At 34.0% G+C, this 67862-nt stretch overlaps 3 protein-coding genes across 4 annotated transcripts; all 3 read right to left on the bottom strand.

Annotated features, from left to right (window-relative positions):
- Window positions 1-12985: 12985 nt before the first annotated feature.
- Window positions 12986-33888, bottom strand: LOC124359324. Its single transcript, XM_046811980.1, has 3 exons — window positions 33499-33888; window positions 16924-17154; window positions 12986-13865 (listed from the first exon to the last, which is right to left on the bottom strand). The coding sequence occupies exons 1-3, from the start codon at window positions 33821-33823 to the stop codon at window positions 13417-13419; spliced, it is 1005 nt and encodes a 334-aa protein (XP_046667936.1). The 5' UTR covers window positions 33824-33888; the 3' UTR covers window positions 12986-13416.
- Window positions 33889-46416: 12528 nt separating this feature from the next.
- LOC124361022 lies at window positions 46417-47349 on the bottom strand. Its single transcript, XM_046815058.1, has one exon. It carries the CDS (start codon window positions 47347-47349, stop codon window positions 46417-46419), a length of 933 nt encoding a protein of 310 aa, XP_046671014.1.
- Window positions 47350-51857: 4508 nt separating this feature from the next.
- Window positions 51858-62647, bottom strand: LOC124359323. 2 transcript variants are annotated; one of them, XM_046811978.1, is made up of 4 exons: window positions 62329-62647; window positions 58504-58782; window positions 56735-57115; window positions 51858-52304 (listed from the first exon to the last, which is right to left on the bottom strand). In XM_046811978.1, the coding sequence occupies exons 1-3, from the start codon at window positions 62636-62638 to the stop codon at window positions 56757-56759; spliced, it is 948 nt and encodes a 315-aa protein (XP_046667934.1). In that variant the 5' UTR covers window positions 62639-62647; the 3' UTR covers window positions 51858-52304; window positions 56735-56756. The 2 variants fall into 2 exon arrangements, with proteins under 2 accessions (XP_046667934.1, XP_046667933.1); XM_046811977.1 differs by lacking the exon at window positions 51858-52304 and having other exon boundaries at window positions 55957-57115.
- Between the last annotated feature and the right edge of the window lie 5215 nt (window positions 62648-67862).

Genomic DNA, 67862 nt, shown 5'->3' with positions numbered 1-67862 from the left:
GGAATATTTACAATAGTAGAGAAATATTCATGTCATTATGTGATATATTTATTCCTAGATATTGCAAACAAGCCAATACATGTTTTGTTATTATCTGGCAAGTACTCTCTTACATAATGCAAATTTAACTATAATTATAGTCTTCCATTAGGGTGACTTTTTATAACACTGTTTTATTTATTTATATATGACTTAAATATCTTATCGTCGCTACTTTGTATTTAAATGGTTGCTGAAGTACGAATTAGTCCATTCCGTCGTTCATCTAACCTTTTTTGTATTATACTAAACCATTCTCATACATATGTATGATGTGTTATCTGAGGTTCCTTAATTCAGTAATCCAGGTTATAAGTTTCCAAAAGGGCAGGTAAAAATCAGTTTTTATTATTTACGTTTATTAATTCGGAGACATTTAGTGAACTTTAACGAATTTCCGGCAGTTATTTGTAGCTTGTGATGTAGCAGGCATTGGTTTTTCTGACGATCGTGTACAATTCTCATCTAACTTATTATTTAATGTTTATAAATACATTAAATCCAAATATAGCATATACCAATAGACGAGGTTCTGAACTTATAAAAACATATTTTGAATATATAAAACATAACTTTTCGTTATTTATTTGTCTATTAATGATAAAACAGAGTATAATAATTTGGAAAACTCACGATTCGTGGCAGTTGAACAGATGCATCAACACAATTCAGTAACTTTGAAAATTCTGTATGCGCTATTATTTTGTTAAATTCAAATTTGCATCAAAAAAAAATTAAATTTTAAGAAGAACTATGGTCAATCATGTGTTTATATGTAGGAATTACAACTTCCATGCATCAGATTTTAAAAATTTTATGTTTATTTGAGAAAGCTGACATTTATTTTGACATTATTGTATTTACACAATAAGCTATAAAACAGTTTTCAGTAATGACATTTGTACAAAACTAAAGATTACCATCTGTAGTCTCGCTTGTCTATCTCTGTAATAATTGTCAGTCAGTAGTGATTTCACACAGCTATTTCAAAAGCAACCATTTTTTGTTGGTTGCTGCAATACCAGACAGGAGAACTCCCGAGTCAGTCAGATTTGTAGATTTTTTAGTGCGTTTGTTGACGTTGTAAAAGAACAATAGTACATGACTTTCTTTTATTATAACGAGTAATTTGAATGTAAAATCACGTTATTTAATATATATTTCCATTATACGCAAATATAATTACGATTATTGTTATGCCCTGGCCTTTGTTCCTTGTATTTGATTTGTTTATTATATATATTAATAATAATAATATTATTATTACTATTATTGAAATTATATATATATATATATATATATTAATGTTGCAGATAACATCTTTTAATTACCAAATTATCTATTATTATCTAGCTTAGTTACCATATTAAGCTCTAACACATGGCCAGGATAACCAGTAAACTACTAATCTACAGATGAAACATATTTTAGAATTATGACTGTCTTCATACTTGTGAGCTGTAGATAAAATCAGTTTTTACAGATTTTATTTTTTAACACATTTTTAGCATGAATAAATATTCATATCTGGTGTTTTAATAACAAACTTTTATATAAAGTTTATACAATGTTTTGGTTTGGAGTTGCTGGTCAAGCCTCCAAGGAGTATGACGCCAACAGCACAATATGCTATTGACAACGTTATTTCAAATCTCTTACATGTCGCAGTGTCCATGATCAACCCAGCAATCGCGTATCGTTATTGCTAAGAGGCTATCATAGGACAACAAATTGAGAGGGAGCCAAAAATTTTTAAAACAATAAGAGACATAAGGCCTAGAAACATTGATCTCGTAAATGCCTCTCTTTTTAAAGATCAATGGCATTTTCAAAATTGAAGTAAAACAGTACAAAAGTTGTTCCAGGTATTTAATAATTGCATATATTTTCATCTAAATTTATGCGGTTTTACAAAACAAAATAAAATATTCCGAAAGGGCAAGAAATACTTGGATAACTAAAGGAGTATTGGTTTCAAAAGATAAACTAAAATTACTTTCTGAATTAAGAAAGTTAAATTCAACTGCACATTGTTAAATTAATTTCCGAAATTACAAAAAAAATTACCAAAAATTGATTCAAGTTGCGAAAATAAATAATGTTTCAAATAATTATTTCTTCTAAAACTGTTTCCAAAACTATTGGGTACATTATTATAAATATTAAAATCTCAAAGTCTGACCAAAGCCGAAATTGGAGGTAACTTGGTGCAGGATGAAGCAGGAATCTCTCTTGATTTTACTATATTTTTCGTATCTATTGATTTTAGGCAAGGTTCTCGGCCGAGTACTCATAAGGCCCAGAGTACTCTTACGCGAAGACAGAGTCCAGTAGAATCAATGGTACTGGCACTTCTACTTGGGGAAGTATTGGGAAAAACTATTCAGCTCCCGGCAAAAAAATCGAGCGATGTAAATTCATTGTTTATGTGTTTTTTATGTGTCAACATGCTGTGATCTCTCTGACTTAATTAGTAAGCTTATATTTCCAATCAGGAGTTTTCTCCTACCTCCTGAAAACAGCATAAGTACATCACATTTTCAAAAAAATATGAGAGCCATGCTCTCCTAACAAGTATCGGCTTGTCTTTATTTGCCAACTTCGATAAGAAAATTCGAAAACCTGTATGGACAAGAACATTTCTTCTTAGCAAACGAAACCAGCTCTCTGAAGATCAGTTTAGATTCAGAACGGGAAAATCGACGTTAAGCGCAGTGGTGAGTCTAGTCGAAATGGTTTTGAAGGGGTTAGAGTGTCGGAATCCCATCATAAGGTATTTCTTGGCTTATCCAAAGCATTCGACTGTATTGACCATAATACAATTCATTACAAACTGGAATCCTACGCCATTCGAGTTGTGCCCCTGTTGTGGATGAAATCAATTCTAAGCCACAGAACATAAATTATCCAAATTGAAAATTACCTTTCAATTCCAACTTGGACTTAGCTATGGCGTTCCCCATGGCTCATCCTCAGTCCAATCCTTTTTGTGGTCTATGCCAATAAAATTGAGTCATCACTTTTGTACGTGAATTTCGTACAGTATGCTGGTGACACGTTTCTCTGTTCCAGCATAAAATTTAAAAAATTTTTGGAACAACAAACTTGAGTTGAACTCAACAACTAAGTACAACACCTCTACAGCCTCAACCTCACAAAACATTCTGCAAAATCTAATTTTCTGACTTTCGTCTTGTGACCAATGGACTTTGAATTTTGGCTTGTTATTATGCTGAGAGACTCCACAAAAAAAGAAGTTCACTCTTCGAAATTCTTTAGAATATACCTTGATGGACGTTTGACATGGAATATTCACATTGATTCAGTTTGTACAGAAATAGCGTCTGGTGTTTGTTTTAAGGTCCTTAGCCAAACACTGCCCGAGTCAGGTACTGATGGCGGCGTATTACGGCCTGAGCCACCCAAACCTTTCCTTAAACAATCACATTTTGAGAGTTTTTAAGCTTCAAAAGAAAGCGACCAGATCAGTCGCAAACGTAAACTACAGAGAGTCGTACTGAACAGCTTTCACACAATTGCAGGAGTTGATTTTGTACTGTCTCGACATCTTGGAAGTGATTTCATTCTATCTAAACTCAAAATGTGCCCTGTCTAAGGTCCGGGACGAACATGGATATGAAACGAACTAGGCGACACAGAACGGTAGTTTATGAACACCTGCTCACGCAGGCAGTTTTCAGTTAAATCAACAGATTGCCCGATTCCATGAAAAATTAACACATGCCCAAGGCATTAAAAACTCATTTGAATTTTTTTGGGGGTTTAAGGCATTCTTCAGTGTCGAAGAGTTATTTATTATATATAGTTGGGAGACATCCATTCTAGAAGACTGACTCTGGCTTTGGCGCTGGAGAGAATTGGGGAATGAGTGGTACACTTGAATGGAAAGATTGTATGTTTGAACGTAATATTGTGAACGAATGTTTAAATTATAAATTTATGCGGCAAGGCTTTTGCCATATAACTGTCCACGGCAATAAAAGGTGTGACTTTGATATTTATATTGAAGTTCAAATCACAACGTAAAGCTGACAGAACGGTACTAACTGGAAATGCATTGGCAGTAACTTTTAATTCTTTGAAAAATTAATTTTGTTATATCTCGTGACCCTATTGCAATATATGTAGAGATACTGCAGTCATCTTTCCCTTAGTTTGGTTATTTATAAAAGCGTACTATCGATATTTTGTTTCTTTTGATTATCATTTTCTCGTGAGAACTGCTTATGATTTAAATGTTGATAAGTAATGGTTATTAACTCCTTTGTTTAAAATTTATAGTGTTTTTGTAATATTCTGCATAGACTCAACATGTTACTTATATCCTGCGAACATAATCTACACCTATTGTACCTCTGAATTCGCTTTTCATCCATTTTTCACGAGATAAATGTAGGCTATTTATTGATTACACTTTTGATGTTGTTGATTGTCATATATAATATGTTCGGCTAATTTTTAAGAAAGGTCTCAAAAATGGCATTTTTATCTTTGTTAGCACGATATCTTGAGAAGGAACTGATCCATGGACTTTGGAATCTACATGAGTGTATAAACCTCAAATGCCACTGACTGCATCATTACAAAAATCTCAGAATCTACGTAGGGGACTTTTAATTGTACACGATTAATTTTTTAGAAAGCAATGCTTATATAGAGGAATTGTTAGGAATATTTGGAATGGGTTGTAAATGAGCATAAATAACTTTTTCAAGTTTTATACTCATTTTCTTCTACAAATTAGGAATTTTAGATGTCAATTTTGCATTAAAACTCGCAAAACAATAACACATTGAGGTGATTATAAGAAAAAGCTAATTGCAATAAAGAATAGCTTTTCAATTAAATCTAGCTAAATAACGCAAATAAAAAAATATGTTAATTTTTGTCAAACATTTCATGTTATTTAACAATTATGCTTAATTTATAATGTATGTATTAAGTAGAAAATCCAACTACATGAAAGCTTATTCAGGCCAGTTACAATATTTGACGTTTTTTCTATTAACAAACTCAGTTAAATAATATAAAGTACTTAGAGCATAGTAAAATAAATTTTTTCTTGAATAAATTTAATCTATTCCCTTTATTTTATCAGAAACGCTTTAAAAATAAATTAATACACTTTCTACTTGCTCATTTTATACTGAACTGCTGCATTTCAAATGTGAGCTCAGTTTTATTTCCTTAGATTGGCCAGAAAACTTTCATTTACTATGTAGGTCACATTAAACATATTTTTAAGCTAATTGTAGTATTACTGTTAATAGACCAACATAAAATAAACAGAATAGCAGAAATCATGACTCACAATCAACCAATCTTAACTATGTTTTTCTATAACGATGTAATAGATAATATAGAGTTTCATACTAAAGTTCAGCCTTCTACGTGACTTCTTTCGAGGGTTATCATTGTACCTATCAGTAACTGGACAGATAGGCTTGGCTAAAAGTTAAGCTGATCAACTATTGAAGTGATCAGATAAACATTGTGGCAGATATGGGGCCATTGCACATTATTTGAGAAAGGTTGCGATTTATCACATAGTAATAATTCTTTTACAACAAATTACAAAACTCATGATTTAGAATTTGTCAGAGTTAAATTGAAGTCAAAATAGAAAATGTCTTCATGTGACATATGATCTTTACATACCAGGAACGATGAATAAAAAAGAGGATATTTAGGAGGATAAAATATTAAAAATTCTCTTCTATTTTATGATCAACGTAACTTTGTTAGTATCAATAATTTTAAACTCTTGTTATTTATTTCAAAACTTAACGTTTTTTTAGTTTTTTTTTTAATTTTTTAGCATTTTAAATATCAAATTATTTTACTTATTCTATTTACACACACACACACACACACACACACACACATATATATATATATATATATATATATATATATATATAATTATATGTATTATGGCCTTCACTGTTGAAAATCAAAGGCTGGATTCTTTTTAATAATGTTCAATATAGGCAGCAGCGAATTATAAAAAAATAGGGAGCTGTCTTGTCGCTGTCTAGGGAAAAGCTATGGCTATTAAAACTGACGTGGTTACTACTATAAAAACTATTGCCTATAATCAAGTCTCAGTCTGCGACCACCGAGTGGTGCCTACTACGTCTGTTACTTTTTCGTATAATTAGGTTGAAAACCTTATGCCTGTAGGGTTAACTCTAAAAACTCCTTTCATAGTAGGAGAGCCAGTAAAATTGTGTCTTCTGCTTCTAAATCTTTACTTAGAGAAATAATTGCATATTATCATGGTGAATGATGCCTCCTCCAAAATAGTATTGAATGTAAAAAACTGAATTAAAAATCCTGATCGGTACAGAATTCAACACCATTCTCGAAAGTATCCAAAATAGATATAAAAAAGTTTCTGAAATAAACAAGAAAAAGAAAATCTCCAAAAAATCAGGCCCAAGCAATGTGATTTGTCTAAATATCGGAAGGCGAATACGGATGGAAATAATAAAAATGTAACCAAACTCTCTTCAAAAATCCTTAATAAAACAGAAATATCAGTTTTATCTAAAGGTTTAAACTTTTCTGTGGCACAAAAATCGGTAAAGGCACTGGATTTCGTAACTGGAATCGAGTCGGCTGTTTTACAGATATCTGAGGAACAGGGTGACCGGTTTCGTTGTGAGGCAAGACTTGCTCAGGAAAATTCCTCCCACAAAACCCAATTTGACAGTAGAGAAGAAAGAAGGCAACGCAACTGTTGTACTTGACTTAGTAGCATATAAAGAAAAGATTGCGGAAAATTTAAATACTGGCAAATATACAGTTTTAAATAAAGACCCGACTGATTCATTTGAACACAAAGTAGTAAACACTTTAGGAAAACACAAAGTATTTTTTTCATATAAATTTAGATATAAACTAATTCCTCACCATACCAAAATCCCCCATATGTATAACCTTCCCAAAATCCACAAACCTACCATTCCTCTCCGGCCCATCATTAGTTCTCGTGATTCACCTTGCAGGGAAATGTCTAAAGTCTTCTTGGACATCTTAACGCAAGTAATAGGAAAAACTGGCTCTTTTATCAGAATTTCCAGGGATTTTTTAGAGAAGTAAAAATTCCTGAAGCTGACAGAAACTGCCAAACTAGGAAGTTTTTACGTTGAAAGTCTATTTACAAATTAAACAGTTCCAAAAACTCTCGGAATTATTGAATCACATCTCAAAGAAGACCAAACAATAAATGAAAGGACCAAACTTCCCGTGGCAGTAATTATGGAACTGTTAGTACTATGCAAGTAATGCAATTATTTTGAGTTATAGGGTACAATTTACCGTCAAGATGAGGGCATTGCAATAGTTTCTCCACTGTCTCCTATTTTCGCTAATATCTTAATGGAGGAATTTGAGCGAAGAGCTTTGGCTTCATCTCAGTTAAAACCGAAGATTTGGTGGAGGTATGTGGATGAATTAAATAAGTTTTTGAATCACATTAATAGTATTACTCCTTCCATCCGGCTCACAATGGAAGTAAAAGACCAAAACAAGCTTCCCTTTTTGGATGTGTGTGTATTAAGAGATAGGAATGTCCTGTCGAAAGAAAACACACAGTAAAATATTTAAATTATCAGTTCAACCATAAAAAATCTGTCAAAGAAGGAGTAGCCAACTCGTTATTAGATAGAGCAAAGAGCTTATGCTCGGATAAAAATGGATTAAAAGAGGAACTTAAGAAAGTTGAATCGGATCTTAGAAGCAAGGGATACCATCAATTAGTAATCAATAAGTGCAAACGAACCAGAAGAATAATTCCTGAGTCAGAAAAACAGAATAGTGATACATTTGCGTTTATGTCAATCCCTTATGTGCTGGGATTATCGGACAAAATTAGAAGAGTAGGTAGAAAGTACAACATTCGAACAGCGTTTAAAAACCCACCATACTCTTAGACAAAGTCTCATAAAAACTAAATCAAAACATTGCACACAGGATTCCAAAAACTGTGTGTACAGTATAAAATGTAGTTGCAATAGGGAATACAAAGGCGAGACAAAAATACCATTAAACGTAAGGATAAAATAACACAAAGTAAACACGATAAAGGGTCTCACAGAAAAGTCAAAAATTGCACACAATTGTTCGTCCAAAGACCATCATATGAATTGGGATGAGGCCAACATAATACATCAGGAACAACATTTATTTTCAAAAGGAAATTAATAGAGGCAACCTACATTAAATTAGCGGACCAACCAATCAGTCAACCATCAGTCGAGATTAGGCCGCTTTGGTTGCCAATTCTAAAAAGAAAACGAAAAGCAGATCAGATATTTGTAATAAACCAATGCGGAGTCATGATATGGTTTTAAGAAGTTCATCTAGCATGAATCAACAATAATAATAAAAAAAGGCCCATTCATGTCACCCTTCCTTTTTATTTCCGCCATCTTGTTTCTTTCTGCCGTGACGATTGCCATTTGCTATTGGCCTCTGGTCAGTCGTAGGTGGTTGGTAGACGAATACTGACGTATAGTACATGTACTCTGAAGTTCAGTTTTAATGATCAGTGTTGTGTATAGTTTTTATTAAGTGCATGTTTTAGAGTTAGTGAAGTTAACACACAACATGGTGGTTGTGATTCCTGACATATGCGTGCTACAACGCTTTGATATGATTTGTTTATTTTAATCTAATTTGTAGTTATGTATTAGATTAGTTATTTACCTGAAGAAGAGATCAGATTGCAGATCTCGAAACGTAGTGTTACTGATTTTGTTTTCATTGAACGATGGCAAATTTCCGGAAAAATCCTGTTTCCTTCACGCCTGTTACACCACCTACACTGGATTGCTGTACAACGCCCTTCTACTCTTATATCTCTCTCGATTGTTTGATGATCCACTGGTCTTAGAGAGCAACTAGACACAGTCAACAAATTACCTGAAGACCGGACTAGATAAGAGATTCAGCGCCTTGATATTGAATACGAAAATATGATAAATCAAACTGTAGAATCGTTCATGGACCAGATCTTTCAGGTGACGTCGATCAGAACGCGATTCCGCGACGGTTGACTGTGGTGTCCGTTGCAAACTGTTGTCCACTACTATAGACTTTGGTACGCAGTGCGACCTATCGGGACAGCCTTTCGCGTGTTCTGCGCTGCCTGAAAACGATCGTAGAATTTTTAGAAACAGAAAATCAGTGTTTAAAACACCAGCTAAATTCGTGCGGGACTTCAAATTTGAATTCTGATAAGAAATTGACTGAAGTTAAAATGTAAAATAAAAACAAAGAAGTAATAAACAAACGTTTTCTACACCTATTTAAATAAATTCCAAATCTTGTCACCTGAAAAACAAATACCACCGAATCGCAAATCTGACAAAACATCTCAAAATGAAAAACATAACCGTAAAAAAACAAATTCCCTATACAACAGCAACCTTCCCAAATTCGTATTTCATACTTTGCATCAATAATTGTCAGAGTTATCAGCCACTGCCGCCTTATCGCTGAACTGGTAAGCAACTTAACCACCTCTGGAACCTGAGTTGCTTCACCTACTAAACCTGGGACTAATATCCCCTGGACCCGGAACCCGCTACGAGGTGTTGATCACTGGAACCAATGACCTGGCAGTGGGCAAGCAGCCACAAATAAGCCAAGCTTCATCTGAAGACATGCATCGCCCAGTCAAAAGACACTAAGATCGTCATAACCATCCCTCCACACTGCCATGATCTGAAACCGAACCACCCCATCCACGAAGAGAACGTGCTCGAGATTGCCTACATTGAAGAACCGGCAATACGACGCAACACCCATGTTATAAAATTGAATGAGATTAGTCGGAGGTATTTCATGAGGCACCGTCAGCATATTCAATGCGGGGCAAACGACTACAGGCTCGGATGTTCGTGGGTGGCCTCATACGTTTTGGATCTGCCTCTACATGACTTAAAACGCATTCACCACTCCTAGTGAATGCCCCATCTAACTAGCTGTCTCACCCACCATCGTGCCGACGCGACGTTACCGGCTAAAGTCAAGGCCAAACAAACAATCTCAACACGCGTTGTAGCGACCGTGTTGTAGTAAAGACATGGAATATTGTTAGTCGATTTTATGGAACTAGGAAGAACAACAAATGTAGCCGCTTTTTGTGACACTCTGCAATAACTTCGACGTTCAATAAAGAATAAGCGACATGGCATATTCACATATGGACTTGTCTTGTTGCATGACTACGCCGGACCCCACTCTACCATCCAAATCCAAAATGTCACCAGATCAACAAATGGACCACCCGCCGTACAGCCCGGAGCTACCTTCACTTGTTTCATTTTCTATAGGAGTTTATCGGTGATAATCATTTCAACACTGACGACGAGGGGAAATAAGCAGTTAAAGTAGTTAAGATTGGCTATCCTTACAGCCGGTAGACTTCTACGACATCGTCATTCAAAACACTATAGAACGTTATGACAGATGTATAAACAAAAATGGAAACTATGTTGTAAAATAAAGATGTCAGAAATCGAATAAAAAAACGTGTTATTAAAAATCTGTTGTTTTTTATTCTTTATAAGAATTTGGACGTTACTTTCCGTTGACCCTTCAATTATCACAAGCTTTCCAAACTCTACAATTTACCGGATACTTATAATTTTCTCTTCGTTAAAAACTTCATTGAACTTCATCAAATATATTTTTTTTTTATTTTCCGAATTGATCAAACCGATCGCAAGATCAGCACTCAGCAACATATTTATTTTCTTTATTTATCTAAACTAGTATTATAAATGCGAAAGTGATTGTGTCTGTTTTTGAGCTACTATTTCCCAACTTATTTTACTGAAATTTTATGTAACATTCTTAGGGTTCCTGGTTAACATACAGATCTATTCTTGTTTAGAAAATCTAGCCTGGCTACCCGCCCTGGCCCTTAAAGTTGTGAAAATTCCCGTTTTAGTATCTAAAGTTTGCAGTACAGTAAAAACGTTTTATTAATTGAAAGAGTAATAACATATTATTATTATATTTATAATTAAGTGTTAAATGCAATCAAAAGTTCTGTGTAAACATTGTTTGATGATAGCACAACGACGTATTTTAATTACTTTAACCACCATTTTCAATTTGTTAATATTTATAGTGCTAAAGAATAGAGTAAGCTTAATAGTAACAACACTACTCAACCTTTTCTATAACCGCTGATAAGAAAATCAAAGGTTTTAGTATAAGTATATTTTAACTGTACATTTTATAAAATATTAACTATGCAGTGCTTGGTCAGTACTGTAATACATATACAAAAGTCATGGTTACTATCTAACCTTAACTATAAATTAAATACTGTCATAAAATCCATTTCACTCGTATTTGACAGAAGTAATCTTCTCAGACATGTGTTTTTATATATATATATATATATATATATATATATATAAAGTAAGCGCTCTGTGGTGTAATGGTAGCACATTCACCCGGCAAGTGAGAGATCCGGGTTCGACTCCCGGCGGAGCAAGTACTTTTTGCGATTCAGTGTTTATTGAAATTAAATAAAGCAATTGCCATTTATACACTTTAATGTAAATAAAAGTCGTTTGACAGGTATTTGGTCTTCCAATCATATGTTAGTTTGCCTATTTAAACGCATATGTGATAGATACGGCCAAATACAAAATAATTGAATAGAAAAAAGTAACCGCTCTGTGTTGTAATGGTAGCACATTTACCCGGCAAGTGTGAGATCCGGGTTCGACTCCCGGCGGAGCAAGTACTTTTTGTGATTCAATGTTTCTTGAAATTATATATGTGTATATATATATATATATATATATATATATATATATATATATATACACACATACATATATATTCATGATAAATTCACATACTGTATTTGTTCACAAAGTTCGATCAAAATAATTATCGAGCGTAGCTATGATTTCAAAATATTAAAACATGGATGTTAAATCTTTTACATATCATAAAAACGTGTCTGAAATGACAGGTTGGACCAGCCAGCCATCAAAGGGAACAATTTTCTCCTATATCAGACACATTGAGACGGGCTTTTTAAAAGCTACAGTTACAAAAATGTTAATGATGTTTCCAAATTTTTAATTTAAGATTTATGAAGAATAATTTAATTACAGTTTATTCTTATAAGAAATTATTATTTGTTTACAATTCCAATTAAATTTACAAAAATAATTAAGTAACTTTTCTTATTTTTCCTATTATCGTCCTATTTTCCACTGAGTAACACAAACTGTAAGAAGTTAAATATCACACATGTTTGAAAGTTGTAAATAAAAGTTGTAAAACAATAAATTGTTCAACGCACATTCATGCTTGTAAAAAGTATGTTCATTGTACAAAGATTGATATAATTGTATTATGCGTACAAATAAATATAACTTGATCAATTCCATTGTGATTTCCATTATTTACTTCCTTCTCTATAGCCATACAAAATATCTGTAAAACAAAAAAAATTAAAATTTTCTTTTGAAAAAATGCAACCATTCCATCAGTATTTTCTTATGACGTTGTCACGTTCAACTATCGTCAGTATAACGAGTTTACAGACAACAGGTTTTTTTTTTATTTAACTTGTAATGTTAATGAATCCCACATTTACATATAGAGATAAAGATTAGTTATGCAATGATTTTCCAGTTATTTTAATAGTACGTCTACTGTCCATTAAGGAAACTAAGGCAATCTGAACTGAAGGCGGCGATTACAGTTATTTTAGTAAGCTGCTGTATATATAAAAAAATTAAGAAATATTTCTCGAATAATATAAAATGTTAGGAAATTGTTAGTTTATTCTATTGACGTAACGCACGATTTATAATTACTATTCATGTACGTATTTCCATGTCGTACATGTTAAAGAGGGTGAAATAAGTAAAGAGTTGTATACGTACAAAAAGAAACACTATTTATTATAAACGTATCCAGTCTTCCTACAGGTCTCTTTCGGTTACAAAGACAACAAAATTTGTTTAATGTGTCGAAACCGTGCTTTTATATCTTTTATGGAAATAATGAACTAAGTAAATTGTGATGAACGAGAAAAGTTTATTCTAAAACTTACATTATCTGTACAATCAATTAATACTTTCACCAATAATGTCATAGAACATTTAATTTAATTAAATATCTACGCTAGTGAAGCAAGTAAGCGTCTTTCACGCCCTTCAGGGTGAGTAAATCAAAAATGAGTAAATAGTTCTATCGTTTCATTACACTGACCCTTTAAAATAAGGAGCCAGCTCAGATTGTTGGTTTTAAATAAATTCCGTGTTTAGCTAATCATTTGCAGCTGAGTTTATTAGTGTAATTTCATGCCTATTTATGTCGGAATGATCGACCCTGGCGGTGGTAGTGTGGGAATGGAGACTCGTGGTAAGGACTGATGGAATGTTTATGATTGGTGGACGGTCGGCGAGGATATGGGTAGAAGCCTGAGACCACCGACTCGAATGTAGGGTTGGGGCACACCAACTCAGGGTTTGGGTCGGCACAGTACTCAGCTATAACGTAGGCCGGTGCAGCGGTCTGGACCTGAAAGTTCTGAACTCCAACCGTCAGGAAGAACCCTCTGTTGGGCAGCTCTGCAGCTCGCAGTTGCAGGTTCTCGATGAGGTATAGGCCGTAACGTGTGAGGTAGCGGGAAGTCGGCTCGCTGGGCGCTATGCTCTCAGCAGGACTCGTGTAAAAGCCCGTGTCTACGCCTGGGGAGTCCACACCCACGGCGACGATTTTGCTGGAGCACTGCACCAGAAACTCCGCTGCCTCTGACCGGAAACATAGTCAGTACAATCGAATAGTTTTGATGTCATCGTAAGCTGTAACTAAAATTTTGATAAACAGAGGGATGAAGTTGAATATATCAAAGTGATTAAAACTTAATGCTTTGGTGGTATTACATAGGCTCATGGGTTACCTATAATTCTGGATAACTCGGAGACGAATCGTGTATCTTAAACTATGCAAATCGATTTGTTTTACGATATACAATTTTACGATTTTACAAATCTAAGGATAACGTGTGCCAATTATGATAAGCGAACTGTAAAATGAAAATTATCTTAAGTTATTAACTAACATATGAATTATATGTTTATGACGATTGCTCCAGTCGAGAGATATAATGACTTCATAAAGTGCAACTAAAGCTAAAATAGAAAATAATTAACTACAGATAATTTTTGTCTTTTAATTTAGAATATTTTCTTGTAGTATTAGCTGGCTTTGATGGTTTTTGTTATTTTTAAACCATACTTGTAATCCCATGGTTCAACTTCATCCGTCTAGAAAGGGGAGATTACAGGTGCACAGGCCAGAAATAAACGGAACTTTCTAGTATATTCCGTGATTTTGAAATGATTAATTAAAGCACATAATATGAAATATTATTTAATTTGTTGCATCAAAGTATTGTGAAACTTTATATCTACATTAAATGGAATAAAATTAAGATATATCGTTACACAGTTCACAGAATGTACAAAATTAGTATAGGATTTGCAATCATGACGTATTGTCTACCAAATTCCATTTTAATATAGACATTTAAAGAAATGGTTCGATATGGAGATTTAGTGCTGTTGGGAAAACATTGTAGTTCAGAAACAACCTAATCTACGTGCAAATAATTACAATCTGTCTACAAGTACAATGTACCATGGGTAAATATTAAGAAAACATAATATGAATATATATTCATGGTTACATTTTAAGTTTTTATAAAATTTAATGTTAAAATGTGTTCATATATATGTCTATAGCTTGAGTAGTAATTGTAGAAATAGTTTCAATGTTTATTAGTTGCAAAAGTATTCTACATATATTGTAATTTGTCATGTGGTCCGTTATGTTCAACAATCTACAACAGTAAAAAAAATATTTGCAGCTTGCATTTTATTTGACCGATCGTTAAAGCTAACTTTCAATACGATCTTTTAAGATTTCACGTAATAAGGTTAATAATTTGGGGTTTTGAAAAACTATTTAAATTTTATATTTTTGCACTTTACTAATTATATAATATTAGTTAGTTAGGGGGGGTTATTAAAAGGGGATTCACCTCTCCTTTTTACAAATAAAAGAAAGAAAGAAATTTAATATGGATTCTATAAATTATATATTTAATTTATAAATAATTTAATAATTTTAGCATATAAAAGAAAGAATTATTATTACGGAGTCAATTGAATATTTTAGTCTATGATATAATGTAATCACTTATACAAATGCTCCCAAATAAAGGTTACGTAATAATTATTCAAATTAGTACTTCGTAGTGTAAGGACTACACAATGGCAGCGTCATGTTATATAGTAAGAAGAGTACGATGTAATGAGTGGAACTTGTGCTATACAGAGGGTGCATTCACTAGTACTCGTATGTTGACCCGTACAGCAATGCTTGGTATCCGTAGGATTGCAAAGTTGGTTTGGAAAAATATGTGATGTGACAGGGTATTATTACGGACTGGTGCTTTTAATCTTCAGACCTGCCACTTTCCTGTGTCACTGCAGTCGTTTAAGACAGCGTAAAATTGCTCAGGATAAACAACATGAAATTGATATATGCAAATTTAAATTTTATAATGACGGTTCATAACCTTAGGAAAGTTGTTTCATATAGTTTAATCGTACCAGTACTAACAAATTATCTTCCTTATATTACTGATTGAAAAAATTAATATTGTTTGATTAATTTATATATATTGTATAATTGCGTTCTTCTGTATTATCAGGAAGTGCAGTATAAATTATAAAATATGTTATATTTACTAAAATGCATTGAAAACTGCTTCCTCAATAAAAGACAATTTTGGTAGAATCAAAAATATGTTACTCATTAAAAACAATAATGAATTCATTGTATTTTAAATGTAAGTTGCACTCAGTACATACAATTCTGTACATCCTTCCTGAAAAATCCTTTGCAATTTACCGATTTTAGACCCAGCATTCAACTTCTTTGAAGACATCAAAACATTTAAAAAAATATTTAAATGGGTAATAACAGGCTTTAAAACTTATTTTAAGCTATTTTTGAAAATTTGATAATTTTACTAAAGGTAAGGATTTGTTTTGTCCTTGAGATGTCCTCCCGACAGACAGACAAACTAATGATCATTGTGGCATGCTAAACTAGGTTAGAATCTTAGAAGTATCATTGATTACATATATTATTGTGTTTAATTGGAAGACGTATATTACAATTTGAGCTACTGTATTTCCAATCAGCAGTACTGTCAATTACCGGCAAACTTGGCCAGGACATGGAAAGAACTAGAATATCGTTTTGATGTGTACAGTGGCACTAACGGGGTCCATATTGAAATTTACTGAACTGAAAACCAATCTTGATCATATTACTTATAAAATTATATACAACAAATTAAATGAGGTATGATTTCATTAAAATATTAAACCTCAAACTTCTCTACTCTTTTGTGAAAAATCCAGTATTGTTATTAAAAAATTAGACAAACGTTACTTACTGGTGATATATATCTGACCTGGTCATTTCAACATACCACGTCATTCAATAAGTAATTGTTATGATATTTAGCAACAAATACTATTGAATCGTAAATAAAATTGTGTTTCAATTGTATCAAAGAACAGTACTTTGTGCATTGTTATTACAGCACTTTTTGCATTATTCATTTTGGAATTTAGATGTAGTAACCTATTCATGAATGTATAAAATAAGTGAGTGAAAAAATATCAGGTCAAATCAACCTGCGTATGAAGTTCTAAATTTTTATATGTAAGTGAAGTACATCTTTTTAATAAATAAATTGTATAAATAGAGGTAACTAAGATCATACCATACCAAGAGATATTCCTGGCCAACTATACTCTAAGGGAAGGAGGAGGTCAAGTACAGAATCATCCCCAAAATATCTTCTGGCGTCATCATATCTGTAACTCCACCCGAAGTCGAACAGCACGATCCCTCGTTCTGGCAGAGGCCCGTTCTCGCAGATCCACTCCTCGATATCATCGACTGTAACCTCATAATTTCTGTCTCTCGCTGCTTTCTGTGTAACATCAATTTTTATTCCTGGAAAACAATGCATAAATTAGTATAACTATTTTCTTTGTTTATCTTACTAACACAAAACAGCATTAGTCTACATTGAATGTAATATAGTCCCTAATCCAAAGGTATTTTATAAACATGCGTATGCAAATTGTAAGTTTTTATGATTAAAACTGAAACAGTGTTTATATTATTAAAATATTTATAGGAAACCGCAACAAGCCAAAGTTTGATTTAACATCTGCTGACTAAAGATGGCAATCCACAGCAAGAAGGAACTATCTCAGTAATTATTTTTAATTTTGTCAGAAATATTTTAAAGTCACCACACATACAGTAAGCCTTAAAGCTAATACGTGTATAAATGATGAACAAACACAAAAGACTAAATAGAGGATACGCTATTTTTTAAACAATTTTAGTGCTTTAGATTATGCTGTGTAGTTTCATTCGCATATTTCCTAACTTTATTACGATTTAGAAATTAATTAATAATCAAGTAGCATCCTCACATTATAAACCAAATGAAAGCTATAAAAAGACAAAATAAAACTGTATAAATAGTGCGATTTATTGCGTTAAACGCCTAACTATGTTAGACACAACATTGAAGAAAATAAACCTCTAAAAGAGAATAAAATTAAACTAAAACAAGAAAACCAGTTTTTAGAAGGGTGTATCAGGCTGCCTGTGTTACAGCATGTAACTAGCCAACTGAATCGAAATATCTGTTTCAATTTTAATCCCACATTTTAGATCACAAAACAACGAGAGAAACTATTGAATGTCTGTTACATGCCCTAGAATTATATTTTAGAGTGTACGAGGGCTGGTTTTGCAAAATTGTAACTGTACCAGTCGCTTTAAGGTAAATGTTGAAGATTCAAAAATCTCATTACATTTTGCTACAGTTTATTATTTGTGAAATGGATAACACTCGTATCTACAGAGTTGAATCATAAAGCAATGCAATTATCTTTTCATTTTTCAACTAAAAGAGTGTAACTTAAAAATAAGAACCTTCCCAGGAAAACATTTTCAAATAGAAATCTGTTCATATATCTAACTATTAGATATGTGACTTATTATTATTATTTTAATTGCCGTTAATATGATGTGCAGTACGATGAAAAAATACAAACTTTACTAAAGCCCTTTATCGTCATAAAATTAAGGTAGATAACTTATTTGAAATATAATATAATACATATTCAAAGAATGTTTAGTACAGTTCGCTCTGTATAAATGATTAAAATGTGATCTAAACAAAATTGAGATATATTCCTGAATCAAAGATGCACATAAGCTGTGTGTATAACATAGGACATAATGACATGATTTAAATAAGGTTGTAAAAGTCCTGAGAAAGTTTAAAGTTATTCTTATGGAGTTCAAATCAATATAAAAACAACCGATGTTTACAGTTTTAGTGTTATTCCTTACTATTTAAATTAGTTATATGCAAATATTATTAATAAAATATATACTTTAATATTTCAAAACTTATACTGTATTATAAAATCTATTTTTTGGGGTTAGTTTTATGTATTGTTCGCAAAGTTTGAAATCAAAGAACATTTTCCAAAAATGATGATACTGATAAAAATATGAATGAGTGATCGTAAAAAATATCAGTGTAAGTGAGAAGTAAAGTTCAAGAGCATTACTACAGTATATAAAATTAAATATTTATAATTAAATATGAGTTTTTCAACAAAAACTCATTTTTAATCGGAAAATATTTTGAATTGGAGGGTGAAATAACCTTCATAATATGTTGTATATTAGCGATACATCGACTACATACCACTTTATGGATTGTACGAGTTTTGATGAAACAATTTAATTTGAAAACAAAATAAATTTAAGTTTAGAAAACATTTTATCGTAACGAAATATGCATTTTTTTAAACGAAATTCTGTTCCTGATAACTACAATTTCAATCATGTGATCGAAATTGTTTACTAAATGAACTAACCGAGCCTCGTATGGATCGTGTTTTAGCAAAGTGGTACGAAAACTAATACTAAACTTATGACGGTGTGTAGAAATAATACATGAAGATACCACCGATAACGCGTTAAGTTTGTGCTTATGCAGCGGTTAGGATGAATTTTGTAGCTGATTGTTCTGAAAGCTAGCTTATCTCATAGACTATAAAGTCCGTTAGTAAACTAACTAGTCATTTTTTTCAGATTCCACACTTATTCACGATTTTGAATGCTTTTTTTTTTTGCCAAATATAAGGAACAGTATTAGAAAATAAAGTACTATCAATAAACCGATATGGAATATCAAACGACCTGACTAAATAAAATTAATACGAACTATTTGCAAGAGCCTTCTATATAATGCCCGCAATAACATTTTGCCGCTGTACTACTTGTATTGCATTGCTACTAAAGGCGCTAATCTTTTTTACCTTTTAAGTCAAAGATTTGCTCCTCTTTTACCTTGTGACTCCAAAAGTAGCAGGTTCTATCTCTGACTAAGAGAAACCTAAGTACCTAGTGTAGAATCTCTAAGAATAGTATATCTAGTTTTACTTATAAAGAGAGACAAACTTCATTCAACAAAATGATTTTGGAATGATCCTGTCGGATTCATAATGAGCCGTAATAAGGCTATTGTACACTAGCATAGTAGATTAAGAAAATTTAGAACTGTAAAATAACGTATACAGTTCAATGTGCCTTTTGTAGACGTATAGCACATTCAGGATGGATATGGATGGATAATTGAGACTATATCCTGCCAAGATCCATGACAGAAGGTTCAAGAACCTTTCTAAGGTTCAATCTCTACAAGTAAAATCAGGTATAGACCAGTGCTCTTTAGTGTTTACGCTTCAAAAACATTCAATATTACAACAAACATCCTCTGCAGTTGACTACACATATCAACAAGGCTGTATTGTAATCCTATATTATAATAATTATGGTTACTATTATGCCGTTTTTGAACACTCCTTGGGTTTTAAGGGACAGCGTCATATTAATGGTAATGTTCAGAATTGGTTCTTCTGGCAAGTATATATGTCAGTATATATCAGCGAATAGATTTTTCTACAAGAACAGATTATATTGGTCTATATTACACTAGAAGTCACCCACGTACGCGATTTCCTATTGAATAACTGGTAATTCATAGGCAATCATTTTTAAATGGCATAAAGACAATCCTGAAAATAGTGATGAACACTACAAGCTATTTTAATCTCCTGGTTTATGGGATTAAAACTTAGAGAGACTTTCGGAACAAAGGTTGAAACAGTTTCTAAAGAATAATAATCAAATACACAAACGTCTCTTTGACGTTCTATAATATCCGAATGTATAGATGCAACAATTTTAGTACATAAAAATTATCGCGGCTTTCCATTACGGTTCCTATAACAGAATAGCAATTACCAGTCATGTACTTTTAAATGTCATAATAACACTTCTTAAAACAAGTGGTGGTCATTGAAAGATATAGCAATGTTCGGATCCATTTCATAACAATGGGACATTTTACAGTTGTTATGATTGCTAATGAAATACACAGACTTCTCTTCAAAATTCCATAATACCAGAATCAATAGCGCCAACAATTTTTGTAATACTATAGAATTAGTCCAAGTTGGAGGATTTGCGCCGTAGCCCGAACTAGAAAATCGAATACATACGTTGATTTGAAAATTCTTCTTCGGTGAAAATTCTAATACTTCCGGCCACTGTAATATACTTCCAGCTTAATGCATATCCGGTAATAGTAGTCTATTTAGTGCACAATACACTATGTTATGAATGTGACCTTTCTAGGACAAGCGGGAAGTAGAAAAGAACTATAAGGCATTTCTGGGATTCCAATACTTTTCAAATACCTAAGGATGGTTGATCTTAAAGAATATAATTTAGTTTTTCCTTTTAAGTTATGAGGCACGTGTTAGTAAAATTTATTTTTTCTAGAACACTAGCAAGTTGGATATCACAAATATAGTACTTTGAGGGGTTTCAACTGTATTTCAGTCCGATTGGGTAGTAGATATACGTGAAATATTTTCTTTTTCTTTTCAGATCACATGTGATTCATCGTTGTTGGACATTGGAATTTGTAAAAATAAAAAAAAATGCTTCTCGATGGTTTTACCCCTTTTTCAGTCCCTATGGGAAATTAATAATAATGAAAATGCTTGTTTATATGTTTCAAAATTGTATCTTCATAAGACATCGGGAAGTTGAAAAACAAAACATAATACTCCCACGGTTCCAACTCGTATTCAATTCCTTTGGTTGTTGCATATGTATGAAATTGCATTATGAAAAAATAAAAATAACTAAATAATTTGATACAAATTTTAACGCTCTAATTTATTTACTCTAACTAAAAATATGTCTTGACGACATTGAATTATTTAAAATATCACGAATAAAGTGTATACGCACAAAAAAACATGCAGTATAAAATCATAGAATGTTCGTCATACATACAAGGCCCACATTTAAAACCTTTTTTATATTAAAAGGTACTTAAAAACTGAGTGTTTACATTTAGATTCCTATTACCTAAAACAATTAAGTTACTTATTATGTTATTCTTTAGTTACAAAAAAACTAAATTAAGTTAACATTTATATTAGGTTGTTTGTAATTTAAAAATAATGATTTCTTTTTTATTTTCATAACATTATCAAATATGATACAGTTAGAAAATGGCATGCTTTTGCGATAATCAGTAAAAAGCAATTTCATTTCAGTCATTTTTAGATTGACCTTGCAGCATAATTTTTTATGTTTCCCTTACCAGCAAATTCTAATACAATTTTCAGTGAAATATCAGTCATCTTTACTAACCACACGAGTAGTATGGTAAAAGTTACCTTTAAATAGTCATGAAAACTTGTTTTTAGAATTATTTCACGAACCCTCAAGGAAAGTAGAACATACATGTTATTTTTAAATCAGTAAGGAGTCTACTTTATTGGGTGAACTAAAAAAGAGTTATTGCATTAAAAAAAATGCTTTAACCATACAACTTATGATTGTTGGTCTTAAAAAACTTTTTCATTGCAATATTTAAAAAATATAAAATATTTAATGTACAAACCTTCCATTACGGTTACTAAAAGAGAGCTGTGACATTTTAACCGAACATAGTTTTTTAGCCCAGCGACTAAAAGTCGCTACCAATATAGTTCAGCATTGATCTTTTAGGTTATGTTATTACACATAACATTATCTATTAAAATACCAACAGGAAGAAAGATCAGCCATGGCAAAAACACGCACCTTCAAACTGACACATCTTTTTTTCAAAAAAACGCAAAATTATATAAAAGAATTACAAAATAAAAATTCCTAGATGCATATGAAACAATTTTATAAAAAAGGAACCCAAAAAAAATCTGGTAAACAACGAACCTGACCTTTTCAAAATTCACCGTTACTTATATTTGATTTAACTAAATATAAACTTTATTTTTAAATACATATACATACTGGTGCATGTCATAGAATATTACCTCTTGTATTTTTAATGACATATCTTTTTTTAGTTAGTACAAAATTGGTTTATGTTCCTATTGTTATTAATTACTTTTATTCCGTTGTGTGAGTCTGAAGATGTACTTCACTCATTGATATGAAAGAGTCCTCACAAAAGATAAAAACTAACATTATTGGAGATTTTGTTTGAATTAATAGATTTAATTTCCAATAAGAGAAGAGCTTCAAGAATGTATTCATCGACACTCAAGTCCTCTCAGCTCAACAAACTACAACAAACTGAAACAAAAAGTAAGTTAATATCTAATGAATATACAATTTTTGAAAAAAGTAAGAAAAACAAAAATATTTCCTAAATTTATTAAAATATCCCGGGGGGTGTTTTTTTTTTCCCAAAAAAAAATAAAAAAATTCTGTAACAGAAAAAGTTCTTCGATAAATGCAAAAGATTAATAACTGTTTAAATCTTGAAATTACAAAAAAAAATTTTTGTATATTCAAAACAATCGAATTTTGAACTCCAACAATTCGAGCTCCAACTAGATATCACTAAAAATTTGAATAGCAATTGAATTCCCCTATTTTTCATATGAAATATACAAGATTCTAGAAAAGTATTGAATACAAAACACAAACATAAACTAGAAAAACTCGAAAAGAAATTCAACTACACTTCTTGAAAAAAAACCCCAACACTAAAAGAATGCTTGAAAATAATTTTTCAAACCCTACGTAGTTTGAAAATTTTATCATCATGTACATTTTCAGTTGCAGAGATTAACCATCTGAAGAAAGGTTTAAACTTAGCATTAAAACCATTTAATGAGCAGGAAGATGTATTTTGTAGGATGTGAATCAAACATCAAATTCTTAAATAATGACCAAAGGAATGCTATTAAGAAATGACGTAAATTCATCTCTTCTTAAAGTTAAAACGAAACAATGTCAAAAATATTTCAAAACAACCTCAAGAATCATTTAGAGAATAAAAATAAGTATAATAAAAATCATTAAAAGCAAAGTAAGCTTTCTACTTAAAAGCAGATAAAAGTCCACAATCGTTATCTTAGATAAAAGTGATATTACTCAAGAGTTCAAAACATGCTTAAAGACGGCCCTTATGAAGAATTCAAAACAGAATATCCTTTAAATCAATATATTGCATCATTAACAGCCTCATTAAAACACTGCAAGACTATCATATCCAAAGAAATGTTTAAAATCACTTACTGTATCAAACCCCAATGCATTCCCAAGATTGTACTGTCTTCCAAAAACACACAAACCTAGCGTAAGAAATGAGGCCCATAGTTTCCGTGCATAATTCTCCTTCTATAAGATATCAAAATGGTTAGTGCAGGAGTTTCAACAATTTCAATTTCCCTCCCACTTACTCATTAAAGATAGGTATGATTTTATAAACTCCACAAGAGATTTAAAGATCGAAAGAGATGAATATCTTGTATCGTTTGATATTGCATCACTTTATCCAAACGTACAATTAAAGATACTATCAAAATCATAGAGGACTGGCTGATTTCCTTATACGTAAGAAACAAATATTGTTTAACGAATGCATAATTTAGTAAATCTTAGTATGTCCCAAAATGTGTTTCAAATTCAGAAAAATATTACAAACCTTGATGTGTACTTAGCCATGGGAAATCCACTTTCGTGTTTTTATTGCAAACATATTTTTTAAGTAAATTTGAAAACTCAATGCCAAGAAACAATGATTATTTTCCCAAATCTGGAAGCGATAATGTTAAGATATTTTTGCTGTTTCGACAAGAAACATAATCTTGCAAAATTTTATTGATTCTCTTCAACTCCTTTTATATCCTTCTATCAAATTTCACTTGTAAATAGTAAAATGAAAGCAACTTCCATTTCTCGATTTAATAATTAGAAAAAAACGCTACTGGCCATTTTGATTCGATATATACAGAAACAACACACTTCAGCAAAATGACAGATCATCCCAGGTTGAATTCATTTCATCCCCCTTCACAAAAAAAGCAGCTTTCCACAATTTAATCGCATCGGCTTTTTACATACTCTCCATATATCAACAGAAAATATATAAAAAAGAAGTTAAGAAAATAAAGGAAACGCTTTATTTAATGGCTACAAAAACAATACATGATTGACAATATGATAACAAAAAAAGAAAATTAATTGTAAAGAAAGTCTAGAACAACTTTTCTACCAAATCAAAAGTAAAGAACCTGAAAAAAGGATATCTAGTTTTCCTACAACAATCTATCTAAAGATATTACTAAAAGTTTTTAAGAAACATGCAATCTTAATGTATCTCCAAATTCTAAAAATTAAATAAAGAGTATATTAGTGAAATTCCCAAGAATAAAATTAAGGAAGAAGAAAAATCGTGGAATTTATCAAATTAATTGTGACATTGTGCTTTAAAATACTTTAGGCCAAACGAAAAGAAAGTAAAACAAAGAGTTTCAAGGAACATAGGCATGATTTAAAATACAGACAGGAAAGAAAGAACAGCCCATGGCAAACACACGCACTTATCAAACTGGGACACTCTTTTTCAAACGCAAAATATTAAAAAGAAGTACAAAATAAAAAATTCCTTAGAAGCATATGAAAACAAATTTTAAGAAAAAAAGAACCAAAATAATCTGGTAAACAACGAACCTGGACCTTTTCAAAATCACCGTTACTTTATTTGATTTAACTAAATATAAACTTTATTTTTTTATATAATACATATAACATAGCTGTGCTGTCATAAATATTACCTCTTTGTATTTTTAATGACATATGTTTATATTTAGTACAAAATTTGTTTATGTTCCTATTGTTATTATTACTTTTATCATTGTGTGGAGTCTGAAGATGTACTCATTGAGTATGAAATGGCCTCACAAGAAATAAAAAACTACATTAGTGGGAGAGGTTTGTTTGTGAATTAATAGATAAATTCCAATAAGATAAAGAGCTTCAAGAATTTATTCATCGACACTCAAGTCCTCCTCAAGCTCAACCAACTTACATCAACTGAAACAAAAAGTAAGTTAAATATCTAAATGATATACAATTTTTGAAAAATGTAAGAAAAACAAAAAATTTCCTAAAATTTATTTAAAAATATCGATTCCAATAGAAAATTCTGTAACAAGAAAAAGTTCTTCCATAATGCTAAAGTTAACTGGTAAATCTTGAAATTAAAAAAAAAAAAATTATGTATTCAAAACAAATCGAATTTGAACTCCAAGCATTCGAGCTCCATCTAGAAATCACTAAAAATTGAAATAACAATTGAATTCGCCTATTTTTTCATATAAATATACACTGAATTCTAGAAATATGAATACAAACACAAACATAAACTAGAAAAACTCGAAAAGAAGTTCAATACACTTCTTGAAAAAAACCAAACACTAAAGATTGCTTGAAAATATAATTTTTCAAACCCTACGCTTAGTTGAAAATTTATCATCATTACATTTTCCTTTGCAGAGTTATCCATCTTTAATAAAGGTTTTAAACTTTAGCATTAAACCCTTTAATGAGCAGGAAGAAGTAATTGAGATGTTGAATCAAACATCAAATTCTTAAAAATAATGACCAAAGGAATGCTATTAGAAATGACTAAATCATCTCATCTTAAAGTTTAAAACGAAACAATGTACAAAAAATATTTTCAAAACAAACCTCAACATCATTTAGAAATAAAAATATTAAAATAAAATCATTAAAAAAGCAAGAAGTTTTCTATTTCTAAAAGCAGATAAAAGTAACACAATCGTTATCTTAGAAAAAGTGAATATACCAAAGTATCAAAACATGCTTAAAGATGCGGCGCCCTTATGAAGAGATTCAAAAAATCCTTTAAATCAAAAATATATTGCATCATGTTACATCCTCATTAAAACACTGCACGAACAATCATATCCAAAGAAAATATTTAGAAATCACTTACTGTATCAAACCCAATCATCCCAAGATTGTTACTGTCTTCCAAAAACCACAACTAAAAACGGTGGAAAATCCTAGAATGGAAAAAGACCATTATAGCAATCAGGTTCAAGATCAAAAAACGAAATCAGACAAAAACACCGTCTACAACCCGCCCAAACCACGGCCACCCCCGTCAGTTCAACGCCCCCATGCTCACAATGCCGCTCCGCTCCCCCCCCCTCCATCTTCACAGGCACGCCACGCCTTTACTCGCCTCCCTCGTACCTCCTTCCGCCCGAGTTAAGCCACCCGACCGCACCACCTCTCCGAACCAACCCCATTTGGACCCGCCCCTATCCGCCTACCGCGAACTTATCCCATCCCCCCCATACGCCCGCCCCACCTCCCCCCACCCCCCACCCTCACGCCCCGCCCAACCGTCCCCCCCCCCCCCGTCCCACCTCCCTACCCAGCTCCCTCCGTTCCCGCTCGCTCCCCCCACGGCCCCCCCCCCCCACCCTCCTCACCCCCACCCCCCTACCCTACCTCCCTCCCCCCCACCCCCCCCACCCCTACCCCCCACCTTCCCTACCCCCCCAACTCCCCCCCCCAACCCCCCTGGCCCATCCCATCGCCCGCTCACCCACCACCCACATTATTCCGCTACTCCCCTGACCCCTCCAATCCATCCCCCTAGCCGTGCCCCCGAACCGCCCCGCCCCCACCTTTCTCCCTCACACACTGACCACACCCTCCTCGAGCCCCACGTCCCCTCCACCCTTCATCCCCCCCTACCCCACCTCCCCACCCCCCCCCCCACCTTCTTGCCATCACCCCTCCCCCTCTCCCCCCCGATTTCCGATTCCCTCCTACTCGCTCCCTCCCCCGACCCCCCTTCCTGACCACAACTTTCCCCATTTCCCTTCTCTCCCCCCCCCTGCAAGCCCCCCACCTCGCTCCCCCCCGCCCCCCACCTCCCCTCATCAGACCCACCCCCCCCCCCGTCCCACCCCCGCACCCACAACCCACCTATCATCACCGCCCCGCCAGTCCGCCCCGCATCATATGGTGTGTTTACACCGCCCCCTCGCACTCCCCCTCCTCCCAACCTCTCTACTCCTTCCCCTCTGGACCCCACTTGGTAATTCCAACTGGCCCTCCCTCCCCCACTATCCCCCCCCCCCCCATCCCCCCCCCACGCCCCCCCCCACCCGCACCCCCCCTACTCTCACCCCCCACCTACCCCCTCCACTCCCCGCCCACAGCCTCCCAACCCTCCCCCCCATCCTACGCTTTTACTCCAACTCTTCCCCTCCACCCCCCCTCCCTCCCCCTACACTACGACTAAACTCAACCTTCGGTGTCTTTACCCCTCCCAACCCTGACCCCCCCACCCCCCACTCAGCGCCCCTTTCCCACCCCCCCCTCCCCGCCCTCCCCCGCCCCACCCCCCCCCTAACAACATCACTACCCCCCCCCCCCACAATATTCCCGCCCCCGCCTCCCACGTATACACGCGCCCGTCCCTCCCCCCCCCTATTGCAGTCCCTCCCCCCCCCCCCCCGCACCCCACACCTATCCCCCCTCACCCCTCCCTCCCACCCCCCTCGTACCGCGCTCCTACTCTACTACCCCCTCCCCCCTCCCCCCCGCCCTCCCCCGCCCCCCTCCCCCTCACACCCCCACCCCCCCCCCTCCGCCCTCGCCCCCTCTCCCAATCCCCGCTCCCCTCCACCCAATTCTACGAGAACCCTCGTGTTCTCCAGCCCCCCGCACCCCCCCCTTCCCTCCCGCTCCTCACAGCCCTACCACACTCCACCGCCGTGCCGGCACTCCCTCGCCGCCCCCCACCTCCCCCCTCCCCCCAAGGTACCAATCCCTCACTATTACTTACCGCCTGTCTCCCTCCTCCCCCCAGCACCTCACCCCCCCCACCCCCCCTCGATCGTCTGCCTTCCCAACCCCTTCCACGCCGTACAACGCTTTAGCACCCCCACCCTCCGCTACCCGCCACCCTCCGCCTCCCCCAACCGTACACCCGCCCCCCCCACAATCTCAAACCCTACGGCCCCGTGCTCCCCTACGCGCCCCATCCTCCTCGACCCCTGCCCCCTCTCCGCGCACCTACCGTTCTCATCCCCAAACTCCCCCACGCCCCTATCTCCCTCCCCCCCTCCGCCATTCCCCTCCGCTTGACCGCTTTTCCCTCTCCCCCTGTACTACCACTCCCGCCGCCTTCACCTCAGTCGCCCTCCCTCTAATCACCAAACCACTTACCTCCCCCCCGCTCCCCCCACCCACCTCGTACCCCCTCCCCCGCTCCCCACCCCCGCTCTACCAACGCCCTCCGGAAATACACCCGCTCTTTTACCCCCTATCATCTGATTACCCTGGGACAACCCGACCCCTCTCCGCCCACGTCCGTAAAGTATCCCAACACACCTTCACCCCCTCCCCTCCCCACCAAGTTTTTGGCCTCCCCTCCCTCCCCCCCCCACCCCCCCCCCCCACCTCAACGTCCCCCCCCCCCCCCTACGCCTCCCCCGTCCCCATGCCCCACCTACCGGACCCCACCCACTCCGCCCTCCCCGAGATGCCCCTCTCACCCCCCACCTCTCCCCAATCCCCTCCCCCCCCTTCCCCTCCACCCCTTAACCCCCACCCACGCCCCCCCCACCCCCCCCCCCACAAACTATCCCCGCCCCCCCCCACAACCCCCACCCCTCCCCCAAGTAGCCACCCAATCGTCTCCCACGAAACGTAGCCACCCAACACCAACAACCTCCGTGCACACCCCCAGGAAACTATGCCTTCTAAAACACCCCATACCCTATACCACCCACTAACCACCCAACACGCACGGTAAGAAAAACAGCCCCCACCCCCGATGCTCATACACCTGCACGCAGCAATGACAAACTTGGTAACGATAGCACAATGCATCCCTAACTCCAAACGTACCCAAATAAAGATACAATCAAACCACCTAGACGGACAGTCTGTGACTTATCCATAAAACTTAGAAACAATATAGTTAACGAATACATTACTAAAGTATAATCTTATTAAAAGTACCCAAAATGTGTATCAATTCAAGAAAAAAATTAAACCAATATGATGGTACCTGCCAAGTGAAATCCACTATACGTTATATTAATGCAAACATAAATCTATTAAGATAAATTTAGAAACACATGTCAAAGGCAACCATTGGATAATATTACACCAGGACTCTGGAAGCGGATAATGTTGTGACGAAATTTTTGCTGTTTATCCGACAAGAAACAAAAAACTATCAAAATTTATTTATTTGATTCTCACAACACCCTTTATACCTTCTATCAAAATCACTTGTGAAATGAGCAATTACCATCAACTTCCATTTCATCGATATTAATAATTAAAGAAAAATACGACTGCCATTTTGAATTCGAATATACCAGAAAACCAACACAAAATTGACAGATTCATCAGATGATTCATTTCATCCCCCTTCAACAAAAAAGGAGCAGCGTATCCACAATTTAATCCATCGGCCTTTTACATAGCTCCATTATCAACCGAAAATTATAAAAAAGAAGTTATAAGAAAATAAAGGAAACTGCTGTATATTTTTAATGGCTACAAAACTACCATGATTGAACAAAAGATAAACACGAAAAAGAAAATAATTGAAAGAAAATTCTAGAACAACTATATATACCAAATCAAAAGTAAAGAACCTAAAAATGGATATCTTGTTTTCCGACAACAATCAATCTAAAGATATTACTAAAAGTTTTAAGAAACATGCCAATAATAATTAGTATCTCCAAATTCCTAAAATTAAATTAAAGATTATTAGGAAATCCCAAGAATAAAATTAATGAAGAAGAAAAATCTGGAAATTTAAACAAATTAATTGGGACAATTGTGATTTAAAATACATTGGCCAAACGAATAGAAAGTTATAACAAAGAGTTAATAACATAGGGCATGTATTTAAAATACCAACAGGAAGAAAGATCAGCCATGTCAAAACACGCACTTCAAACTGACCACTCTTTTTCAAACCGCTAAAATTATTAAAAGAAGTAACAAAATAAAAAATTCCTTAGATGCATATGAAACAATTATTTATAAAAAAGAACCAAAATTAATCGGGTAAAACAACGAACCTGGACCTTTCAAATTCAACCGTTACTTTAATTTGATTTAACTAAATATAAACTTTATTTTTATATATACCTATAACATACTGTGCTGTCATAGAATATTACCTCTTTGTATTTTTAATGACAAATGTTTTATTATTTAGTAAAAAATTGTTTATGTTTCCTATTGTTTATTATTACTTTTAATTCAGTTGTGTGAGTCTGAAGATGTACACATTAGAGTATGAAAGGCCACACAAAAAATAAAAACTACATTATTGATAGTTTTGTTTAGAATTAATAGATAACATTATCTATTCATTATTTGCTGTAACTCTCATATTTTCAAAGTTCCCTTCAATGCTCATGAAACTTTGAGTACACTGTATAGAGATTAAGCTAAAGTTTCTTAACGTTTGTAAGATCTGTTACAGTTAACGAATGTTTTTTTTATAAATTTAATAATTGTGGATGTTATGTGTATATAATATAAGAACGAATTATTGTATGTATATAATATAAGAATGAATTATTGTATGTTTTTCAAATAAAGTGGCACTTATCTTTTTTAATACCAGAAATCTTTAAGTAATGGAAATGAAGTAAGATAATCAATATGCAATACGTAAATAATACTTGCTAAAGTAATAGCTTTGAAACCAACCTGGTATAGACTCATTTTAGTAATTTTATATTGATTTTAATCGTAATAAGTATTATCACGAGCATGTTTTGTGCATTTGTATAATATGCTTTCATCAAAATCTTTATTTGATTATAAAGTAGGAATATGATTTTTTGGTACTTTGCTTGAAATATACAAGATATTTGAATAAACTTTACTTAAATAAAAATGCTTTATTTTTTATAATTAAAGTGTAAAAATTACCAAAATGCTATAATATGCGGTATGGCGTATTAATGTAATGAAAAATGTAAAAGCTTTTGAACTAAAGTGGAATATTTTTTCATACATAAAATTTTAGCTGCTAAGTAAAAAAATATAGTATTATAATTTGAATGTATATGTTTTACATGGACTATATATTTAGTTCAGTTCTTAAAGAAACGTTTTGTACATTTTTCACTGTCCAGCTTATTCTTTTTGTAACAAAATAATTTGCATGAAATATTTTGAAAGTTAAATTTGTGTTTCACTTGTACTTGATTGAATAATTCATAAAATGAATTATTATTCAAATATAGAAGACGTTTCATAAAATTTTCAATATGGATGGTTATAAAAATACAAAGATCTATGAGTACATATTTCTCTTGAACAAATGAACATACAGTGGTTGAACAAACACCTGAGAAAAGAAATCATAGATATCGTCAAGGACAACCGTTGTACAAACTAATGCTCACACACGCATGGCAACATTGTATCTTTCGTTGGGTGTACTTATTAGACGTGGGCTTTTAATGTTCGTTTGTCTTTTATCTGGTATTCCCAAAACCTTATGTAAAACAAACAAGAATTTTGAACTTAAATGAAGAGAGAGAGAGAGAGAGAGAGAGAGAGAGAGAGAGAGAGAGAGAGAGAGAGAGAGTATAGTTTTTCGAGTATAAATATTCAAGGCAAAATGTTTACTCCTTAGTTTCAAACTCCAATTTTTTACTTACAGGTATAATGTTTTTCATCTCCCGAGCTAGGGATTACTTGATTTCAAATATGCAGTTTAGCTCTTTAATTATAGATGGAAATTATTTATATACAAAAAAACTTTTCTTACAAAGTTTTACCTCTCATTTGAATTATTTGTTATCATACTGACTGTTACAGTAGTGATACTGAAAAATGTTTTTCGACATTATTCTGCTGCCAAGTTGAGTTAATCTTCTACTTATAAACCTGCCCTGTAAGTCTCAAATCCACTCTGATCTTACATTTTCATAATGTTCGAGAAGTCTCCAAATTAAATTCCACGTATTATTTATTGTATACACTGAGTGTCTAATCAACAGAAATTGATAATGGCTTAGATTTTATTTTTCAACGATTTGTATCAAAAGTTGAGACATAAATTTGTTTGAGACTTCGAGTTTCTTTCGTAAAATTACTTTATTTAAATGTTAGAACTTGTCAAAAACTATTAAATAAATTGTTGTTATGTGAATTATTTCTTTTGGTATGGAGATAAATTATATTTTATAGCTAAACACTGGGTTTTAAAATGATTTAAAAAATCAATAATACATAACGAGTATGAAAAATTAATACGTGGTATAAAATTATTTCCAAATGTAGTTTTATGGAGCGCGGTAGAATATTTTTCATGCGTATGAGGAGTAAAGAAGCTATTATTTTCCCAACACTCAAAGTGTACGTATGTCACTGGCAAATTCAGAGGTATTTTTGTTATATATATATATATATATATATATATATATATATATATATATATATATATATATATATATCCTAGTTTGAAATATGTTAACTAGTGTTTAAATCCAAAGCAACTTTTATATGATACAAAATAAACTGCAGTTATTTATGAAATGTGGCAAATTTTACTGATTCACTGACATCATCGTATGATATTTGCTACTCACATCAACGTGGATAAAATGTAAATTTTTATTAAATGTAATCAATTACTGGTGATAAATCGTTGCATTAATTTCAGTTTCATGTTCAGTGATAAGTTGATTCTCTTAGCAGTAAATATATTTCATCATTCACATTACCTTTAAAAAGACTCAAGAATTTAAATAAAATTCCCATATGTAAGTTCCTATAAGTTTGTTAACCTCCCATATTGACTGGAATTTCACTTACAACTCATTATTTTCTATGGGAACTCACCAGGCACCAAGAAGAAGTCACAGAAGCCTATTTCCCCAATACGATATCCATCGGCGTGAAATCTTCCCGGCACGTCAATGTGAGTACCAACCTCATCCGAGGAGAAGTAACGATTGGTACTTATATTGAGAGGCAATAATAAAATATCTAACAGGTCCTCCTCAAGAGTCTTGACGAAAGGCGAGAAGTTAGGGATGACCCGAGCTCTGTTCGAGAAGGTGTATGACAGAAGCACCGAGGTGTATGCACAGTCCGTTGCACCCTGACCACCGTTAGTCAAAAACAGAAGACATGACATGAACAAGACAGCACGCATGATTTCCATAGTCTTCTATTGTTCCCATATGCATCTCTGACATACAAAAGAATTATGCTCACTACAATTGCTGTTGTAAATTATTCATTTTATCTCTCCCTGGCATTTATATTCTGATAACGGGTCGGAGTATTTCATTTCGGTCTGACAAGGAGGCCTCTACAAGTAGTACTAGTTATTTTATTTCATTGAAGATGACGTCCTTTGCTCTCTTTCTGTAAATTTAATCATGTATTAACGTTATTCTCAGAAAATATAGCTGTGTCTAATAATATTTTTAGTTTATTTTTGCATGGTCTTATTGGTATTTATTTATACATATATATTTGGTTATTATTTATAGTCAATACTAGGTGAAATTTACTCAAAACATCATTTTTGGTTATTTACTGTAGTCAATTCAAAAATATTGTTTAGTAAAGTAAACAATTTCATCGGTATGTAATTTTTTATTTAGGCAGTTGCATTGCTATGAATTCACAATTACAAGTAACGCACTTGTAATTGTGAACTTACATGAACATTCAAGTTTTTTTTAGTTATATTATTTGTCTTTATGAACTCTTTCATTATTTGGAATGTACTGTATGGTTGTTCTATTTAATATTATAAACATATCATTAACATTTTACCATAAGAAATTCAGAGATCTTTAAAGATAAGGAACTATTTATGATCCCCTAAATAAAAGCGTTATCCCAGAGGTTACATTTAATTTGAATTAGCGTACATTTCAAATTTCCATATACAACGTTAGTTACTTTTTTACTACAACATATTCTATGGTTTCTTATTAACAAGAATAAATATCTAAACTTGAAAATTATCATACGATGAAACAACATGTTTTATTTATTTGAATATTAATTGGTATTTTCTCATAACAGTAAAAAAATATGCTTTCTTCTTAATGCGCATTAAACTGTCTCGAATCACTTAAAGTTTAAATGAAAAAGTACCACTCTCTTGTAATTCCGACAATGTTTATTTACCATTACGTTTGTTCGAAATCCTGTTATTGGCATATTTTATATGATTGCTTTTTTAAACGTGAAACATATTCCATTAAAACCGGAAAGTTAACATATCTTATGTTATTTCATCCACTTAAAGACAAGAACTATAATAAATTACCTGATTGGAACCAGAAAGTTCTCCGCTATTCTTACAATATTTACAACGTCACACATAAATTATAGGTATAGCTAACAGTCCCGTTAAAACTGTACATTTAACTAGTTTAACAAAATTGTTTTCGTGCTATACCACTGAATTCGTACGTGTAAAATATTAAATATTCATAACTGGTCTAATCTATGTAACTAAGCGCAAAGCTAAGAAAACTGTTTTCTCGTGTAAAGGCGAGGGTTTTAACTGCATATTTTTATATCTTACAGTATACATATACATGACCTATAACATGGTCATGGAAAGTAATGTCTATAACTGCATAACTGTACAAATATACAAGAGAAAGGAAATGGTACTTATATTTGTCCTATTAAGTTACACAAATTCTATCTAACACAGTTAACGAATTGCGTGTTTCTACTAATCACAGATTTGCAGTTTTGCACGAGAATAATATTTAATTTAAAAGTAAATAATAATAAAAAAATGACATCTTTGAGCCAATCTAATACAGCAAACACTATAGCAATAAATTGTCTAAAGATGATTTCCAAATACGGCGTAACGTCTCATTGATATATTAAAAATTCATGCAATTATTATGATATTTAAAATTCCCCAGTAGGTATTTAATTTCTCCGCGGAATAGCATAAAATTGAAACAATGATATTAAAATAATTCTCTAAGATTAGAAACGATGAAAAATGTTATTATACAGATATTGGGTATAACATATCTGAATTATTTAGCTTCATTAGCAAAGGTTATTAAGAAAAAAATTACAGTGAAGAGTTTTTTACTAATGTATAATACATGTTCAAGTATGTGCACGTATCTTAAAGAGATTACATAAAAAAAAGCTTAGGTGATCCAAAGATTTAGTAATTTATATTTCCATGTCATAAGAGTTTAAGAAGCATGGAGCTATCAATAATTTTGGCGAAAATGGTCATGACTTAATTTTCAGTCATCTAGTTGGGAAAGTATTCCTTACAATGTTGCGCAAATTTAGCACAATAAAGACTAATATTGATGACATCAAAGTTTGGTTGCAGCCTGAAATTTACTATGCTCATTTGATTTAGCAATCTATAAATTCTTGTCTTATAGCGCAACAATAAAGATAATTATGAAAAATAAATTGTCTACTCTCCTCCCTTTGAACCTTTGAAATTAATGGAAGTACAACTACGTATATAACAGAGTGTCTAAAAAAAACCAAGCGGTCACACCATACACAGTACTGCATAAGCCGCCCGCGTTTAAGTCTCGTGGGTCTCGAGTTTCGGTTGCGCAGTTACGTATCCAGTTATTATAGACATCGATGATTAGGGTAGATCCTTTCAGAGTAACTTTATTATGACGTTTATCTGGGCACCAATAGTTTAAAGTTTATTTCCAAACCACCACCAGTGGATGGGCAGGTGGACTCCTTGCAATGATTCAGTTGTAACCCTTCCAATCAGCGGCTGTGCTCGACATTATTTAACTCGGTTATTATGAGATAACGGCCGTACCCACTCACTGCACCACTGGCAACTATCCATCATTATATCCATCCATCTGCCATTGGTACATATTTGACAACAAAGTTGATTAGTTTCTGATCCATACAACGATCTAAATTTCAAATATAGTGCATTAAGGAATAACAGTTCCTACAGATACAAAAAAACTGTTCTGAAGCTTTTTTTTGCCAAGAAGACAAAAAAACTAATTGAATTTATTTTTGCTAAATGGACTAAAAGATTCGTGATGATAAATAAACGTAGAGAAGAGTCTGTCACAAATGGCAATCGAATTCATTTTAAACGTTTGTGGATCTACGGAAAAAATATTTATTGTAAATATTTATTTTTTTAGCGTTCTATATCTTATTAAGAACTTTAAAGTTCCGTATAATAAAACATTCATTTAGAAGATGTAATTCAAAATTTTAAATTTTGAGATGCATCTTTTGAGAATAAGCAAAATTTTCCAATGGCAAAAATAAATGTTTATGCTCTATATTGATAATGAGACTCTCTGTTTTAATCAACATTACTAGTATTACGGGAATTTTTTAACCACCGCATCGTCATATGAATTATTTGTAAATTTTACTACATACAACACCACTCTTCCTGAAGGAAACAGGATTTTTCCAGACATTTGCTATCGTTCAGTGAAAAAAATCAGTAACACTACGTTTCGAGATCTGCAATCTCATCTCTTCATCAGGTATATAACTAACCTAATACATAATTAAAAACTAAGTTAAAATAAACAAATTACACCAAATCGTTGTGGCGCCCCTAAGTCAGGAATCACAACAACCATGTTGTGTGTCAATTTCACTAACTCTAAAACATGCACTTAATACAAAACTAATACACAACACTAATCATTAAATCTGAACTACAGAGTATAGGTCACAATGCGTCTGCATTCGTCTACCAACCACCTGTTGGATTACGAATGTTCCCATGGTGGTTGTGATTCCTGACTCAGGCGTGCCACAATAATTTGGTATGATTTGTTTATTTTAACCTAGTATGTAATTATGTATTAGGTTAGTTATTTACCTGATGAAGAGATCAGATTGCAGATCTTGAAACGTAGTGTTAATGATTTTTTGTTTTACTGAACGATGGCAAATGTCCGGAAAAATCATGCTTCCTTCACAATCCTTCCATCGTCAAAAATAAACTTAAAACAAAGAACCACTCATACTCATATGTTTGTCTGAGATAAAAGTCAAATAATACATAGACTAACTTAATTGTATTTTTGTTTGCCGTTGGCTCTTAGGACAATGGTCTTCAGGATATTCGTAATAAATCAAGGAATCTATTCAAATTGTATTAAAGTTATTATTTCTTGAGTCAAAGAAACAAATGTTTCAAACGGCTAACCTTGTAAATGTAATCTAATTTGAGAAAAAGGAGTAAACTTTTACAACCTTTAGAGGTTAAAACAGTTTTACTTATTAACATGTATAAATATAGATTTGAAATCTAACGGGAGAGTTCTTTAGTCTCATAAGTGACTTTGAACACATATTCGAGCTGTTTTTGTAAATTTAAATGTACACAGTGCATAAAAAGCAACAAAAATATCTCATCACTGTCAATTTAGTATAAAAATAACTACTATTACCATAACTATACTATACTATTACTAAAACTATTATTTGAATATTTTGTTTTCCACGTAGAATAAAATAATATATGAAAATAAAATTATTGCGACAAAATAATACAGAAATGGAACACTATTCTAAAATTATCTGTTACCTTTCCTCGCATCATTCTGTTTATTTGCAACTGGGTAAAAACAACGTACATATTCCAGTACTGGAGTAAGCTCTGATTGTTTCCCGCCAGTCACTCAACATAAGAGGAATTTACTGTCTCTCTCTCTCTCTCTCTCTCTCTCTCTCTCTCTCTCTCTCCTCTCTCTCTCTCTCTCTCTCTCCTCTCTCTCTCTCTCTCTCTCTCTCTCTCTCTCCTCTCTCTCTCTCTCTCTCTCTCTCTCTCTCTCTCTCTCCTCTCTCTCTCTCTCTCTCTCTCTCTCTCTCTCTCTCTCTCTCTCTCTCTCTCCTCTCTCTCTCTCTCTCTCTCTCTCTCTCTCTCTCCCTCTCTAAGAGAGGTAGAAGAATCTGAGGAAAAATACGTCGTTGGATTGTTCCTGGACATCTCCGGAGCGTTCGACTCCGCTTGGTGGCCAGAGATCCTGAGGGTGCTGGTAAGATGGCGATGCCCCAACAACATCTACCGTCTGGTGAGGGACTACTTTAGGGGGAGGACAGTGACGCTGAGAGCTGGCAACGGTGAGGTGAGCAAGAGCATCACAAAAGGCTGCCCCCAAGGATCAGTGGTGGGCCCTCTGTTCTGGAATATCCTGTTCGATGGGTTTCCTACGGCTGCCATTTGAGGAGGGTATTTCGGCGAGAGCTTATGCGGATGACGGACTGCTGCTGGTGAAGTCCAACACGAGCCCAGATCTCATGGGGAAGGCGACAAGAGCCCTAGAGCTTATTACAGGATGGGGAGAAGAAAGGAAGATGACGTTCTCGAAGGAGAAGACTGTGATGGTATTACTCAAAGGAAAGTTAGTTGAAAGGTTTATCCGTGTGAACATGGGAGATGTGACAATCCGGTGCTCGAACGAGACAAAATATCTAGGAGTAGTAGTGGGAAGCAGGATGAAGTTTGCAGGGCATTATGACCAGTGATCGACAAGTCTATGAAAGCCTTTGGAAAATTGAAAGGACTGGCAAAAAAAAATCATGGAATGAAGTGTGAAAACTTAAGGAGACTGTACATCGGAGCGCTGGAGCCCATGGTCCTGTACGGCTGTGAAATGTGGGGGCAAAGAATGAGAGGACGAGGAGAGAGGTCGAAGCTGATGAGCCTGCAGAGGAAGATGCTATTAGGAGTGATCAAGGGTTACAGCACAATATCCCACGAAGCTGTGAGAGTGATTGCCGGAGTGATCCCGCTAGACCTGATGGTAGAAGAAAGAATCAAGCGAAGAAGGGACAAGGAGGAAGGGTTAGACAGCGGGGAGAGCAGGGGGATTAGAAGAGAAGAAACACTTGACGAATGGCAGAGGTTGTGGGAAAGAAGCACTAAAGGAAGAGAGACATTTGCGTTCGTCCCGGATGTGAGGATCAGGAAGAAGGTGCACTGGGAGACGGACCACTACACCACACAGTTCGTGAGTGGACATGGCAACTTTAAGGCCAAACTGAAGAGCTTTAAAACCTCGTGGAAGATGACCGCTGCACCCACTGCGGAGAGCTGGAGACATCTCAGCATGTGCTGATGGAGTGCTGGTTCTACGAATAAGAACGGAGAGATTTGAAGGAACTCCTCCGACGGAAGATGTGGGCTTGGGAAAAGATAAACTTTCTTAGAAGTAAAGTATCAGCACTGGAGTTTTCACGTATGTGTAGACGGATAGGGAGTAAGAAGCATGACCTAGAAAATGCCGGAAGACAGCAAGCAGCTTGAAGAGGAGCATAAGAACATAGGCTGATAAAAACAAAACGAAAGAAGAATTCAAAATTCCGATGATCCTAGTACATAAGTGCTAGGTGAGGGGAGAGGTGTGTTGGATAGGCACAACAAGAGTGCCCGGAAGAGGATCAAGAGTAATCAAGAGGAAGGCTCAAGAGGAACTCAGGAAAGCGGCCTGGTGAATAAGTCTCCGACTTAAACCAGGGGTGGAGGAGGGACCGCTGGGCTTCGGCCAACCACCTCTCTCTCTCTCTCTCTCTCTCTCTCTCTCTCTCTCTCTCTCTCTCTCTCTCTCTCTCTCTCTCTCTCTCTCTCTCTCTCTCTCTCTCTCTCTCTCTCTCTCTCTCTCTCTCTTCTCTCTCTCTCTCTCTCTCTCTCTCTCTCTCTCTCTCTCTCTCTCCTCTCTCTCTCTCTCTCTCTCTCTCTCTCTCTCTCTTCTCTCTCTCTCTCTCTCTCTCTCTCTCTCTCTCTCTCTCTCTCTCTCTCTCTCTCTCTCTCTCTCTCTCTCTCTCTCTCTCTCTCTCTCTCTCTCTCCTCTCTCTCTCTCTCTCTCTCTCTCTCTCTCTCTCTCTCTCCTCTCTCTCTCTCTCTCTCTCTCTCCTCTCTCTCTCTCTCTCTCTCTCTCTCTCTCTCTCTCTCTCTCTCTCTCTCTCTCTCTCTCTCTCTCTCTCTCTCTCTCTCTCTCTCTCTCTCTCTCTCTCTCTCTCTCTCTCTCAATATTGAATAGCATCCTTTTCTCCCATTACTGTGAAAGACGTAATTCTTACATAATGGAAAAGAACCTCTTATATGACCTCTTATGGCGACCTCTAATGTGATACTTACGCAACCCTCCCAATACGTCCTCAACAGAGTTAATTATGACGTATTTATTTATTATTGTCTCATTGCATTTATAGCAAAACTTTAAAAATATGTTTTATAGAACTACATATGTCCTCCTTTGTAAACATAAACCTTATTAAACCATCTACAGAATACACATTTATAAAACAAAATATTAGTCAATCTCGGCAAGGTATGCCTTTCACTTCCCATTCTTATCCCGTTTATAGAAACAAGTGTATTTCCTGTTAATTACCTTCATGTGAAGAGCGTCATAGGGGTAATGTATCCTACCTAACAGTTCCATATTACCTGAACAAAAACACTAACATTATTGATTAAACTGCAGAGGAGGCTAATATTACATTTAGCCTTTTTTACTGATAAGTAAAGTTATCATCATGTAATGGCTTACTTTGTAATTAAGGTTAGTGAAAGTTGGAAGGTCATTTAAAATTACTTAAGTCGTAATAAATTTCCATATTATATTATATAAATATTTGTAAAAACAAAACTGTTTGTTAGTTAAAACATTACTGACCTTGACAAGATACACATTGGCTTATCACTTATAGTTGTCATTCAGAGAGTGAGCGATAGAAGAAACTTCTACGAGAGATGTAGGTAATTTCCATAGACAATGTGTCTGTTATCACTAGAGTACACACGTTATCAGTGAGACCTGCAATTCTTGCATGTCTGGATATACCGTCTATTGTTTCTTGCATAGTTTTTACTTATTGGAACTAGTAAGGGAACAGTTAGGTGTAAGACTGTTTTGAGATATTTTCCTGACGTTACTTTTAACTTTTCTCAAATTATGAATAATTTATATTCATGAGTTTGTATTACACGAATGCATTAATCAAGTTACGCTAACTTATCTGAGAGCTTTAACATGTTTTAAGATCTACTTTCAAGGGCTTAAATCAGATTTATCGAACAAAATTGAAATTGAATAATATAAAGGTTTCATAACAACTTTATTAATAGTTGTCAATGAGGAAGTCATGGGGCTAATTTTAGAAGGACCAAGAAGAAGCGAGTGCAAGTTCAGACTTTTTTATAAAGTGGATTGTAGAGTAAACCTTTAAAACCTTCTAATAACAAGCTGATATTGAAATTTCATACGTAGAATAACTTTTAACTTCACAGCAACGAACCATTTAATCTTGTATAATATAGAGTAGTTACTTATAAAGCGATATTTAAAACTGTTGTCAATATTACCCTAGTAGTACCCTAAACTGAAGTCCAATGGTAAGAGTTAATAATGTAACGATCTCATTTATTCCTCTAACTTGTTAGAAAGAAGGAATCTTTTTTCTTGGTATTCAACTTGTAATATACTAATCGGTACGTAAGTATTGTAAATTCCCCAAAGGTGTATGCATTAAAAAACACATTTCTATTACCCTCATTCTATATTGTTGGACTATGACTATGACTGTATAGCTTAAAAAGAATTTAACCTGCTACTCTTTGAACTTCTAGAACCTACACTGTTAAAGAATTTCTATCGTGCCCATGAGATATGGAATTCGATATAACCGCGTAGGAAGTCATTCACCAATATTTTTTTACTGTAGATAACGTATAGCCTTTTTGAAACTTACTAGTTGTACATACGAGTATATTGTTTATGATGTCAAAGCCTCGAACAGGAACATACCGGAAAAAGTCAAATTCAATGATGCCTTTGAATAGCAAATATGTGGGCCGTTCCAGCCGAATGCCGATTTGGACTGAATGACCCCGTAGTTATCAGTTTTTGACCTTATCTGGTTTACAGAGATGAGAATTAAAGCGTACTGTATTACATCAAGGGTTCCTTAAATTTTTAATGCAATCTCTCTACCAGATTTAATTTCCCAATCACATAGTGTTATATGGTTGAACCAAGAGGCTGTAAATATTTCAAAAATTAAATAATAATAATAATAATTCTTCATTTTGTCAAAAACACAGAATATACATTTTGCATATACATCTTCATGCATAATAAAATACTTACATACATTTACATAGTATAAATCAAAATAAATGTTCTTACATTAACTACAATATGTTCATTTTAAGATGCAAAAACAGTCTCAATAAAAGATAATATAACTTAAAAAACTGTATTTAAGACAAAATAGGAACCCCATAGGTAAAACCAGTATTGGATCTCCATCACTGAACTAAAACAAAAAAATCGGCTAGCATCGACACGCAACTCGTATTAGGAAAAAAAATAATTTTACTCAAGAAACAATCTCTGTTTAATAACTCTGTGCTTTAAATTACACAACTAAATTTATCACTTCAAAAAAGTAAACTGTACAACAATAACAAAATAAACTATTATTACACAGGGAATAAAAAACAAAACAAAAAAAAGATAATAATAATAATAAATTCTACACAACAAATCTACACTAGAATTCTACACAAATTCTACACCCATTTAAATTGTGACATTTAACCAGTTGTCTATATTTTGTTGCTCAAACAACCAAATTTTTAGATTTTTCAAAAACTCATTTAGTTTTGTAAATTGGTTTATTTTCGGAGTTATTAAATTAAAAAAAACGCGGTGCCACACTAGTATAAAACTTTTGATGTACTGTTAAATGAGACTTTGGCAGAAACACTACTTGATATTTTCTTAAATTATAGGTTGTTTGGCGAGCCAAACATGAGGTGCTTCTAATGTAAAAGATTTTTAGTACTTTAAAAATATATAAATGTCGCAGTGAAAGAATCTTAAGGTTTGAGAAAATTGGCCATGTATGTTCCAATTTTTCTCTACGCATGATTAGTCTCATAAACCTTTTTTGAAAAATTACAATGGGATACAAAGTTGAGCAGTAGGTCCCTCCCCAGCATGTTATGCCATAAGAAAGCCTAGAGCCAACGAGAGCATGGTAAACCCCAACCAACACTTCAACACTCCTACACATCTGCTGAAGTAAATACATGCTCCTTAGACTAAGATACAACTCTTTTTTCAATTTGTTTATATGTTCCTTCCAGGTTAAACTGCTATCAATAACCAAACCCAAGTATTTAATACTCTTAACTTGTTCTAATTGTAAACAATTACAATCATTAGAACGTAAATGAAAACATCTGAAATCATGAAATTTCAATGGTATGTTAAAAGTTAAAACATTTTTCAGACTAAATATTATAAATTTGGTTTTTTCGCTAAGAATCATGAAATGTTTATCAAACCACACCCTTAAATAATATAAATCTCTTGACATATCACTATGCAAAGCCTCAAGGTCAAAGTTCTCATAAATAAAAGCAGCATCATCCGCAAAAGCAACGATTCTGCCCTTAAAGCGTCCATCGCACAAACCATTAATGTACATTAAAAAAGGATAGGCCCTAAGACTGAACCCTGAGGCACTCCAAAATCAACAGAACCTGCATCACTTAGGGTATTGCCAATTCGAACCCTTTGCTCCCTCTCAGAAAGATAGCTGGAAAACCAGTCATGTGATAATCCCCTAATACCCGCTATCCACAGCTTCTCCAACAATATTTTATGATTTATGGTATCGAAAGCTTTTGTTATGTCAACGAATAATGCAGAAAATTTTTTATTATTGTTAATTGAGCTATAAACAGTCTCCATAAAATGGAGTAAGGCATCCTCAGTAGACATGCCTTCTCGGAAACCAAACTGGTTGTTACTGAAAAAGTTATGTTTATTTAAAAAGTCAACTAAACGCCTTTTTACTATCTTCTCAAGTACTTTAGCAAATACTGACAGCAGGGATATTGGGCGGAAACAATTGGGCTGTGTACAATCCCCCTTTTTTAAAATTGGTATCACAATTGCCTTTTTTTAAGCAAAGTGGAAACTCCCCAGTTGACAAACTAAAATTATACAGGTATTCTAGAACATTTACAATATTAGGTGCTATACATTTAAGAACTGTAGAGCCTATCATATCAAAACCTGGAGCTTTATTGTTCTTGAAGCTCGCAATTATTTATAGGATCTCTACGGTAGATGTTGGACACATAAAAAATGATTCTAAGTTAATTTTTTGAATGAATGTGTTGTTATAATCAGTGACTAGATCAAGATAATCATTATTTACTTGTGTTTTAAATTTATGTGTAACACTTAAAAAATGATGACTAAATTCATTAGCTATTTGAAAACTATCAGTGACCATACCATTCACTCCAAAAATTTCATTTATATCTCTTCTATTTTGTCGCTCTCCAATCAAACTATTCACTACTTTCCATTGAGATTTCATATCATTTGAGGCATTGTTAAACTGAGATCTATAGTAAAATTCTTTGGCAGCTTTTATGTCTAAGTTTAGTCGGTTTCTAAAATTAATATAATACCTTCTTAATTTATCATTATTCGGATGGTTCATTAGCAATCTGTATATTTTTTTCCTCTTTTGTAACCTTATCAGTAATCCGTCAGTAGCCCAAGGTTTTAGTTTAGATATTTTTTTATTTAATATCCTTTGGGACTTTGAAGCTTCTAATTTTGATTCTATCATATTTAAGAAAGATTGAAACGCATCTGACACATTATTCTTAGTAAAAACATCAGCCCAATCTACTGTACTGAGTTCCACCACAAGCCTATCCATGTTTATTTTACTGTAGCATTCTGCAACCTTTCTTGAAACAGACTTGATAAAATTAATAGAAAAAACAACTGTTGAGTGATCCGTGATGTCATAGTGAAAAACTTTAGCTTTATATTCAAAATTAATGGAGCTATTATTCAAGAACCGTACAAAAACATGGTCCAAACAAGTAGCCGAATTTCCACTTATGTGAGTAGGCTCATTAATTAAACTAAACATACCCTTGCTAGCTAAAAGGCTTAAATAATTATCAATATCTACGGTCTGACACAAAATGTTGCAATTAATATCCCCAGCATAAACAATATTACGACCATTCAAATATGTTAAAATAGTATCTAAATCATTAATAAATTCAAATTGTGACTTACTATGAAAGCGATAGACAGCTAGTACGGTGAATCCTTCACGGTCATTGACCCTGACGTCCAGCTGTAGAATGTCAGCTGACTGAACAGCTATCTCTCTCACTCCACTGCACTGATAACAGTCTCGGACAAAAATTTTTGTACCCTCTGCCCTGTACTCCTCATTACACTTTGCAAAAGCGTTGTAACCTTCTACTTTGTATAGATTTAATTTTACTTTACTAATCCACGTTTCTGTTAAAATAATCATATCAGGGAATAGGCTAGCTGACTCTAGGTCGCTTAAAAAGATATTAAAGTTTTGCCTCATACTTAAATGCCTAATGTTTTGATTAACTATGGTAAACATGCTATTATTGGTATAAAAAATTTAAAATAAACAAAAAAAAAACGCTGAGCCACTTGTTTTGAAGTCTTAGTATATTAAAAACAAGCTTTAAACAGGAATAAAAATATATAGGCCTACCTACTACACAGTAAGCAGAATATATAGGCCCACTGTTGTTAATTAATACAGATAACAAAACATTCAAACAGTATTCATCCCTCATATAATCCAGAATAAACCTAAAACCTACATCTTTACCAGACTTATATAAGATAATACATGTGAAGAAATAAGTTAACTTACAATACAACAGAGAAAACAAAACTAAGCTCACAATTTGGCTAGATCTGCTTGAGAAGTTATCACTTTCACATAAGCTTGTTCGGCCTTTCTCATAAGGATCTTGCCTCCCCGTATCCATAAGTATGTGTATTGTTTTTCCCTTTTCACATCTCTGGCTGCATTCAGAAGTCGGCGCCTTCCGGGACATAGGCTTTCATTTATGTAGATAGGCTGAGCAGGGCTTGCTGTTAGGCCTATGTGGTGAGTAGAGAAATTCCTCTTCACACGTCTTCGTTGCAGCAGAGATTCAGCGTCCATACGTCGAGTCATCTTAACTATTATTCCGGGAGGTTTGTCAGCTCCATCCCTACTTCGTAACCTGTGGCAAGCACTAACCATAGAATTATCAATGGTTAGATCTAATGCCTTCCCCACCGACTTGACTACTTCCAACACTTGTTCGCCTTTTTCAACTGGCACACCATGTATTACGATAGTGTCCCTTCTCGAATATTGTTCATTGTCCTCCATACGGCTTTCGAGCATAGACACTCTGTTCTTTAGTTCGCTATTTTCAACAGTTAGTTTGTTTAAGAGCTCTAGTAAAGCCGCCATTTCTTCATTATGTTTACTGACTAAACTTTTAGTTTCCCTTATTTCCTCAAAGGCAGTGTTGATTGACTTACCTAGGTTAGTTTCAATCCCCTTTAAGTCCTTTCTGAGGTCAGTCACAAGACTGTAGATATCGTCATACGTTATTGACGATCCGGATCTAGACTCAATAGCCATACTCTTACGACGCTCCTTCGAGCAGGGAGAGCACCGCCAGATAGATTGATTATCTTCATAATATTTAATGTCTTCAGGAGTCAGATCAACACACTTGCAATGAAAAGGCTTTTTACATTCAACACAGTCCACTTTAACAGAGTTCTTGCCAGTCTTAGATATGGGCTTCAAACACTTAGCACAATCTGCCATGATATAGGCAAATATTAGACTTAGGCTAGCAGAAATTGAAAATAAATAAGCAACAATAGATAAATAGGTCTCAAATAAAGTATACTTCACAACCGAAATAACGAGTTTTGAGCTCAAAACATCGCACAGAAAACAATGACTTGTAACTTTTGAGGTTAGATTAGCGAGCACTGCTACACACGTCTGTCTGCTGCCGTGACTGACTCATCACTGTGAGAACAAAAACATTCTATTGTTTACCATGAGTTGTGAACACCCAGGTCCACTCTGTTTACATTAGCACTAATAAGGAACACAGGTTAAAACTTGAATTAGATTAAATATACGAACTTTTATGTTAAGTTTAAAATTCAAGTATCTTTGCAAAACACTATTGTATTGAACATTTTGATATCCACATTTAAAATCCCTAATTAATTGGAAACGCAATGAAAAAAGAAACCATAAAAGCCGTAATTACTTATTCTGTGTTTTACACTATAACCCTTTCCAATGTTCCCATTAAGTTTTTTCCAGCCGTAAGTTTGATTGGTTCCCAGCAAACTAATCCTAACTCAAATAGAATCCGTAAACACTCTTAAAACTTTTTAATAGCTATAAGATAACCAAATACATTGAAGCGTAACTCTGCCCTTCACATTGCCTTAAATATTTCGGTCATTTACCTCTTTTGGACTGTATACTTTTGTGACAAATTATTTTAAATATGTTATTTAAATACGTTTAAAAATCTACTTACATTAATTTAAAGTTGTAACTTACTTAATTTCTTTAATGTTTAACATATGGTCCAAATGTAGCTCGTATGGTACAAAGTGGTGCGTGATTGTTGCGTTTGGATAATGAAGATGATACCAAGGCCTAGGACTAGTTGTATAACTGAATTATTCGTTTCTCTTATATGTGTGTCAACCACCAGGTTTAAGAGAGCAGAATAAAGTGGTTAGTTTACGTAAACTAATGTTTTATACATCTAATAAAATCAATATCTAATTAACCATAACTTGAAATTTCCGTTGATATAAGGACACTTTCCTATCAATGGTCATCATTGAAGAGATATTCAAAGCCAGGATTACAACACAAAGAAAGATATAATAACTGGCAAATGGAAATAATACTATTACATTTAGCTTAAATTGGTATTTTATAAACCTTTTAAATATTTTCCATGCAAATAATTATCTTTGAATAATAATGTTTTATTTCATCTCTATAAATAGCTTACCAAAAGTAAGTAAAGCACTGTAATTGTGGAATGAGCCACATTTGCCTGCATACAAAACGCAAGGACTTCATCAGGCGCAGCTAATTGACTACTTCCAATATAAAATTAGTCACGCCATAAAATAAAAAAATACTTCTAATTGCTCAAGCTACATCATAATATTTGGGCAACTATGTCTATAGATATAGGTGAGTTATTACTTACACAATTACTTCATCCTGCTTAACACTGTATGACAGAGTATTATAAAACGAAGACTATGACAGTGACATGCACACCGAAGTTCATGCCGTTGCCTATAGAGATGTTATTCAGCCATGGAGTATACTGTATGTAAAGATACCTTTTGTAAACAAACAGAGCTTGGTAAACAGCAACCAGACCGTGACATTCAGTGCTGAACAAAACAATATGAAAGTTTCTATATTCACACGGTATGAATATCTATTGTTGCTAAAGTTTCATAGCTTTGTTTCTTCTTTGCTTCGGTTCAATTCTACAACTTAATTCCTCTCCAATATTACTGCATCTCTATTCTATATTGTCTACTTAATGATTCTGTTATCTATAATAAAAACAATTATAAACTAATAAGTACTTTTGTCATGATTTCCTGACAAGTCAGATGTTGTGATCGGTCGTACTGTCTGTTAGTCTGTTGAACACGATTTTTACAGAATAGCGAAATTAAAAATATTATAAACAGAAATATGTAGTAACAGTTTGATATAAAAGTTATCTCATTAATTTATTGAACATGGGTTTTAATTAAATAATATATAAAATTGTCTGCTAATAATGAATCCGTTTTATGTATCTTACAAGTTATCTAATTTTATAAATAGGCACAGTCTCAATTAATATTACAATTCCTTAATTTACAAGAGTAAATCTTTAATCCTTGTTAGTAAGAAAAATCAATCATGTTTATAACATATGTCTTGCTTTTTATTTGTATTATGTGCATTTCAAATTAAAATAATTTATCTCTTGGTATTAATTTAGGCTCTTTAATTTTATGTGTTATATATACACCGATCTGTGGTCCAATCCAAAAAGTAAATAAATTTAATAGTTTCATAATAAAAAACTAATTTGGTTCATAATTCCACTATTATATAGTGCTATTGTGTTATTGAAAATAGTTACGTAAAGAAGATAAAACATTAGATATAGATATTTGTACAATTCGTTAAATATTTTAATCTGGCCAATTTATTTACAAAAATTAGTCGTTGTTTCGTACGAACCTTTAAATTATATGCCACAATAATGACGGAGTCGTTATATTACACTAAAAACGGGTTTTCTCAGAATTTTTAAAACTTAATTTCTATTTCCATAACTTATTACACATCCATTAATTTTTTCACGTAAGATTTTATTACTTGTATTAGACCACTCTAAAACATTATTGGAACCTTAAAATATTGTTGGACATGTCTTAAATGTTTACTTTGGTAAGGGATTTTATAAAAATCGTACAACACGACCATTAAATAAATAAATAAAGTATTATTTTACTATTTAAAATTGTATTTTTCTTAGAAAAGAAGTTTAATTTCTTACCACAGCAAGAAATTAACAGTCTTATACTTGTCACAAAGCATTGAGTGTAGTTTTTAAAACGTACGATTATAGAATATGTATTTGGAGAGATATTTTAGGATTCAAATACAAGTAGTTAACACTTTTTCATACCTTATCGTTGAAAAATAAACAGTAAAATAATTTGAGTTTCTGATAATACCGGTCATTACACCCTTCAAATGGGAATATCGACTTTGTGTCTGGCATAGGATTCAGCGGGCACGGATGACCGAAATCCTGAATTATTTAAACTGCTTTATAAGTCTGTTAACTCCAGACGGATCGTTTTAAGTGACCGAAACCCAGATTTAGGACCTTAAAGGAGTTGCTGATCTTTAAGAAAAATGTTAAAGATCAAGACGAGATACTCGGTTATCCGACTTTTTTATGGTAATTAATACCTTTAGTGTATATGTATCTGCAGAGAAGTTCCGCTGGATGAAAATAGTATACAAGTTCCCCATCTCGTATACTGTGATTACGCGCATAACCACATCTTACATAGCTATTCGACAGCTCAACATTAACACTCCATAATTATTTGCATATTTCGCGTAGCGAAGGTCTTTTATCAACCTATGAATTTGTTTTCATAATACAGGTATAATGGAAATGGTTGATTAAATGTGAATGTTGGATTCAGCCTCTATTTAAACTTCCGCTCAGTGCAGCGTCTAAAATCTAACACCGTCACAGACTTGACACATGCAATCCTACTTATTACTTGTCACGAGTTCGGTATCCTTTGACGCACCATCACCAGGGTACTGAGAAAGGGAGCCAACCTAGCTAGTCTGTGACGTAAACCTTCCAAACGGACTTTTGGTAACACAATATATTCTTTGTTGTTGTCGTGTTGCATTGTTTTTTATTTTTTTATTTTATTTTATTTTACATTTCAACGTACATCTCCATTTTTACAGTTTTGAACAATAATTAAACAATGAAAGTAAACAACCACAGTGACAAATAGAGCAATAACGATTAATAAACTATTTAAGTGACGAAACGGATATAAACTATGAATGACAATAACGTAATTAATTATTAGTTACTAATTAATAATTGATAATTATTACTAGTACCGTGATTTGAACTATGGAAAACAACGAACAATAACAGCAATAAACTAGCACGAAACAATGAGAATAAAACCATGAATAAACAAGAATAGACAAGAATTAACAAGACACAATATATAAATAACAGCAATGAGAGACGTACAGGTAAAGTGTAAGAACGAGTGTCTTCCCTCATTGAGCAACTCCTAGGCAGATAACTCATGCAGACCGGCGATCTTCCTCTTGAGCACTGGTATACTGTCCACAAAAAAGTCAACGATGTCGGCGACGCTATTACCAGAACTCTGAAGTCGGTACATCGTATCGTTTGCTGCGTAGTTGGTGCGATGTTGCTCCCTAGCGAACAGGTCTCTGGAGCGAGTGGCTGAAGGGGTCCTGAAGAGGATCTGGCTCAGCATATCGGGACAGTCGATCTTGCCGTTAAGGATCTTTGACAGCAGTACAACGTCAGCGGAGAATCTGCGATCCGCAAGAGTCAGGAGTCCCAGATCACGAGACACTTCCCAGATGAGAACCTGACGATAGAGAAGACCACTCCTGACACCCACTATTCGAATAAATCTTCTTTGAATAGTCTCTAGTTCATCTATGAGAAACTTCTGGGGGGGTTCCACACTGGAGAGCCATATTCAAGGATTTGGCGTACCATAGCACAATACAAAGTTTTTAAAGCCGTGTCACTTAAGCCTTTTGAGAAGCGGGAGACAAATCCAAGCATTTTGTTTGCTCTGCTGCAAATGTTTCGCACATGCAACTCAGGATTCATTGAAGGTACTAATGTAATACCAAGATCTTTTACCTGCAGTACACGAGTTAAGGGCTCACTGCGTATATTGTACTCATGGACAACGAGGGAGAGATTCCGATGGAAGGTCATCACTTGGCATTTCTTAGTGTTGAGTTTCATTTTATTCTCTTCGCACCAGCGGTCGATCGCACAAAGATCTTCCTGGATTCGTAGGCAGTCCTCTTCAGTGGATACGATGGAAAACATTAAATACACCCAGGATACAATGGAGATATGCCTGGTTTGCCCAGTAGACTTCCAGTCTAATCTATATGAAAAGGAATAATCATTGTCTCTTGAATCTAAACTCAACATTCATTACTTGGTGTTAAAAAAATATGATCACTTTTAGTGTCAAATTTGAATAAGTATTATAATTAATTTTTTTATAGATATAACGAAAAATTCCATCCGTCTTTGTTCCTACCAAAAGATTTACATTAAGTAGGCAAACCGAATGAAACTTCAGCACCAGCGGGATAAGTAATTTTACTTATTAGTAAGTTCCTACAGTTAAAAAGCTTTGTTTAAGTATAAGAAAGTGTACTAAAGATGATAATAGGTTTATCTCATTTTGCCTATCTCAATAAATAGTTCAGTTTCTTTTTCATGTTATTATTATTATTACTTAATAACTAACTAATATACTACATATTATATACAAGAACATCAGTTAAGAACTTCTGTGCTTGATTCGAAGCACCAATCATTAGCGTTATTTTCATATAATAAAAAAGTGTACGTAAAAAGTTATTTTCCTCATCAGTACTTTTCATTTCTTGACTAATGGTATTCAGCTGGGCGTTAGCAAAGCCTACCACTACATCTGTATTTCTGTTTATTTGCACGACTTTTCGGAAAATAACTGACCTACTAACAGAAAACATCGAGTTTGACTATGGTGCATGTAACGCCATGGTATTTAGTTGGGCGTTAGCAAAGCCTACCACTACATCTGTATTTCTGTCTATCTGCACGACTTTCCGGAAACTAACTGACCTACTAACAGGCAACATCGAGTTTGACTATGGTGCATGTAACGCAGTGGTATTTGGCTGAATGTTAGACATTTTCACATAGGACTTATGTATGAGAATGATAGCAACTAGAAAATCGTTAACACAAAAATTTGTAAACAAATTGAATTCAGTCTGAATAAAAATGTAATATAACTTGAAAATGTGACAGACAGACATGTAGCATAATTATTATGAAGACATTTCACAAAATATTAGGCTGGCACAATTTTCACTAACTTAAATTATAATATTATACGCTAAATTAACACCCTTAATCTAACACGAGCAAACCCAACTCCGCCTTGTATACTCTATGGTGCCGAGCTATACTAATAAGTTATGTATAGTTATCGTATAACATGTCTCAATAAGTTATTTTAGGAATAACACATTATTAATTTGATGTTTTATCGCCGCTACCCAGATTGATTGACAAACAAAACAACTGATACAATACAATATAATACAAATCTTGAATGTTCTAATTAATTTCTGTGTTATTAATATTAAAATTTCAGATTTACCAACATAAACTACGTAGGAGTATGCTGCACAACGTCTCATGAAATAGACTTTGCTGAGACTTCATGGCATATTTCAAATTGCCCATTTCATTCTCATTTATCTATATCTGCTAATATGCCCCATGCCAACTTATTAAACTATTGTACCCAATATGTTTACAACTTTATTTATACTCTGAGTTTAGCAATTAATTATCAATTTTTAGAACGGTATATAGCTTTTATTACAATGCAATTATCTACTCCGTAAAACACATTGTTAAAGTCGTACATAAAAGGCTATGTATAATTAATTTTTAATACCTAAATAAATATTATATTTTGTTTTTTATTTCACTACATTTATCACTTAAAATTCTTAGATGGATCATACCAAACAAATTACAAGGTAGGTCTACGCCACACCACATCTGCGTGACAAGCTTCGCGGATTTACATATAAAATGTCAAGTCTATAGGTCCAATCGTTTACGAAATACTGTATGGAACAATAGGCAGACATTCAGACAAAAATGAAATTGGTCCAGCCCCTCTAGCGATCCGCTTATCCAATAAGTATTATCTGGTTTAGGTAAATAAGAACGCTACAGAACCTTCCACCGTGTCGTAGTCTGTCCGCCTGTCTGTTTGTTGAATCTGTACAGTCCTTCTTGTTAAAAGGTATATAGATACTTTAAACAAAGGCATTTCTTGTTTAGAAGAATAATATATTGAGTTTTGAGTAAATAAGTAAAAATTGTTAACAAAATAAATTTTAACATTTTAAAATTGGTCATAAAGGTAATTATTATGGCAATGTAAAAATCGTGAAATACACAAATTTGGAAAAAATTATTACAATCATTTTCATCGATACTCCTTTGCATCGATTTATTAAATATTTTATTATTTTAACTTTTTAAGGGCGATCTTGTCGCGTATTTAAATACATACCCAACACATTTTGTAGATGACCTGTAATTACGTCACTTTCCAATATGTGCTCAAGACCGACATCCAAGCAATGTTTTCGAATAGTTTACTCAAACGTAAAAACTTTAAAAAACATTCTTTTACATATATTAAATCTACTGTTATAGATGAAAAGCTTTGAATAATATTCCCTTACCATTTAATTAAAAATAAACATATAAAGTATTGAGCTGATTTTATGCTTTCCTGTTAGTTTTATTGTGTTCATTCATTGCTGTCACTACCTTTACGATGCTTGATTTATATTGAATTATTATGTATTTGCTATTTCCTTTCACTTATGACTCTATGTTACACCTCAAAATATGTAACGAGACGGATTATATTGTATTGCGGACCCGCATACAGGCTAGTCTTATCTAAACATATCTCTATCTACATATCCTATTGATTACTATGCTGAACGTGATCGTAGAGGGTCTTTTCTAAAAATAATACTAATACGGTAACGTTTTAATGTACATCCACTGGACAACATTTTTCTTAAATCTGAAAGTAGGCGAAGATAAATTGTTTCCCCCCATTGTTTCTTCCAAATCATTGTAGTTTTTATAATACAACGTATTCCTACATTATGACTCACACTACCGCATAGCAACATACATGCAAAAATTTAAAGTAACATATTATCTTATATCACGACATTTTATTATTTGTAGCAGAAGAGTGATAATTATTTAGGTTAAACATAAACTGGGAAAAAAATTAATCTGACTTGTCTTTTATATATTAAATGTTTCATAAAAATTCGGATTTTTCAGTAGTCCTATAAACCAATATATATTCATCACTGTGGATATTGGCTATACCATAACGATTCGTAATATTTAGATATGAATAGAAATAAATTCAACTTTTACAAAATTCATTCCTGTTTTAATATTCACTTTTGTAACTAGCAAAAACCTTGGTTATTACTTTTACACCAGTAGTTGAAATAAAAAGGTCTGAACTCTATTTCAAATTGTTATTTGTCATGTATTTAATAATCATAATTGATTTTTATTGCAATAAAGTACACATATTTATATATTTCATAGTTATATTTTATTAATATTTAACGAATAAAATACCTCTGATTTAAGGATGTACAAATATTTATAAATGATAAGAAGAACATGAATTCATGATTTTAGTTTCTTTTTTTATACGCTCATTTGAGAACTTATGTTAAAAAACGTTATTTTGTCATAAAACGAATTAAAACTAAAACAGATATCACCTTTTCGGTGATAAACAACCAGGCGACGAACCAGATGCTAGTATCGGGGAAAAGCTTCTTAGCCTAATGGGCACAAAGATAGGCTTACCCCTCTAACATCAAAGGGGCACACAATAAGCTCAGGTTGACGTTTGAGGATCTGTGAATCCACCCCAATACCCCCAACGCAAAAAAAAACCAGATATAAGTTTCAAGAAACAAACACTGTCTATCAAATTCAGTTTCCTATTACTCTTGTTATAATCAAATTGAGAGGTAATTAGAAATCCAAACATTTAGTAAAAGGATTTAATTTATAAAAAAATAACTTTAAGCTACAGTTTACAATATTACCAAAGAAAACAGCAGATTTTTATAATTAACTGTCAACTTTAAATTTAATATATTAAGATGTGATTTAATTTTTAGGCATTACCAAGGGATATCGTGATTATATATTTTAATTTCATACTACGTACAGACGATTGTAATTATTTGACAGCAATATTCGTAAACTGTATCATTGCCGCCCAACCAATTCCTACTTTGATTTCGTTATGGAGAAATTGATTTGTATTTAGACAGCTTTAAAAAATTTCAGCTATGGTTGTCGGAATAGAAAAATTATTCAGTAATCACTTTTATGACGAAAAGAGCTATAATATGATTGGCTCACTTTATTCATCAAACTTGGTATCCATGTGAACTAATGTTTTAATACATAAAACATAAAATTGGAATAGTAAATTGGAAATTAGTTTCTTTACGATTGGAATTAACAGTTCTTTGGTACCGAAACTAATATTCCTGAAAGGTCAATTAAACATTTGGTAATGTTTCATATATTACCTTGAAGAACCAGATGATTTTGTTTTTAACATTATACATTACATTACGCCAAAGTAATGTACAATGTTATGGATTATAAATTGTGGCCTACAATCTGTTATCTGTTATCTTAGGGAATAAATAAAATAATTACTGTGCACTGTACGGCAGTCTCGCTAGACACGGCGATATGGGTAGTTGCCAAAGACGACGTTGCAGTAGTCGGCCAACTCACAGGTCGTTGATGGCTTCCTTTTGATGCAATATTCCACGTAGATGTTGACGGGCGCGCGAGTGGCACGGCGCATGTTGAACACGCCTAAGGTGGAGAAGATGCCGCGGGCTGGCAGGTGGATATCCAACAGCAGAATGTTGTGCACTAAGTACATGCCATAGGTACTGAGATACCTGCGGATAGCTCGACTGTCGGGTATGTCGCTAGAGTATGGTTTGTGGCGATACCCTGCGTCCACCGAGGGGGTGTCTATGCCGATCCCAACTATGAAGAAACAGTTCAACAAGAACTCCGCTGCTTCTATGAAACAAGCAAGTGTAGACACAGTTATTTCAAATTAGTTTACTTCATCACTCTGCGTAGTACTATAACCAATTAAAATGCACTTACTATTTAAGAAGCCAGCTGTTTTAACATATTAAAAAAATCTATTAAAAATACCGATTACTTACTAAGATTGGTAAATAATGACTCCCTTGAAAATGTATTGTATGCTGGAAGGTATTTATTCGAATACTGCAAAAATAACACTACATGATATACGTTAGTGCCATATTTTTTTTTATTTTATGTGGAGTGAAGATTTGATGCTTCCAGACCTAACGCATACCAGGAATAACGCATAGGATAGTGATATTTTGCCTAGTAATCATTACTTGCATCAGGGAATTCCTATAAATATCGCATTATGTAAGGTACAGTTTTCAATAATACACACATTGTATAAGTACACTTGCTTCCGTGTATGGAGGGAAAATAATGGGTTGTACCTATAACTGCCATCAGTAAAACTCTTTACTTCTTTATCTCTCTAGTAAGGATGTTTTAGAACACTCCAGTTGGTGGTCCAGAGGCTTTGGCACTCGTATATGATGTAGATCTGAAAGAAGTATTTCTAACTATAAATCTAAAAATTTAAGATGGCCGTAATATCTGTATTGGAATTCACGAGCATCCAGACCCGTACAATGAAAAAAGGATGGACTAGACGTATAACTGATTTCTCTTTACAAAACTTTAAGATATTTCACTGTTGACGTAAAGAGTTCTGAGGAGACCCCAGATGGATATCCAGAGGGCTTGGAAGTCGTGTGGAACCTCAAACATTCAGGTACACAGAGACATCTTTATTAGAACCCATGAGTTTACATTAGGGGTCTGGCGCTATGATACGTCATAGGGACGGTAATTCTAGATACTCATAACCACCCTCAGGGAAGCATATATGTGCCTCATTATCCAGGTAAATATGCTCGGTAACTCTCCACATATTCGATGGGAATCTTAACTTCAATTTTTAATTTTTCCATGACTTACTCATGAAGAGATTCGAGTTATTTTTCACCTGAGTTAAATAACTTAATTTCTCTATTAAATGTATATAAAACACGTATAACATCCCTATGACTATATTTAAACTTCCCAGCTTTACGCCTGTTAAAGAGCTAGTGTATGCAGGTGTGTATGCGGTACAGATCATACATCTATATAAACTAGTTTCTTTGGCAGCTAGTCTTGTACGCCATGTATACTCACATCATAATATAACATCAAATAACATCACATTGATGTTACTTATAAATTACAATTTTTGTCAGTTTTTAAGTAAATATATATTTGTTTGAATCAACAAATTACAAATAAAAGTCTCAATTAATTATTGATTAAATCGTAAGTAACACACTTACCAGCTGAGATACCGGGCCACGCGAACTCCAACACTCCGGGAACGAGAAAGGGCAGGGATGAGATGTCAAACTGTAGGGCGTCACTCAGCTGGTCCAGGTCGAGAACAGTGTCTGGCCCATAGTAGCGGGTGCCGCGCTTGAATGACCAGCCTGTGTTGAAGATAATGAACGCTCGAGGCGGAATGGGTCCATTGTTACAGATCCACTCTTCGATATCTTCCACTTGGACCTCGTAATTGGGATTTTTTGCTGCCTTTGACGTTAGGTCAATATGAATGGCTGGAAAACGGTAATTTAAAAAATATCAGAAAAATTGTATGAATATCACAATTCCCAAATAATGTATATATTTTAACACGAGGTCTTTAAGAAGGTGTGAATCAACAATTTACAACAAATATCAGCTGAATAAAACTTAATACAAAATTTATATGGTTAAAAGTAAAATAAAATAAATATTAGTATATGTGTAAAGGTTTTGCTCAAAAAAGAATTTAGTTATATTTTAAAAGAATGGTGAATTTTGACTCGATCCAAAATCATTGTTAATATTTTATCTTTATGTTTCGTTATGTATAATGTTTCATATGCGTCGAGTTCTTCTTGTTTATGGACTTGTTTTAATAGTGTAAAGTGTTTAAAGGTGGTTTGTTTCAAATGCATGTTTGGCAATAGCTGATTTTTCAGTTTGTCCGTATTTATAATATCTTTCGGTTCCTTAAATTTTTTAAATGGTTCTTTTTGTCTGGCCAATATAAATCTTATCACAGTCTTCACAGTTAATTTTGTAAATGCCACTTTTATTTTCACTTTTATTGCCACTTAAAATATAGAATTTATTGGAAAATTGTGAATTTTATTTTATAAAATAATAGAAAATTGATATTTTCGATAAGAAGAGCTCCTCCTCCTTCATGGTATGAACACTTTATCATTTACAATCCAAATACGAACGATTTGTACACTAGAGTAGAAAACAGTTAAGAGAAGGTTTTTATATTATGAAAACCGTGAGCATTACAAAAAGTATGAACGGAATCAGGGTTGAAGTTTACAAATAATTAAATAGAGCACTAAAACACTACAGTGGGGAGGGATAAATAGTTAATTCCTGTATATTCATTCACATGATTTAAATTGTGGTCACACCATGCCACAGTAATACGTTATAAACGTATCGTTTATTAATGATTTCAAACTGTAGGTGATTTGAATCCTACTTAATTAAATTGAGTAAATAAGTACGGTATTTTACATAAAACTTAAGTATTTTACTTAATTAAGTATGTTATGATTTAAATCCGTCGTTCAAAATGCTATTAGTGGTATGAAATTCTTTTCCAACACAAAGATGTGTATGTTTCTTTAATTCATTAGTTAGCAATATGAGAGTATTTTACCGTTTCGAAAAATTTTGTGAAAATAATTCTGCAGTTTCAAATAATCGTACAAAATGTGAATGGTAATTGAAAATATTAGATTATATCTAAATACTCACATCCATATTTAAAATGCCTATATGGAGTAACCTAACATATGATTATGCCAAGTAAAATCACTCAAACTGAAAAAATTTTTGGAACAAATTAAAACATTATAACTATATATTATAATTATTATAACTTATATTAAAACTGAATACATGAAATCTCGCAGTCATAGTAAAGAAGGCTTTCGGATTATTCTTTGGAAGCTATAAATGCATAGAACTTTACGAGTGAGGGACGATTTTATAAAAAAAATAGAATTCTTACAATGATTATCACTTACCTCAAAAAATCTTTCACGCCAGAAGTGTGTTCAATGTGCAAGAAACGTCATCCAGTGGGAGGCCTTCGATTTCCAGAATATGAATAATGAAATGTATTGTAATGGAGGCTATTACATTGTTACTAAATATCATTGACCTTAGAAATGAGTGACATAACAGAGTTCACTCAAAAGTTTATGGTTATGTGGAATTGATAAATTGAATTTAATCGGTTGGTACATACTTTTTGACATTATTATTAATGCACATTAATTTTCTTACTGTATATCACGTGGTAAAATAACAAAAGAAGATTTTGAAGTATAATATTCAAGCGTTAGTTTAACGTGTACATTTTATTAATGGAAGAGAATCACTGTGTACACTATGTTATTTTAACTAAATAAAATTATACATTGCATATGTTCTACTATTAAATGTAGCTGATAGATTTCCTATTTTAAAGCAATTTTAGTTGTAAAATAGTTTATTCAATATTTTTCACGATAATACTGACATAAATATTGATCTATTTAACACGCTGATCTTCTCATTTTAAATTGAGCATTCTATCTTAGTCGTTAATTCCTACTTCAACTCCAGGCCATATAGCTAGAAGAAGTTGATGTATAGAAAATGAGAGATGATCTGAGCAGACGTTTCAAAGTTACCTACCTCTAGAAAGGGTACTTATTAGGTTAATTATTGAAAGTTCAGTAGTAGGGTACTTGAAGCAGTCACTGTTTAAAGTGACTTCTGATTGTATAGGGTAACTGGCAAAACGCACGTTCAAGTTTGTTGATGTCCAAAATTCTTCTAACTTTCTCTATTCAACTTAAATATTCCAGAATTTGTATTTACTTACAAAGACTAGGAACAATATGCGGCAAGTTATGGGTGTGTAGAAGTATTTCTGGTTCGAATGGACTATATTTCCAACGCCACTTGTTTATATTTATCACAGTTTTAATATTTTTATATAAGAATAAAAACGTAACGGAAATAAAAGTACAAACTTGTTTCACCCAGTAAATTATTTTCCATTTCGTGGGAGTATATTATTTATAAATTACAAGATAAAATATTTCTTTATCAATATATTTGATTTTTAGTCAGATAATAAAATAATTTCTTGATTAGCTGGTAATGAAATCCTTTTAATTGTATTGTGTTACTCATTCTTTAATGTTATGCCTAAATTTATTATTATTGAAGTAGGTAATAACTATCGTGCATGAAGTGCATGAGAAATATTTCACACACATATGAAATATATACACACACACACACACACACATATATATATATATATATATATATATATATATATATATATATTCATTAAATTTGAATAAGTGGCAATAGCCTAATTTAATTTCAATAAATATTGAATCGCAAAAAGTACTTGCTCCGCCGGGAGTCGAACCCGGATCTCTCACTTGCCGGGTGAATGTGCTACCATTACACCACAGAGCGCTTACTTTTTCCGATTCAATTATTTTGTATTTGGCCGTATCTGTCACATATGCGTTTAAATAAGCAAACTAACATATGATCGGAAGACCAAATACCTGTCAAACGACCTGTATTTACAATTAATTGTATAAATGGCAATTGCCTTCTTTAATTTATATATAATTATATATATATATATATAAATCTAATCTTTCGTTACATGTTTACTATTACGTTTACCTATATTACAACTTAAAATGGAAATAAAGAGCATGTCAGTGTATATCAGTATTGCTACTTACATTCCGTTTAATAGCAAGTGTACAACTATTTTCATTACACGCCAATTTTTAGATATTAAATATGAATAATAGCAATTTAAATGATTAAATTCTTGTCACTACCAATATACTAGTTGGAATTCCTATAAAACTCACTTATATTCTGTGCAATATATTGCCATCAGGGAACTGGTCAAAATACAAGTATCACATGTACCGTGTAAATTATTACTACTTATTGATAAAGTCTATATAGAAGTACAGAAAAACTGAGACTATGCAAACATAATACTGATAATTCTATATAAAAGGAGTCGAGAAAGGCATATTACCACGTACTTTCCACAAGGAGTAGTCGCTCAGGACCGAGATCGCCGATTCTCTCTCCTTTAGGCGAGTAGGCACCTCCTGTCTCGATGTATGTCGCTACCTCGTCTCCGGATATGTACCGATCCTCGGAGAACGTATCAGAAAGGGATCCCTCGGGAATCTCGGGGATCACGATGAAAGGCAGGAAACCGGGCCAGCAGGGACCATTGACTCCGTTGATGTAGTAAGTGAGCAGTGAGCCCATGTGTGAACAGTCGTGCGAGGCGTGACCGCCCCACCCCGTCATGAGGGTGAGGGTGATAGTGAGCGCACGGAACATGACCGGCCAAACAAGAGTCAGAGTACTGACGCAGTTATATAGTCTACTGGTATCAAGCCTTATCAGTGCCACCACGCTGTTTGCCGACGGCAAGTCAGCCTTGAGAATGAGGAAATACCGGATGGAAGTTGTGATAATCAATGGCCAAAAATATAACATTGTGAATATTTATTTTACTTCATTAAGATCTCGGTGTGTACAAAGATACAGTGTAGTAAAGTTAATCTGAATAATTTGGACAGGACGATGAATCTCTTCATAGAATGGTCAAGCTATGCAGCGACCGGCAGGCTATGGTGAAATACAGTGTAGTGTAATAGTTAGGCTAAGTGTTTCTTGAGAGAGTGAGTTATCCGAAGTACTGCTACTATTCATTAGGGTCTCTTGATTGACAATCCATAAATTTCACCTTTACACGTTCGTGTTATTGTATTTCATAATAAATTTGAACATGTCAAATTGTCAAAGTGATTTTTTTTTAATACGATCAATATGTGTGGATATTGGTATGATGTAAATCCATATAAATCTAATTTACAAAATATCCAAGAATTGTTAATTTGATATCGGTATTCTCCTTCTGAAACACAAGTAGCGCTTCTATACAGACTGCCAGCGAGATAAGAGTTTTTCTGAATAACCTTGTTATGAAGGGGCTTTAAATACTGAATGAACCACACTATTCTCGGTTTCAAATGTTCAAATTTTAGGAGGTATCTTAGGAAATTAATAAAGACGAATCAGATGAGGTCACTTCCTGTTTCACAAAAGGTCTGGAGGTAGTTTATTTAACTTCAGATTCATGCAAAACTACCTCCATTTAGTATCATGAAAACCTTTAAGAGACCTTTGGCTTCTGTTTCAGGAGGACAGTAAACAACGTTCCAGCTTTTAGAAGATCTCGCTTTTAGGGACTTCCAGTCTATGCAAGAGTGCATATGATTGAACTAAGAGAATATTTTGGAGTGTGATAGTTCATGATATCTAAATCTTCTTGAGGTCAAAAAACCAATCGGTACTTCTGAGCCTTGAAAGTCCAAAAATATGATATCTTTGTAAACTCTACATAATTATCAAGTACTGAAAAGGTACTAAGAGAGCAGATTTTTATAATTCCCGCTCTCCAAGAGCTTATATGTTGTACAGGTCTATGGTATCTAGAAGCACTTGAATCTTAATCTTCTAGGATCCAATCTTCTGGAGAGTACTGGGTGAGCCCACCCTCTGACATCTTCCCTTCTAAAGGATTCAGCCTTTGGGCACTCCAAAATTCCGCAAACTCATGATATCTAGGTACTCTAAACCACCGAAACATTTCTGATTCTAGCAGCACAGAAGGGTTATAACTCTTGGATTATAAACACATCTGACTTATATAAGCTTTCGTTCTGTAGAATCACGCGTCATTAAATATTCTTACTATAGGCTTTCGAACCTCCTACAGGGGAATTACAAAACCTCTTTTATCTATTAGGGTTTCCTGGCTTCTGAGCTGGAAAGTGCATATCGGTAAGATCGCTGGTGCTCTAAATACTCGCTACCGCCTGCAATTTCCACTTACGGATGCTTTCTTAAATGAAAAATTCTGGTTTCGGAAGTCTTCGACATTGAGGGTTCAGATCTTCGGACGTTCTACCTATGGTTATTCCCAACCTCTGAAAAATTCCATTTTTAGAATTTTAGTCAAAAAGCAAGTCTATCTTCTTGAAATTACTTGGATCTTATTGCATATTTAACTATTGCATCTTCAAATTTGCACTGCTTAAATAGTTTCTTGAGGGCTTATTTGAAACGTTTCGAGGCATCAACTATTTTCATACAAAACATTTATTACTTTCCCTCAGCAACGCTAATATAAAATTTCTACACCAAAAAAAATCAAATGAACTGTAATGTACCATATAGGGAAATTTATGCGCGGAAGAAAGGTTTTCATAAAGCCTTAGAACTTCAAATTTTGAGACCAAAAGAAGCTCGAGAACAATTTTTATATCTCAATTTTGTTTAAATCCCACTGAATAATAAAACAGTAGCAGTAAAATAAGGTTCTTGCCCTAGAACCGTGTCTTCGTAGCTACAACGGTTATCTGTAACTATTCTTACCTACTGATCTGTATCCACATAATAACGATATATCTTTTAAATCCATAAACTTACAGGTATAGCGTAGGGATTAGGTGTATGTTTTTGCCTTTTCAACCCGTTGAATTAAAGGGCTTTGAATAACTATAATAACTTGGATAATCCTTTTCATACATTCATACCAGGTCAGTTTAAATTTCAAGGATATTTACACTGATGAACCAAAAGAGATCGGATAATAAGGATTATAATATGTATGGATACCGTATGTTTATATTACTTCTTAATATTATAAATGTAATAAACATAACTAAATTTGTATTCTAGATAAGTATTTAAGGTGTATCAGTCAGGTTCTTTCTAACTTCATAGTCGACGAAATTAACACTTATAAATTTTAGAATAAACATAACCATCAAGTACTGTTTATCAGTTTAAAATACTAATCATGAAGTATCGAAGTTTAAAATTGTGATAAATGTATTACAGGTAATTTTGATCAAACACGAGACCAAAATTTGAACTAATTGTAAATCTTTTTTGCATTGACCAACATTATAGAATATTAAGGGGAGTCGGATGACCCCCTGGGTCAAAATTTTCAATTTTAATTTTTTTCTAAATTTAGTTTTAAATATATTTTATTTTAAAACAAATGTCATGTAGATCCGTGGTGTCAAACTCAATTTACAACACTTTTTATAAAGCAATACATGCAGACTTTTCGGTGGTTTTGTCGCAACAAGCTGTCATTGTCATGCTAAGTGTCTAACTTTGTTATAGTACTGTGTAAGCGCTGTGGTACAGTGATTTCATTTTCTGAGGTTGGTACTAACTCAGCTGTCACCCAACAATACAGCTGTTTTGTTGTTTATTTTTTATATTAATATTATTAATATTTATTCTGATTAGTTTCAAGGTTTTGTTGATTTGAATTGGTTAGTGACATCCTAAATTTGCTTTATTACTTTTTAATACAAATGTCTAGATCATCTAAAGTGTTTAAAAAGCGTAAGCCTATATGTCTAAGTAATCGTAAGGTTGTGGTTGTTCGTGGAGAAAATAATGATGAAAGTGCTGGAAGTGATCGTGATTCTATGGATCTTAGTTCTTCTCCTAGGCCTACCCCACCTCAAAGTGATGTACCTCAACAAAATTCTTCAAGTATGAAAAAAGAATTGGTGAGAATTTGGCATACTACCAAGACTATTTAGGTAATGGTGAAATATATGACTTGGTCAATTTGAGGACTGTTCAAAACTTACTCGGTAAAATAGCTGTATGTTTATATTGTGGGGCAAAACTGTATCTTGTTGCAAAAGATAGATTAGGCTTAGGTTTCACAGTAGAAATAATGTGTGTTAACTGCAATTTTAGTGTGAAAGAATCAAACAGCCCAGCACTAAGCACAGGAAAGGGAGAAATAAATGTTAGGTTAGCCTACGCTTTTCGTTGTGTTGGCGTAGGTGGTGAGCAGGGCGCTTGAACCTTTTGTTGAGTAATGAACATGCCTCCTCCAGCTTCATTCAAGTACTACAATAATGTTCTTTGTAATGCTACCAAGGAAGTGAGCTTAGAATCTATGAAAACATCAGCAGAAGAAGCAGTATAAGTAGAAATTAGTGAAAATGATGATACGAGTGATGAGTCTAGGGATATAACTGTTGCACTGGATGGCTCTTGGCAGAGACGAGGCCATACCTCACAAAATGGAATTGTGACTGCAATTAGTGTTGCTACAGGTAAAGTAATAGATGCTCAAATACTATCTAAACATTGCAGATGCCTAAAGAGGTTTGAAAAAGAACATTTAGATAGCTGTGCAGCTAATTATATGGGATCCAGCGGAGGTATGGAGGTAGCCGGAGTGGTTGATATTTTTAGGCGGTCAAAAACACTACATAACGTCAGGTACAAAAATTATCTTGGTGATGGTGACACTGCGTCTTACTCTACTGTGTCCCAATTGAAACCATATGGGCCTGAATTCATAATTGAAAAATTAGAATGTGTCGGGCACGTTCAAAAAAGGATGTCTACTCGCCTTCTCAAACCAAAAAACAAAAAAAGGTAAGCAAGAACTCTCTGACGGCAAAACAATAGGTGGTCGTAGAAGACTTACTGGAGCTACTATCAAACAAATAGCAATTTACTACGGATTAGCCATTAGACGAAATACCGGTAGCCTACAAAAGATGAAAGAAGCCGTATGGGCTGTTTATTTTCATTTGTGCTCCAGTAACCAACATCCAGCACACGGACTTTGCCCAAAAGGAACAAGTAGCTGGTGCAAGTTTCAGAAAGCAAAAGAAAATAAGGACATTTATGATCATGATTCACATTTTCATTTACCTGACACTGTAATGTCTGAAATAAAACCTATTTTCAAAGATTTAGCGTCTCCAGAACTTCTGAAGAAATGTTTGCATGGAGGCACTCAAAATCCGAGCGAGTCGCTCAATAATATGATCTGGTTTCGCATTCCCAAAAGGACATTTGTGATGAGGAATACACTCGAGTTTGGTGTGTATGAAGCCTTGGCTTGTTTTAATTTGGGAAACATAGCCAGATGTAAAGTCTTAGCAAATCTAGGCATTGTTCCGGGAGTGAACTGTGTTAGTGCCCTTAAAAAACTGGACGAAGCAAGAATCGCAAAGGCTCAGAAAGCTATAGAAGAACTAGAGAGAAAGTGTAGACAAAGCTCTACATTAGTAAAAAGGCGTTTGGATGATGAGTATGAGGCAGAGGAAGATCCAGACAATCCAGCATATGGGGCTGGAATGCACTGAGGTAGGTTTATGTTTTACATTACACAAGGCTTTAACTTTAAATGCGATTTCCAAAAAGTTTAGATTTTTCCACTTATGTACCTTTTTCTCAGGAACCACTAAAGATATCTTTACAATTTTTTTTCACTTGATGGGAAAATTAAGTAGCACACTTCGACCCGGGCTTTTAGCAAAATTCTCATAAAAAAATTTTTATTACAGCTTTTTTACAAAAAACTGTACTTTTTTGAATGTATTAAAAAAAATCCTAACCATACTAATTTTTTCAATAACTTAAAAACCCCGGGTCAAAATCTTAATAAAAGTCTAATAAAAGTAATTACAAAAAAATCATGTTGATATCTTATATAGTT

This window comes from Homalodisca vitripennis, chromosome 4 (genome assembly GCF_021130785.1).
Source record: "Homalodisca vitripennis isolate AUS2020 chromosome 4, UT_GWSS_2.1, whole genome shotgun sequence".
NCBI lineage: Eukaryota > Metazoa > Arthropoda > Insecta > Hemiptera > Cicadellidae > Homalodisca > Homalodisca vitripennis.
Note: the sequence above shows the minus strand (reverse complement) of the source record. Positions and strands in the feature narration are given on the sequence as shown.

Bases quoted from the DNA above. Each gene is read 5' to 3' on its own strand.
- LOC124359324 (XM_046811980.1), bottom strand. From the start codon at position 33,823: ATGGAAATCATGCGTGCTGTCTTGTTCATGTCATGTCTTCTGTTTTTG. The intron at 17,155-33,498 runs GTGAGTTCCCAT...ATTGTTTTCCAG, and splicing joins TGACTTCTTCTTGGTGCCTG to GAATAAAAATTGATGTTACA. The intron at 13,866-16,923 runs GTATGGTATGAT...GTTTCCGGTCAG, and splicing joins TTGGCCAGGAATATCTCTTG to AGGCAGCGGAGTTTCTGGTG.
- LOC124361022 (XM_046815058.1), bottom strand. From the start codon at position 47,349: ATGGCAGATTGTGCTAAGTGTTTGAAGCCCATATCTAAGACTGGCAAG.
- LOC124359323 (XM_046811978.1), bottom strand. From the start codon at position 62,638: ATGTTCCGTGCGCTCACTATCACCCTCACCCTCATGACGGGGTGGGGC. The intron at 58,783-62,328 runs GTACGTGGTAAT...ACCGTTTTCCAG, and splicing joins GCGACTACTCCTTGTGGAAA to CCATTCATATTGACCTAACG. The intron at 57,116-58,503 runs GTAAGTGTGTTA...CTTGTTTCATAG, and splicing joins GTGGCCCGGTATCTCAGCTG to AAGCAGCGGAGTTCTTGTTG.